This window comes from Mercenaria mercenaria, unplaced genomic scaffold (genome assembly GCF_021730395.1).
Source record: "Mercenaria mercenaria strain notata unplaced genomic scaffold, MADL_Memer_1 contig_1025, whole genome shotgun sequence".
Lineage (NCBI taxonomy): Eukaryota > Metazoa > Mollusca > Bivalvia > Venerida > Veneridae > Mercenaria > Mercenaria mercenaria.
Genome location: NW_026458995.1, coordinates 1 through 69,667, shown reverse-complemented (window position 1 = coordinate 69,667; position 69,667 = coordinate 1). Strand labels below are relative to the sequence as shown.

General features: G+C 32.9%; 1 protein-coding gene across 1 annotated transcript; it reads left to right on the top strand.

The window, feature by feature from the left end:
* Positions 1-48,739: 48,739 nt before the first annotated feature.
* Positions 48,740-59,347, top strand: LOC128551369 (uncharacterized; the record flags this gene model as incomplete). Its single annotated transcript, XM_053532217.1, has 8 exons — positions 48,740-49,417; positions 49,622-49,649; positions 50,209-50,766; positions 54,001-54,072; positions 55,258-55,650; positions 56,559-56,771; positions 57,817-57,980; positions 59,218-59,347. Coding segments are annotated over exons 1-8 (2,215 nt in total), but the record flags the coding sequence as incomplete, so codon positions are not given.
* Positions 59,348-69,667: the final 10,320 nt, after the last annotated feature.

Here is a 69,667-nt window from a genome sequence, read left to right as displayed (position 1 = left end):
GATCAATCGCTTATGCATCAATGCAAAGTTAAAGAGCTGTCCGTAAGACAGCGCGCTCGACTTTTCTCAGTGCATGGCACTGAATTAGAGCTTTGTCAATAAAAACTTTATGAAACTTTAACCAAAAAATTCTTAGTTAAAAAGGGGCATACCTCACAAAATTAGAGTAATTGGGTTGTTTCTTCTGTAGACACTCTTCTGTAGACACTCATTCTTCAGCGGAAGAATATTGCGCTCCTAAAGTCGCGCAATATTTCCGCTGAAGAACTCGTGCATATTTCCCGATACAAAGCTAATAACCTATAAATATCGGGTCTTCTTGATAGATACGGAAACAGACTTCTTCTTTGTATTTTGGCGGGAAAAGTGCACGTGCCTTCCATGATGCTCCGGTAATGACCGCGTGCTTATAGAAAATTACGTATTGGTGGTGTATTTTCGCGTCACCAGAAACGTTACTGTGCTGAAACTTTATGTGTAATTGTAAACAGAATGCTCTACAGCCAAATGCATGCTCAAGAGCTTAAATTTATATCGTGTCTGTTCATCCATCACAGGCTCTTTTTATTATAATATTTTTTCATTCGAGTTCTTAGTATTATCTTTATGTGATCAACTTTCAACAAGAAAAGATGTTAACGTTTAAACACTAATAGGCATGTAATGACGATTGTTTCACTTGTTCTGGCGACTCTCTCCTTGAAGTGCTGGGTCGGAAGCGGTAAAGTAACAAGTTTTACAGATGTACTTATAATAAATGAAGTGGGTAGGGTATAGACATTTTTCTGTTCTAACGGCAAATTCTCGAAGCGGAATGGAGCAATTTGGTGACTCTTAGACGTTTTTGAGATATAAAATGGGAAAACGGTAAGTACTACCGCCGTTGGTTATAACATTAGCCCTCTCCATTTTTCGATTTTTGTACATTTGATAATTATAGGTTGTGGGGGTTAGTAGAAAATTCATAATTATGGGTAGTGGGGTTGGAGGAAAATTAAAAATCATGGGTAGTGGGGTTGGAGGAAAATAAAAAATATGGGTGGTGGGGGTTTTCAAGAAGTGCCTTCCTACAACACCCCCACCCACCCCCTCCAATACAGTTAATTCTAGAACTGCCCTTATAATATTACACGTTTATTGATTACCGGACCCAGAAGTATGTGTCGGGGTGGGGAGGGGGCGGGGGCGACAATCTAGAACGCTGATAGCGGGTATATATTTGAGGGGGCCTCTGCCCATATAAAGGGAAGGGTTCAGGAGGGTCTCTCCTGAACCCCTCCCTTTATATGGGTCTGGAAATTTTTGAAATCGGGTACGTTATGGTGGGCTCTGGTGCATTTTGAGGTAATGTAAGGGTTATCCCTTCTAGATTTTGGGGTGTTAGAGGGCTCTCTCTTCATTATATGGGGGTCAGGGGTTTCACCCACTGGAAATATTTGAAATAAAGCATAAAATGGTGGCCTCTTGTGCATTTTGAGGTAATGGTAGTGTTACTCCCACTTCTTGGGGGGGGGGGGGGGGGGGGGTGTGGGGAAGGTTGTCAGGGGACTCTTTCCCTGGGAAATTTTGAAATACAGTTATAAAATTGGGCCTTTCTGGGTCTAAATTTTGAGAAAAATTATTCCTTTGCCAAAATAGTGTGTGTATCTTTGATGAGTATAGGTCACTTTTTAGCCAGCTGAGGGAGGGGCCAGTGGAACACAAGCCCCTTAGCCAGGCCCTGGGACCTCTAGACTCCAGGTCTAGAGGATCGGTTACCAGACCAATAGGCTAGCAACTTCCTTCTTGAAATCAAATTTAGGGGATAGGGGATTCGTAGGGGGATAAAAATATAATAATTTATTTAGTTTTGCCTAATCCTTGAAAGAACTCTAATCCGAAGAAAAAACATCATTTGACATGTTCTCTAGGTTTGTATGTATGTAATAGGGCTTGAACTCGTAACTTTTCCCTCGAAACATAGTGAAAATACATGACAAAATATAAAACCATAAGACATACATTGGTATCGGGCCTTAAAGACCATACGTGTTTACCTTTGAATATTTTGCCCAATTCTGGGCTTATCTTCGTGTTTTGACAGTGAAAAATGGTGCAGAACATAATCTAGGTTTGAAGGTGTTCAATGCCTCCGCTACTATTTTCTACGGAAACAATTTATAACAAATGTTTATCAGCATTTATAGCCTTTCACTTCCTGCGAGACTATCTTTGTCTTGGCGGTCTTTCTAATACCAAAAAAAAAAAAAAACAATATGAGGTTGACCATAATGTAGTGAAACCATGGTCAGGCACGTGATGTAAACGTTAATATTAAGTAGGGAGACATCAGGAAATATCTTCTTTCACTTTCATTTTACAAAACAGCTTCAACTCAACTTTTGAAGCATATACGTAGCTTTAAATCATCCGCAGACATTCATCTTCACAATCAAGCATCAATAAAGCTTATATCTGGCTTGAAAATGACCACCACTAGGCCGGAAAATTGCTCATGAAGAATTCAACGCCCCGAGTGAGTGCCGAACTCACATCGGTGAGGAGCAAGTGATTGGAAGTCAGCGACCTTAAGCACCTGGCCACGGAGGTTCCATCTGATTCATGTGGGAAAGTTTTCAGTTACTTACGGAGCACAGGTTTGTACTGATACAGAATCCAGGAACACTGGTTAGGTTAACTTTCCGCCGTAACATAACTGTAATACTGTTGAAACCGGCGTTAAACCCAAAACAAACAAACAAACGGATCACGGGGTCGTGAGTTCGATCCTAGGGAGCGACGTATATTCTCCTTCACGATTTGATAAAAGACTTTGTGTCTGAAATCAGTCGTCCTCCACCTCTGATTCATACATATGGGAGAGTTGGCAGACACTTGCTGAGAACAGGTTTGTTCTGTGGCAGAATCAATAACACTGGTTAGGTTAACTGCCCGCCGTTACCTTACTTAAATAATTTTGAAAAACGGCGTTAACCCTCTATCCGCCCAAAATAAATAAATGAATGATAATAATGATCATTAATACTTTGTCACTTTATATAACACAAAGCACAGGATCGTCAATACACGGAAATTCTGTTCTATCGAATTTACTCTTCCAACTACTACTCCCGCGCGATAATTTAAACGATGTTTGTATTCTCGTTTGATTGTTATGATTCTCAAGCTTCGTTGAACTCAAAAAGGTTGTCAATGAAAGAAGTTAAGTGCATACTGTATTGTCATATAATAATATTTTCTGTATTGAGACGTTTTAATGCAGGAAAATCATAACTATCAAACATGTTATTATTTGAGTAATCGTGCGGGATTTATAGATTGCAGTCTTAACCTTTTATCTTTACAAAATGTTATGCATAATATATAAATCGCGCAGTAACCTTTTATAGTACAGTTTACCCTACATAACACTAACGCATGCGCAAAAACGCAGTGCATTATAAATATCTGAGACTAAAATGTCGGAGAAAAGTCGTGGAGTAATTTTATAAAGACGGTAAATATGAATGTTTTTTCTTACGTTTTGAACTAATATATATGTTTTTTGTTTAACATAAAGTCTAATTGACATGATATGAATACCTACTTGTTCCTGTTTTGAAATCGAAAGTGGACTTTTTCTTAATTAAAAACATCCAACCGGAAAAGAAAGCTTCAATAAATTCACTAAATTCTAAACTCTTGATACATGTACTTGAAACATGTTAACTTTAAATACGTACCTACGCTCCAGAAGCTAGCATGCATGATCCCTGGCCTCATTACCATCCTCATAAAATCAATAAGGGCAGCGGGGTGCTATAAAGCAGATTTTAAATTTTTCGTTTCTGTGTCCGATATTGCAGTTTAAAACCGAAAGTTAGATATTTTTATTTGTTTCGATGGGATAATAGGTTAATTGATATTATAATTCTCCTCTATTGATTGTATTGGACTGTTTCCAAGGACCCATAAATCTATGTGACTATTGTAGACGTCAGACCTGTGAACCTACTGATCGTCCTGTGCTGATCTTGTTTTAGTGTTTTAAACTGTGACCTCTAAACTGCTGATCTGACTGACAAAACCTGTAGAGGCTACTCTCTTCATAAGACCGGAGCCTTATCCGCCTGTTCCATACTGTCGCCGGTCATGTTGCTACCATTTCCACCTGATCCGTCCGACAACGTCAGCATTTGCATCACATTTGTCCCCATTTCCATCTTGGCCGCCTCGTCTATCAGGTTTTCTGTCATCTTTCACAAAATATCTCTTGGCTGCGGTGTCATCTATTAGACTAATTTTGATTCTTTGGCCCGTCTTTCTAAACGTTGTCTGCGCATCATGACTCATCGAAATTCATTACAAATAAGACAAGTAAAATTTTGATGCAGAGCATCAAACCGCCGGATAACTTAATTTACAATAAGGTAAAAAGTGACGAAATTTAATGATATACTCCGTATCGACAAAATATATCACGTGATCCTAAACAGCTAAAAGCCAGTGAGTGTGTTTATATACATATCACATGTACTCATTGCAAAGATTAACTAGTATTATCTTTAATAAATAACACACAAAAATTAATTAAATTTCAATTGTTTAAATGAAAGTACGACGTTTGGTTCTTTTAGACAGTGTATGTGGTTATTCATTTTTTTCATTTGACTTCGACAACATTTTGGTTTTAGAAGGAATTTATTGTCTGTTTTACAAACAAACGCATCGCGTGCATAACTTTCAATAAAAAATAAAAATGTATCCTTTTTCAAAGACCCTGGTTTATTTCCTCTTTCTTTTATGTAATCAGCAATATTCTAGAACACCATTTAATTTTTACTCCAATTCAAAGAACTACTAAAGGCCATTTTTGAAATTATCTGTAGAATGATTCTGTGTAGGTTGAATTGTTTATTTATAAGCAAGTGATAAGAAATAGATTAACTGCGGTTAACCCATAGTAAAGGCAGTCTCTCTGCAGTGTAGTGAGAATGTTTTACCTGTTTCAGATCACGTGATAGGGCTATTGATACAGTGTATAGGGATAAGTTCTTTATGCATTTTTCCTATTTTCTTAAAAAGCCATCTTTTGAAAAGAATAAAAACCTTATGCAATTTTCAGCTCCTAATTCCTTCATGTAAACCTTTCATTAACTGCCTTATTTTTCTTTTATTTACAATATCATTTTTTATTGTTACATTTTAATAACTTCTCCTACCAGCTGCAGATTCCTAAAGCCTATCAAATATAGTCGCCGGTTTCTACCGGCGACTAATTAATGTTAAGTTAAATACATAATATACCAAGATATCATCAAAAAGAGTACAGTGTCAGATAAAAATAATAATCCTGTCTGAAGCAAATTAGCCATATGCAACATCTAATAAGGACATGAGAAAATAGTGACTTGGTTCTGTAAAAAAATAGTAAGTAGAAATTTGTTGTTTTTCTAAAATTGTTTCTACATCTAAATCTACCTAGATTTTCTTTAAAGCAAAGTTAGTAGGTCCAATATACAGTTCATTAAAAGACTGTGGCTGTTTTAACTTATAGCAGCATATTAACTAGTTGAAATATTTTCCATCACCGTATAATAATTTGCTTTCTACTAGACCCTTATCATCTTCGTTAACGTTAATACGGCCTAGATGGTAAACAAAACAAAAAACTTTCATTTAAGAATAGTGGTTTCATAAAACCGGCGAATCAATAAACGAAATCAACTGACATTTTAAAGATTAAATCTTATTAAAAAGATAGCGATTAAAACTTCCAATATTTTACGATTAGTGTACTGGTGAAGAGTTTATGGAGTATCGAACGACACATATGACGTCATAATTTAATGGAAACTTACCTTTCATTCATACACCATATGTCTTAAGCAATCTTCAAGGAACTTATATTTAAACATTTAACTCACTTCTAAATAGAATTTATTTATAAACTGATGCAGCTTGTTATTTTGATTTAGCCCGCCCGCTCAATAGGAAGAGCGGGGCCTCCGTGGTCGGGTGGTTAAAGTCACTGTCTTCGAATCACTTGCCCCTCATCGATGTGGGTTCGAGCGTCACTCGGGGCGTTGAATTCTTCTTGTGAGGAAGCCATCCAGCTGGCTTACGGAAGATCGACGGTTCCACCAAGGTGCCCGCTCTGGATAAAAAAAGGGCATCTGGGGTCTTCCTCCGCCACCAAAGCTGGAAAATCGCCATATGATCTAAAATTGTTAACCTAACAAAAACAAAACAAAACAATAGAGAGAGCATATATATACGGACCGTGAGATCGTGATGTAAATCCCAGGGCGCAGCGTATGTTCTCCTTCACGATTTGATAAAAGAAATTCTATCTGCAAGTTAACTGCCCGCCGTTACATAACTGAAATACTGTTGAAAAACGGTGTTAACACCGCCCCCACCCACCCCTCCAAATATATATTATTATTATTATTATTATTTTTATTGTTGTTCTTTCTCTTGAGAAGGAACACTTAGATTCGGTAAATCACACTTGACTGAGCAACTGATCTCGAAAGCTGTTGTCATTACAAGCTAGCCAATCAAACTCCTTGACCGTAGCAATAACTTCTGACATTAGAATTATTCTTCCCTAATTGAGGCGACTCTCTGACTGAACGCGCTCTGTGGATTACACATTACTAAACCCGAGGATGGAAAAGTGGTGTTGTTGAAACAGGTAAACATTTCATTTGTCACAAAAGTTAAAATGTGTCGTTACCTTCGAATGCATGTTTAATACGTGATAATGAACCCCATTGCGGCCCTCCCATTGTGTGCAACAAATTCACGAATCGAATGCCCGGATGTCACATTCACGAGATTCAGGACAGATACTACTAAATTACAGCAGTGAATTACTTGATCAATGACCACTGAGTTTGTTGTGTGCGAGGTCGTAACCTGTTAGCGCATCAAATCACTAACTAGTACATTAGGATCCAACCATATATCTAGCACAAAAACGACTTACCAGCTTTGAAGGGGTGAAGAAGTCAGGCAAAAAGTAACTGATTAAAATCAAACAATTCCGTGAAATATCCATTTTACATGTTAGTTAAAAAACAAGTTCCGGAAAATGTCCACTATTCTTTAATGTCACCCTACTGTCATAGTCTGCTATCATCTCTATAAACTTCTCAAAACGCTTTACGAGTAACACATTGACATTTTTGGACTGAGTTTAAATCGGGTCAATGTGTATAGCCAGTGTTTCTTAATTGCCGTATTTACTCAACTTAAAGTGATAACGGATTTACTTTGTTGTTGGATTTAACAATTTATGTTAGCGTACATACTGTGGAAATAGCGGACTTGACATTTTTCAAGCAATAGAAAACAACATAGATCTTTTTCAAAATTTTAGTGTTTTTTTTTTTTATTTTGGTGCAGAAATAAACGCCCCCTTGGTGCAAAATGTATCACCCTCTCCCCCGCTTAAACGGGTGATACGGAATGTCAATAAGGTAAAATGGTCTTGTCATTGCGTCCTGTCCTAGGGTTCCACATATTTAAAACAGACATTGCAACCAAAATTTTACAAGATGATCATAATATAATGATAATATATTATATTTATAAAGATGTGCCCTAGAAGGAACTTTTGCTATGCTTTAACTTGTTATTATTATTATTATGTCACTTTATATAGCACAAAGCACTGAAAATCTATATTACTGAATTTACCCTTTCCACTAGATTGCAGGGTTAAAAATTGCAGGGTTGTTATGTTACAAAATATCATACTTAATATATCGATCGCGCAGTAAGCTTTTAAAATATTGTTTACCCTACTTTACACAAACGCATGCACAAAATCGGTGAATTATAAAAGCCAAAGGCTAAAATGGCGGAAAAAAGTCCTGGAGTAATTTTATAAAGACGGTAAATATGCTTGTTTTTTAATTTTTGGAACTTATACAAATGTTTATTTGATTAACAAAAACAATAATAGAAATTGAAATGATACGAAATCCTGTAATGTAAAAACAACTTGTTCTTGTTTTGAAATCGAAAGTGGAATTTTTCCTGATTTAAAAAGATCCAACTGGAAAGGGAATCTTCAATAATATCGCTGAATTCTTAACTCGTAATAAATATATATGAGCCGTGCCATGAGAAAACCAACATAGTGGGTTTGCAACCAGCATGGATCCAGACCAGCCTGCGCCTCCGCGCAGTCTGGTCAGGATCCATGCTGTTCGCTTTCAAAAATCGCTAATAGAGAAACTTTTAGCGAACAGCATGGATACTGACCAGACTGCGCGGATGCGCAGGCTGGTCTGGATCCATGCTGGTCGCAAACCCACTGTGTTGGTTTTCTCATGGCGTGGCTCATATGTACTTAAAACATGTTATCTTGAAATACTTACCTACGATCCAGGAGCTAGCATGCATGATCCCTTGCCTTATTCCCATCCTCATTTTAACAAATATGCGTATTAGGTAGTTTGACAAGAAAAACGGAGCGAAAGTCTTGCAAAAGACCTCAGACATTTTTTATGTCAAACATGATAAATGGTTAACGCGTTTGTCTCCGACTATATAGATTCACTTTTCTTCTGCTTCAGCTGAGGATCGGATACCTCTTCAAATTTCCGTCAAACCGGGTGGGACTATTATTACGCATTGCCATCAAGTTAGTAAGTCGTATTTCTTAATTTTTTCTTTAGATTATCATACAAATATTAGTAATTTCTTATCATAGATTCTTCCATATGAAAACCATGAAATAATAGCACACCATGAACACTAAGCTTTAAGGATATTGGTTACGTTATCTATGAGCTAAGACTTGCTGTTTTAAGAGTACATTTGTAATTATGTTGAGGTGCACATATTACAGTCTCTTGTAGCATTTTATAAAAAGCGGCTATATACTGTGTTTTAGGAATGGTTTTATCTAAGAAATGATATATTCCAAACAGTGATTTGTCGTTGATTAAAATCATTATTTGGAGTTTAGATGCGAAGAAATTATATCACAAGGGCGCAGCCCGAATGATATAATAGTACGAATCTAAACGATAAACAATGATTTTATTCATGAGCAAATCACTGTTTGAGATATATTATTTCGATTCTAATACGTTATCAAGGATTATTATGTACGTCCTTGACGATATCTATCAAATTTCTGCCTGATTTCTGTCTATTTATTTTTACCAGCGCGCCGATATGCCGTCTAATACTTTGGCGTCATAATTGTGACGTCAGAAAAATGTTGAATAATAACACACAGTTTTCAGCCTTCTTTGTTTAACTGAAAAACAAATCGGGTCGTGTTAAAATGTATTGTATTTCGAATTTTACATATATAGAAGAGACCGAAAATAAACATACATATACAATTCTTCATTACAACCTTTGATCAAACTGGAGAAAGTTACATCATGAACATCTGATATAATTGCGTCTGCTCCTCTGTTCCACAAAATTTATTTCCTGGCCCTAAATTTCGGAATTAAAAGTATTACAATTAAAATAAAATCGGGTTATTATAATAGTAGCTATACATGGGATGCTGCAAACGCTGAATGTGATCCGACCTTGCTAAATCCACGAGAGCCGAATACAAAATTCCAGATCTAGCTACTGTTATAATGGCCCTTTTATTATATACCTCTACGAAATTTTCAATGTTTATAGATATTAAAATGGACCTAAGTGAAGTTTTTATGTGTGCTATTTATAGAACTGTGTCATGTCATGCATATTCATGAAAGTAGTCCGGCAGCATACAATACGGAAGGTACAATACGGAATTTAATAGATACAATACGTTTTTTTCAGCCTGTTCATATTTAATTGTGAAATACAAGCCGATTTTTTTACAGAATTTATATAGGTATATCATGAAGTTATTTATTTTAATTGTAATACTTTTAATTCCGAAATTTAGGGCCAGGAAATAAATTATTACAAACTACAAAAAGAGGCAAAACAACTTCAGAAACAAAAATAGTAATTATGATAATGCTATTTATTTTATCAATTTTTGTTAATAATAAATTAAATGATGATGGTTGTGGTGGTGGTGATAATAATGATGTTGGTGATGATGATGATGACAGTGACGATGACGGATAAAATTCTGAAAAAAAAGTGATTTTTACTCAATTTCAGTTCATCTCAATATGCAAATGTGGCTGTTTTAAAATTTCCGAAAGCCAGGTCATATTTAAGAAATGGTTTGATACTGTAAATGTTTTTCTTTTTGTCTAGTACATAATAACTTTTTTTTCAATAACAACTATTTCGTACTGAAAAGTTTTCATTTATCTACTCATACAGTTTTAAAAGTATTCTGTTGATATATATAATCATCTGTATAGTTAAATGATATTTGCATTCACATAATTTGGTGTAACATATTTCTATTGAAAATTTCGTATGCATTAACGATTCATCAAACTTAAGTATATTTAACTATATATAATTATATATAACTTTTTTTAATAGACAGTGACAGGTAGAACAAGTAAGGTAGCTTCTTTTGTTAGCGTTCACTCCCGATTCACTAAACATATATAAAACAAATCTTTGCTGTTTTTAAATATCATTCCGATACTAAGCGATTTCAGCAATTTGGGTATACAATTGTTATTTCAAGGACCTGGACACCAAAATGAATTCGCTGATAAGTAGCAAGTACAAATATGTAAATATGGTTGAAAAACGTTTTTTTCTAAAGTATAAAATAATGTTTTAAGAATATAGGCAAACCTTATACCTAATAGCTACAACTATAATAGATAACACATTAGAAACAGCTAGTTTACACAGCACTTGTTTATGTCTATAAGTCATATTATCAATAGCTGTTTAGGAATTTTTTTGTTGCGTTTAACGTTAAATCTGCACCGTGCAGTTCATATGGCAACTTTCAAGTTGTTTATGGTGGAGGAAGACTCCAGGTGCACCTGTGGGTATTTTATCCGGCATAGGCGGACACCATAATCTAGTGTTTACGTTCAACGTCCATTCAATAAAATGAAGTTTTCGATAATTTCAGGTTTGCTTGATGTAAATAATCTTCCTTTTAAGAGAAAAGTTAACATCTTGGATAGATAGATATTTTCATTTCACCCTCGAGGGAGAGCAGAACATATTTACAACATATATGATACAGATTTGCATGTAGAATGAACAAATTCATTACAATTTTACAAACATGTAAACAATATACAGATAAAAACTATATCAAGTTATTTAAGATGTTTACAATAACTATCCCAACGTGTGCAGATATCTTAAATATCAAGTGTTTCAATAACCGATATTGAGATAATACGAACTTGATCTTACAGAAACGAAAAGCAAGAGCAAGTTATATTTAATGTCAAGCAGTACATATTCACTCCAAATACTTTTATATAAACAGATGAATAATACAAGTTTTATTATTATGTTATGCAAATATACAATTGTAGCAATGAGCATACCGACAACCTCGAATTACCATTATTGAAATATTATCATGAGAACAAGATCTTACCGGAACGAAAAGCATGAACAAGTTATGATTAATTTCCTACAGAACATTTTCTTTAACAGTTATATTATATGTACAGATAATGCAAAAAATTGAGAGCTATCTGATGAAATTCATCATGCGCATTTCCTGAAAGACAGAACAAACCAGAGACAAGTTCACAGACTTGTCGGATCTTACTTAATCTCATACATTTAAAAGTAGTAATGTAAAATGATGGTGCGAAAACAGTATGACCCCACTTGACCCCATATCCCTATTCTATAAGTGGACTTTAACCTTACCCTAAACTTAAAATACTAACTTGGTACCCTTGATACCCTAAAAATCTTTTAAATCTTTAGTTAAACCGAATGAAAACCTTTGGTTTAACCAAAAAAAAAGATTTTGAAACAATTTAACCTCACTTAACCTCTTATCCCTGTAAATTTTAACGACACCGGTGTCGTTTTCTTTAACAAGTTTATCAATCAATATCGTTTGTGAAGCGACGAGTTTAAACAAATATTGGCTCAATGTAAAGCGACACCGGTGTCGTTTTATTGGATTTATTTTCATTCATAAAACCGATATGTTTACATTTGTAGTACAATTCGTTTAAACTTCCTTGTGATCGATTTACGTTTTACAGCTGATTTAATATAAGTGTCATAGGTAAATACCTAGCGCATTTTTTAAAAATGATAATGTGGGAAACCACAAATTCAACCAATCAAAAGCCTGCCATTTTTCTGCCAACTTGGCAGACACTGCCACATTGCTGCCACTTGGCAGACTTTTGGCAAAACTTTGGCAGATTATTTTTATTAATAAAATGTAATGTATTTGATCTTATTTTCAATTAGTAAGTATATTATTAGGGTACACATAGTAATTAAAACTTTAATTAAGCTTTTAAATCAAAAGTTTGTTTCTATCATGGAATGCATGTTCATTCGATACAGGTTCATCCTGATACGTATGAAGCGATATAGGTTCATTCGATATGTAGAATCTGACGTAACCATCCGCCAAAAGCGAAAATGTTACTTCTGTAGATGTTGAATCGTTATAAGGATGAATGTCAAACATTGCTCCTTGTGGTAGATAACCTTAAATTTTCCCTTATACATAGATATTAACTGATCAGTGTCAAAGTCCTCAGCTGCCTCAGCTTTACAATACGGTTAAATGTATTAAAAATTAGATCATTATCATTATTCCACCACCTAAGTATAAAATGTGATATTGGGCTTTTAACCGGTTTACTCGGTTCACCTATAGGGCTCGCACCCGTTAATAAAATCTTAATATCTATTATATAAATTCCGGGTTTTTTAACTGAAAACACACCCTTCAAAGGCACATCTAGTACAGCTAGTTTATATTATTGGTTTATGTTTATAAAATCTTTATAATCTACGATAATTCCAGATCCAAATTCAAATACATTTAAATAGTTCAAACCGGCCATATTTTCATATGTTGAATATATCCAGACATCCTGACGGTTAAAATACTTTTTCATTTTTACGTAATCATAAAGAGTGTTATTATAGTATTGAAAGAGAAACACTTCACGTCCCACTTCCTCTAACCTTTCTTCTATTTATTTTTTTTGACATTCTTTTTAAGTTTAAGAATTATTTCAGCTAAATCATCAACTCGTTTTGTTATAGCTACATCAGAAGCAGATAGATTGTCAACAGTATTCTTTGTTCTAGCTAACTGTGTTTCTTGTTTTAAGAAAACATTTTTTACTTTTGTAATTTCTTGGGTATTAGTGGTAATTTCTTCAACATTAGTGGTTATTGCTTTAGTATTAGCAGTAATTACTTGGGTATTAGCAGTGATTGATTCTCCTTGTTTATCTGATATTTTAACTACAGAGTCCAAATCATTTATTATTTTTTTTATTTTTATCATTAAATTCATTAATATCTTTTTGTAATAAACCTGTAAGTTTTCTTAAGACTGCGTACTTTATATTGTGACGTGCATCAACATTATTAATCAGGCCTACAAGTTGTTTCTTCAAATTTTCTAGCTGATAATTAATTATGTTAATTGCTTCAGTATTAGCAGTAATTAACTCTCCTTGTTTAACTGATTTTTCAACTACAAAGTCCAGTTCATTTTTATGTTCTTCAACTTTAGCATTAAGCTGCGTCATATCTTCTTGTAATTTTTTTGTAATATTACTTAAGTCTGCATACTTTAAATTGTGACGGTTGTCAACAATACTAATCCAATTTCGAATTTGTTTTTTAAAGTCATCTATTTTAGAATTAAGCTCTTCTTTAAGGTTATCTAATGCTGTGTCATGATCATCACCTCTTTGTGAAGTTGCCTTTTCCAATTCAGATTTATATTCTGCAAGTTTATTTGAAATTAATTCTAATAAATCTTTATTCTTATTTTCAGTTTCAGTATTTAGTTTATTTATTTCTGTTCTGATTTCTAACTGATACATATTTTGTATCTTTTTCTCAGCTTCAATAATCTTGTCTTTTAGTTCTTCATGTTTAATCATACTATCTTTTAATTCTTGAACTTGAGTGTATAACTTTTCAAAATTGGTTCTAATTCTTTTTTTATATTGTCATCTGTCAGATCAGATTTCTCTTCAAGTTCTTTAATAGAATCAGTCATAGCTTTCATTTCTTCTTCAATTTTACCTTGTAATTCAACTATTAATAATGAATTCTTTTTAAAATCTTTTGTTAATTCTTCAATATTTTTTACTTCTGCTTCTAGTGTTTGTTTTATACTTTTGACATCTTCAAGTTTATAGTCATCTATTACACTTTGAATTTTTTTATACACAAACCGTCTTGGAACTGCATCAGCGGGTTTATCTGGATTTCCTAGGTTGATTATTTCATTACCTCCCATATCTAATGCTCTGTTCATTGTGTTATCAAGTTCCTTATTTTTATGAAGATACGATTCCATGTCCTTTCTAAGCTTTTTGTATTGCTTTTTAGTAGCATAATCACTTAAATCAATATCAAATTTAACTTTACTTATACTGTCAGGTTCACTTATTTGTTCTATATTATTAAAAACTCCCATTATATATTACCAGTAAAGTTTTTTCTTAAAAACTTCCTTGGTTTGTCAATATATAAGAAATCAAATTTTTGATTTGTTGCATTAGCAAAAGAGTTAGGGTTAATATTTTGTTCATTACAAATCATATCATTTTCTCGTTTACCTGGACTTTCAAATAAAATATAATGTGAACAGTTAATTCGGATATCTTTCGGTGTTTTATAGTAAGACTGACTTAAATAAATAACACAACAGTTTTTGTGACGTCCTTGAATAAAGTATTTTGTTATTTCATTTTGAACTTTTTTATCTTCACATACAAAATCATCAAATATCACTACTTTTTGTTTTTCTGATTCAAGATTCTCACAAGGTTCAATTTGGTTGGAATCAGCTGAATATTCAAGTATTTCAATTGGATCTACTTTAATTTTTTTGGCAATTTCATTTAAGTGATTTATTAAATCCTGATATTTAGATTGTTCTAGGTTTTTAGCATACAAGTATAATTTATCATAATATATAAGAGGTTTTCGAAGTATATGCATTAATGTGTTTGTTTTTCCAGATCCAGAAGATCCACATATTAACATTCTAAAACATGAATCTGGCATAAAAGGATAATATTGTGTAAAGTTATTGGATTTATCACTTTTTGTATCATAATTTGGAATTTCCATTTATATAATATTACATTATTTTACATTAATTTACAATATCTTACATTATCTTACATTATTATATAAATGCAATCAAAACTTAATGAAATAAAAAGAAGAAAAAAATTAGTCGGGGAAAAGATGAGAGCTCTTAGAGAAGAAATAATGAGAGAAAAAATTAAGAAAGCTACAAATCGGGATATGTACACTGAAATTTATAAGCCAATTACTGAAGGAATAGAAAGACAAAAAGAACAATTATCAAGTCAGTTAAAAGCATTACCTGGAATTAAGGAGCAATTAGCGTTACTTCCAAAAAGTATATCAGAAGATCTGACACAAGGTATTGCTGAATTAACTAAAGGAATGCAAGAAGAATCTAAAAAACAACAAGCTTTAAAACCGGCTCCCTATACACCAATAGATTGGAGGGATGAACCTGTCGGATGGGTTCCTCAAGATGAACTTAAAAAATTAGAAGATTATGGAAGGGAAAAGATGGAAATAACTGAAACAACTGATGATACAACTGAAAAATTTGAGGCAAATTTAGATATAAATATCGATAAAGATGTATTATCAGATTGGAACTTACCTGTATTATCAGAGTTAGCAATAAACAAAGATAAAGATGATTGGATAAAAACAAGAAAAGAGGTTACCGAAAAATTAAATGTACTCGTAGAATAAATGAACACAGTAAAAAAAATCCAGATGAAATAGTTGAATTTACAAATGCAGAACCTATGGCTGCATGTGAGTATGTTTCGGAGTTAGAATTAGACAGAAAAAATCTTAAAAGATATGGTGAACGTTTATCAAAAATGATTAATGACTCAGAGGTATTTGGAAAAGGAATAAGATATCATAACCCATATAAAGTTTCACCAAATGGACAATATGGTAATTTAATTATTAAATTAAATAAACTTTATGGTCAAAACAAATTAATTGCTAAGGATAGAATAACTGGAAAAGAAGTAATTAACACTAAAGTAGATAATGATTTAATTGATTTGATTAATAAAAGATATAACAATAATAAAAAGCATTCAATTCATTCAAGAAAAATATTTAAAGAAATAACAGAAAAATCAGGATTACCTATCAATAAAAGATCTATGAAATTTAAAAAAGTAATTAGGGGACAAGGTTATGACGTTTGTCCATGTAATCCAAAAGAATTGGTTAATGACTTGGAGTTAATTTGTGGTTCGATTGATGCTGGAAATAATAATGAAGAACTAAAAAATGAAGGTATTAACATAATTGATGAACTATTAAAAATGAATAAATTGTTACCAAAAGAACATGAAATGTTATATAAAAATTATTTTTCTTGAATATATAAATGGAACAAAAAATAGTATTAAGTTCTGAAACAGTTAAAGATGATAATTAAAATACTCCGAGTGATTTTACAATCAGATTTAGTCGTTCTTTAATTTTAGATAAAAATAAAACTTATGTTGTTGGTTTGGATAGTATTAACACTATAACCTATTCTTGGCATAATATTAGTGATGAATATAACAATAAAATAATTCGTTATAATAATGGTAAGGATTGGAAAAATATTATATTTACAAATGGTTCTTACAGTTACACAGATATTAATAACTATATTAGGGAAACATTAATAAGTAATGGTGATTATGAATTTGATAAATCAGAAATTGCTCCAATAAGTTTGGAATTTGATTTAAGTAGTTTTAAGATTTTGATTTCAATTACAGATAATTTTAAGTTGGATTTGGAAATATCAAATTTTCATACATTGCTTGGATTTGAGAAAAAAAATAGACAATGCTGAATGGGGAACTACAACACCAAATATAACTAACTCTGTGGATACAATTTACATTCATTGTAATCTTATTGATAATTCACTTGTTGATCGTAATTTCAGTGATATTATCTATGCTTTAAGTACTGCAGATTTAACAAGAGCTTATCCATTTACAAAAGAACCACAAAGAGTTGGATATTCTGAAATTAATAAATATATTATAAATTCAATTAGAATATATATTACAGATGTATTTGGTAGAATAATTAATTTTAATGAGGTTGAAACAAGTTTTACACTTATTTTAAAAGAAATATGAAATTATAAATTTTAGTTTTATATAATGTACAAAAAAGTTTATGACAAAAATAAAGGAATATTTATTTATGTTGATGCTCACACGTGAAAAGAAATCATACATGGAACAGGTATCTTTGACACTTTAACGAAATTGCTTTCAAGTTCAGCCGCATCTTCAATTAGCACAGCTGGAAAAAAAGCTCTGGAAACAGCAGGAAAAGCAGCACTTGAAAGTGGAACAAAACAGGTTGGAACGGAAGTTGGAAATTTAGCTGCCAATAAAATTGTTGAAAAACTTAAAAAGAAACCTGCTCCAGCAGTTGGTAATTTAATTGCCAAGGAATTACAAGAAAAGAATAACAGTAAAAATAATAATGATAATGAGGAGGATATTCATATGAGAATAAATAGAATATTGTCAGGATCTGGAACTTCAGCTCGACAAAAACGTATTAACAGATTAATTTATAAAAAATAAAATAATATATAATATATACATGTTTAGAACAAAACAATATTGTGAAAGATATGAATTAACTCCTATTCAATTAGATACAGCTTTAATATCTATCTTGGGAAATAATGTTAAGCAACAAAAAAACGGATATCACTTTACAATTAATGATAGAAGTTCATATTTTGATTGGTTTAATGGTTATTTTGAAGTAAGTTTTAAAGTAAATAAGCTTGCTAACGGTAATAATTATGCTGATGGAGACCAAATTGCTCTAATTAATAATGCAGCTTCATTAATTGATCAGTTAGTGGTTAAACAAAATGGATTTTTTTTTTTGTAATAATTTATACAAAGTAATAAATGTAAAGGATTTAGTTCAACTATCTAAGGATTATGCAGAATCAACTGGAACAAATGAATTTATCTCTTTAGATACTACTGCTGTTGCTGAAAGTAGGGATGACCAAGCTGAATATATTAAAGGTTTTGCTACTAGGAAGTTATTAATCCAAGGTGGTAATGAGGTAAATGCTAAGATTCCATTAAATAATTATTCATTTTTTTCAGGGTTTAGAAACTAATATTATACCTCCAAGTCAAATTCAAATAACACTACAGCTGACAGATGATGATGAATTAATTTTTAGAGCTAATGCTGCTGATGCTGGTAGAGTAATTGTAACTAAATTAATTTTGTGGGTTCCACGTTTAATTTTCAATGAATATGGACTTAATCTAATTTCTGAAAGATTTACAAAAGCAAGATGGTCATACCTTCGGGAAATGGTGACACAATCAACTGATACACAACAAAATAATATAACCTTTAGAATAACAGCTGGTATAACAAAACCACAACATGTATTTGTTTATTTACAACGACCTGACAAAAGTAATTCACAAGAACATAACCCATACCTGTTGGATACATTTAAGGTAAATGCTAATAATTATAATTGCACTTTGAGCTCCTGTCGTCTTGAAGTTTTTAATGGTGTTTTTTATCCAGAAACAGAATACATCAAGAAGTATATCAAGAATATATGATGATGTAATTAATTATTATTATAAACAAAATAATAAGACTACTGGAAGTCTGCTAAATAGATCAAATTTTTTAATTTATTTGGATTTGTTCATTTTAACTTGGAATATAAAAGGGAAGTAATAACAGAAGATCCTAAGCATATTACATTAACAGCTAAATTAAATATTCCACCAGCAGCTAATATTCGTGTTTACGCAATTGTATTGTATGAAGAAACAGTTGAAATAAATACTATTGGAAATGAACTTGTTATTGTTTAAATAAAATAAATTTTAAATATATAATGTCATCAAATTATATTGAATATAAAGTTAACCTTACAGATGGACAAAAGAAAAATTTAGCACAAGCTTATAATAATAGAATTCCACATACTTTTAGATTAAAACATGAACAATTACGTGGAAACTTCCCTTTACTTTTAACAAAAACACAAATTAATCAAATTAAAAAAGCTGTTGCAAGTAGTAAGGGATTAGAAATTACAATTTCAAAAAAACAAATGTCCAGTCAAGGTCAAAATGGTGGATTTTTAGGAGCTTTGGCTGGTTTGTTAGGAAAAACAATTCTTCAAATGGCAGCAAAAATAGTTCCAAAAATATTAGCCCCTCTAGGCATCGGTGCTTTGTCTGGGCTGGCCAGTACTGGTGTTAGTAAAATACTTGGAAATGGTATGATTTCAGTAGCTAATGATAAGAGAAATATGATATCACCATATCTTACACCTAATCAAAGAGAGCAACTAGTACGAGCTGGAGTGATTAAATTAACACAAAAACAAAAACAAAATGGCGGCTTTTTAGGTATGTTGGCTGCTAGACTAAGTCTAGGGATACCTTTGATTACATCTTTGTTAAGTGGTAAGGGACATGGCTTGGGTATACAGATTGATTCACAACGGAGACCTTACAGACGAATTCCTATAGTAAAAAAAAAAAAAAAATTATAAACAAACCAATTTCTAACTTTGAAATTGAACAATGGGTAAAACAATTGAAAATTAAAAACTTTAGGTGTGTGTTTAGTAGAAATATTTATTAAAATTAAAAGAAAAGGACGAGTGTGGAATTATAAATTTTGACGACTCTGTTGGTCCTGGAACACATTGGGTTTGTTACTTAAATAATATGTATTTCGATCCATTTGGACTTCCTCCGCCGAAAGAAGTAATTAAGTATATACCAAATGTAAAATACAACAATGTTCAATATCAAGACAAAACAAGTACACTCTGTGGATATTATTGTTTATTTTTCATAAAAATGTTACAAGATAAAGTACCGTTGTATGATTTATTGTATAAAATACTAAAAATTAATAATGTAAAACAAAATGAACAAACTATTATAAATTATTTTAACCAATAAGGACATGTAAATTTTCTTCCGGGTTTTAATTAAAACTTATTAAAACTGTGTTTTTATTTAACTGGAATAATTAATATAATGGGAATATTCAATAATATAAATGAAAAAGTCAATAAAATAGAAAGACAATTAATAAGAAAACCTCCATTGTTTTTTAACATGTTATACCCAAGATACCGATAGTGGATTATTTCAATGGAAAACTGTAAATGCTAGTCCTGGTTTAGTTCAAAATGGTAATAATGTAACAATTAAACAAAATTGCATCTTAATTATTCTTGTTGATGCAATTAAATTAGATAAAGGAAAAGCTAAATTACAACTAAAAAATAAAGAAAATGTAATTCTTCAAAGTTAAAATGTAAAAAATAATAGAAAAAATGAATCTATTTCTATTAATTATGCAAATGAATTTAAAATAGATGATGTTATTTATATTAATTCTTTAAACATTATGAATATTCAGTTAACAATTTATGGTTCTATAATTTAAGAGTTAATTTAAGAATTAATTTAAGAATAAGCTAATGTATCAATACCATTATCAAGAATATATCTTTTATCGTCATAACATGATAAAGATGTTTTATTTATAACATAACTGGAAAGATTGTGTTTATCAGAACGAATAACTTTAAAGGTGTGATGACTTTGGGCTGAATTAAACAAAGTATCTTTGTAATTTTTATGAACTATTGTTTTCTTAACAACAAGTTTTTTAATTCCTTTACATTTTTTAACATTTACTTCTTTTTCTAATAAATATGAATACATTTTACTTCTTAATCCAACAAATTCAACAATGGGAATGCCGGCAGCTTCATCTTTAAATTTTCCAATTACTTTTTTATTATTGTCGAAATAAAATTTTGAATTACTATCGTAATCACTATTATCAAATAAATCTTTGTCCTAAAAACCAAAGAAACATATGAGGATTTTTGTCCTAAAAACCAAAGAAACATATGAGGATTTTTATTTCATAACATAATGAATCAGTGTCAGTGAATAAAAGCTTTGCTGAGTTTTTATACTTTTCCTTAATGTAATTATAATGAAAATCATACATTAAATATTTTGATAAATCTAGAATGCACATTCCAACATAACAAGGTCTGTTTAATAACAAACTTTCTTTTATTCTATGAATACCAAACAAATTCTTGTTAAACATCGTTGAACTAACAAATGAAGGTTTGGCAATGTATTTTAATAAAATATTTTCATCATGAGTTAATTTAATATTAACCCTCTTGCGTAAATTCTCCATCGTCTTACGAATACAGAGTTGTTCATTAACTTAAAAAAGTCCTTTTCAAATGGATTTTTTGCTTTAGATCTTTTTTGAGTATAAAATCAATATACTTTTTAACCAAGGACTTTCATTAAAAGTTAATATTTTATGTATTTTTGTTACTTTTAACCCTAATTGTTTATATAGTTCAAGATTTTTAAAATGAACTACATAATTTTGTTTTTTCATTAAAGTTGGAACTAATTTTTTTACATTACTTTTTCCTATTTCAAATTCTGTTTTAATATTTTTACTATAATCAGAAAGCCATTGATCTGGTATTTTAATTTTTTCAGGAGCTAAAGGATAATCGTTGTGGGTTTTATATAATTCTTTTGGATATTCAAGATCACATTCAACTATAAAGTTAGTTTTAACTTTTGCAATTAATTTCTTGAATTGTTTTTCAGATATAAATTTAAAGTTTCCAGAGGGTAAAGGTTGACACATAGTCCAACCGTAAAGGTTATTGGCGTCAAGGTACATAATGTATTTGCTGTCAAGTTCAGGATTATAATCTTTCATATATTTATTGTTTGCTTTACTGTATCTGTTTGAAATATAACTTATTCCTCCTCTCAGTCCCTTTTCAATGAAAAGATACATATCAATATCAGTTATTAAATCTAACTTAATTCCAGTCATTTTTAACATTGCATCCCAAGCTAACCCAGGACTACTAAAATAATGACAAGGATCTAATTTGTAGTACTCCAAACATAGTTTTCTAAAATTTTCAAATACATCAGCTAAAAGTAATACGTCAGTTTTTAAATATAGATCATGATATTCTCCCATTGTTTTAATTTTAAATTTATTCCAAACATTTTTAGCGTGTTCATATTCGTTGTCAGATATGTGTGTTTCATTTAAAATTGAATAAAACTCTTCTTTAGGAGGTAATTCTGTTTCTTTGAATTTTTTAAATGAATCCATGTAATCATATCGATAAACACCTTTTGTTTTTAATAATTCTAGTGTAACCGAAGGTTCCAGCTTCGCTATATTTTTATCAAATTCTTGAGATAAAAATTTAAATTCTGGAATATTTTTTACTAGGTTATCCAATGATTGAGACATAAATTGAAATGAATCAATAAAAACCAAGTCGGAAATCATAAATGCCATATATCTTTCCATATTGTTAGGAATAACATTAATTTCTTTTTTGAATTTTCCTATTTGCTGCATTATACAATGACCGTCATAACCTCTTAAATTATGAAAAATAACAGGAATTTTATGTGTTAGTTTAAAATTAATATTACATTCTGAGTGAGCGCTTCCTCTAAATTTTCCTGTTATATGACAATGGTCACGGACCTTTGGTCCATTCGGAAAACTTTGTTTTTCGTCTCTTACTTTGATTGAATCTCCTATATATTCTTTTTCACAAATATGACAAAACTTTTGTTTTTTAAATTCACTTTCATCTCTTTTAGACATTCTTAGTTCTTTGTTAAAGTGCTCTTTAAATATTTCTTTACAATATTCCTCTTCCTCAAGCATTTTTTCAATAAATTTATAAACTGCATTAGGGCCTCTATAAATCTGGGTTGGTTTAGTATATTTATCGTCATAACAACAAACAACTTTATAGCCGTAACCACAATCTATATGATTTTGATATGGTTCAGTAAATGAAGATTCAGTTGATGGTAAAGCAGTTAAAACTTTTTTAAGTTATTGATTCAAAATCAGCATAAATTACAAAAGGTACTGCTAAACCTTTATGATAATTTTTAAATTGTACTTTACTTCCCTCTTTTGGCATTTTTATGCCTTGGGTACCATTAATAGCTAAACAATTTGGTATGTGTTCATTTAATATTCTTTCTTGAGAAAAATGTTGCAGACAGCTTTTACAGAAGTGTTTTTTTATTTGCATGTTTTGTTTTGTTAAACATTAATCTATTAAAGTCTTTTATCCAAACATAATGTTGGACTACAGTTCTTGAGGGCTTACAGTCATCATCAGTTACTTTATCATTAGTAATTAGCAGACTGTCACAGTGTTCTTCGTATTGATATTTTGATATGTACAATGGATAAATACTATTTTCTTCATAACCAAATATATTAAATGATATTTCATTTAAAACTTCTATTTTAGGTATTTGATTTAATGTAACAGGAAATTTAATTCCAGTATAATCAAGATCGTTTATATGTTTTTTATATTTTGAAACTCTATAAGGGTTTTCTTTAACAGGAAATTTGTAAGCTAAATGACACCATCTAAAACATTCGTTATCATCATTCTTTATATTTATTAATCCTTTCATTGAATTTTGTAATGGTTTTGGTAATTCTAAATAACTTGAAGCAGCCAATGGACTATACTTATATCTATTTATATAATGAGCATCAACTAACTCTATTCTCCAGCCGATTCCTTCAGAAATCCGATTACCAATTCTATTTATTATTTCATCAAAAGCTTGATGTAAAGTTTTTTTTTATTTCGTTTGTGTTAATAATTTCTAAAGCCTTTGATTGAAAATAAGCTGCTTTATATATTGTATCAGTTTTATCCATTTTTGCAAAAGTTATTTTTAAAACAACGTTTATTTTTATACCTTTTAAAGTTTTAAGTTCAGATTTAAGTATTTCATAAGAGTCGTTTATAGTTAAATATAATTGATTTTTTGGATCTTGTCTATATTCAACTTTAATTTCAAATTTCTTATAATATTGATTTTTGATCTCTCGATTTCCATCTATATATTATATTTAGAAAAAAAAATCACTAAGGAAAAAAGGATTAAAAAGTAATAAAATAAATAAAGTTTAAGAAGAACTAAAATATTTAAATTTATATCTTTTTCCGCTGGTTTTTGATATTCCTTTTAACTTGGTTTTTTCCTTTGCAGCACATTGTTATTAACCCTGAATTAATATCAAGGTCTTTGGATGCTGCATAAGTGCTTCTATATATTTTTTCTTCATTAGTATCATAATTGGTTGCAATAATTTTTTTAGGATTGTTTCGGATATTATTTGGTCTGGGACAATCACATAACCTTTCAGCATTTTCTTCTTCAGTTAACAGACAACCACAGTTCCATTTAAATAAATTATTTTTTAAAAGATAAGGATCTATAACATTTTGTAATTTATCAATAACGTGATTTTTATATTCATCACTAACTATTTGATCAAGTTTTGATTTAATAACATTTCTTCTTTTAAGAACTTTCTTATATGAATTTTTGTCTGGATTCATTATTTCTCCTGAAGTGCTAGATAATTTTGGCATAATCATTCTATCTACCTTTCTATTAACCATCTATATATAATATACTTATAGAAAAAAATCTCTAAAAACGCACGTAAAATTTAATACAGCTCTTCTTCTTTTTTACTTTTATATCTGTTAAGTTTAAATTCCTTCATATACGTTTCAAAAGGCATTGAATATTTTTTTTCTTCCTGCATTTCTAATAGTATTGTAAAAATATCCTGAATAACTTTTTTCTCTTCTTCTTTATTTACTTTTCCAATCCGTGCTTTTGTTATTAGTTGTTTTATTTTGTGATGATGTGCTTTTAAAATAAATTTCTTGTCGTCAAGTTTTAGTCTGTTAGTAAATATGGTAATTACTGATGGAACAGCGCCAGCAACTGCTACAAATATAGGAATAGCTGGAACAAGTGCTAATGCAGCTGAGCAACCAAAGATACCTGCTGTAATATATAATCCGGTACTTACTCTCCCACAAAATTTATAACTTTTTCTGTAAGCAGCAGCTAGTTTAGTTAAGTGAATAATTAATTGATCTATTGTTTCTATTCCATTATTAGAAATTAGATTTTTATGACTCATTTATATAATATATTTTTTAAATTAAATTTCTTCCAATTCACTAAACGAAACCCAACTATTAATTTTCACTATAACCTTTCCATTTTACTAAAGCTTGTTTTTTCTCATACTCTCGTCACATAACTTTTTTCTATTCTAAAAACTTCTTGTGTAGTAGGTAAAAGTTCTTGTTCATAAAATGAACCTTGAATTATTTCATCATTTTAATCTTTAATAGTGTATGTTCTGGGATTTGTATTATTAATTCCATAAATTATAAATATTTCCTCTGTCCAGTTTGGTGTATATCCTTTTTCAAAATGTCTTTTAAGTTTGCTTAAGCGAACTCGATCACCAATTTTAAATTTTGCTTTACTCTTTGGTATCTTTAAATCACCATATAAATTAAAGTAAACAGTACCTTTATTTAAGTTTTTACTAGCTTCGGTTGGTGTCATTTATATACTAGAATGTTTTGTTTTGTTATATTTATCAACCATATCCTGCAAATTATTTAAATAAGTATAAGTATTATTTGCTGTAAAATATTTCCACATTATTCTTTTTAAACTTCTATTAAATCTTTCTATTACTACAGCCTTTCCTTCATTAAATGTATGGTACATATTAATCTTATTTTTATTCAAAAATGATTCAAACTTTTTATTATAAAATTCTTTTCCTTCATCTACCCATAAATTTGTTGGAATTCTTGCAGTCTTCGAGGACTTTCGTCCCTGAGTTCTACCTTCTGAAACTATTTTATTAAATGCTTCAGTAACAGATTCTCCAGTTTTATTCTTTAATGGAATAACCCAAGCATATTTACTAAATATATCAATAACGGTTAAGAAGTACTTTACTCCTTTATTATATTTTGAAAAAGCTTGCATGTCAACTAAATCAGCTGACCAAGTATCATCAATATCATTAACAATCACTCTTCGTTTCCTAAATTTTCTTTTAATTGGTTTGTGTAATTCTTCTGCTAATTCATCGCTCCATGTGATTCCGGGGGTATACTCTACCCCCTTTTCCCGTTTTTTGACTTTTGTCTGGGTGTTAAACCCATAGGGAACTGTTGTTCCTGTCCCAACCCAAGTTTGTATTTCGTTTTAATTGCAGGTTTTACAACTAAATGTTTTGCAATCTTTTCTCCAAATGTTTTTGATTTAGTGTTATTTAAATTGGAAAGCATTTGCTTATCACATGTACCCTTTTTTACACCACTGTCATAGCAAAAATCATGGTCCATACATACTGCATCCAGTTCATTGACAGGGGGTCCATTATCTAGGGGATTTCCTGGCCCACAATAATTATATCCTGGAAGTGTTAAACCTTTCTTAGGTAATAAAGGTAACATTGCTTTGTGAACATCTAAATTACCCCCTGTACTTTTAACAAACTTTGATTTCATTTTTCCACAAGATAAACAAGTAGCCCTTATCATTTTTCTCCCGTTTTTTGTTGTAACATAATGAGGATTTATATTATCAGTAAATCTTCTTTCTTTCAAACAATATATTTTATTCTGTAAACTCATCTATATCATATGTATTTAAAACTTTTTACTGGGTTTAAAACCTGTGCGTTTTAAATTGTCCGTCATTAGTTGGTTCGGACCGGGGACTAAATGTTGTTTTTTTTGGTTAAACCAAAGGTTTTCATTCGGTTTAACTAAAGATTTAAAAGATTTTTAGGGTATCAAGGGTACCAAGTTAGTATTTTAAGTTTAGGGTAAGGTTAAAGTCCACTTATAGAATAGGGATATGGGGTCAAGTTGGGTCATACTGTTTTCGCACCATCATTTTACATTACTACTTTTTAAAAAACACTCCATATCCAAAGAACTGAATAATACTTCGAAACTGTGATTTTCTGAGTTCTCTATTTTTAAAGCAGTGGTGTATTTTATGAAGTACAATGTTATCGGTACAGCAGTTACACTTTTTACATATTTCTGTTCTCCCATTTTAGCACAAACGACTTAGACAATTAATAGCTGTTATGCAGATAGGCTTTAGGGATGGCTGGTCAAGGCATAGCCTCCATCTTATACAAGGTTTCTCAGTCTTGAATATATATTAAAAAAATAGCTCTCTCCACAACTCGCTCAATCCTAGCTTTTCGGTTGTTAAAATGGAGATAATGGACACTTATCTTAACTCTGGTGCACCAAACATTTTTTACGGGAAACGACCAGATGCCAGAAAAGTGGTAAGACTATTCATCAGGCTGTATTTATTCAAAAGTCTGTACAAGTCTGGATCAAAGCCTTGGGTTTGACGATCCGTGTTCAAATATCTTGTCAGTCTGTGAATGAGAAGCCGCTTGGCAATATATTTTTCAGGTCGGCACATTTGACCAAAGAACTGTAACCTTTTTTTTATATCAACAATTGATTCAATGGAATATACACCGAGTGCTCCAAGGGCAATATCGTTGGAAGAATATAACGGCAGTCCCTGCAATCATTATTCATTTAAACATGTTTTACATGGACACGTTGAACTTATTCAAACATTGAGTTCATGCAAACTTTGAATTCGTTCAATCATTTAGTTCACGCAAACTTTCAATTCATTCTGTCACTGAGTTCATGCAAACGTTGAAATAATTTAAACATTGGGTTGTTTGTAAAATCATTTATTATGCGTTTTTATTCTTTTTACAATGTCATATTTTACCCATTCTGTTCAATCAAACAATTTCCCATTTCGATGGACTGTCACTGTCCAATCTTTGTCATGTCTTTATCCAATTAACATCGGGCAACTTTCTGTTACCTTCAGCAGTGTCCATTATAGTAGTGTGCTCAAAACCATTCCTAATTTTTGTTTATGCTGTATTTTTTTCAATGGCGTAACGGTTATTCAGTGTACTTATAGAGGCCTCGTTTTCTGGTTTTACATGAGTGATACAAATGCAATTTTCCTTAAACATTGGTGCAAGTGTTGTCGGTGCTTTCAACATGTAACTGTAAAGATGAATGAATTGCAATAACTCATAACTGTTAAGATTCTTTGCTATACTACCCTGAAATCCCAAAAATAATCCACGGCTTATTTTAAATTTTCGTAAGGATTTGATGGTTTATCATCGAGACCGGCTTATTTTTTTCAGGCCCCAAAGAGGGTATCCCCTTTTTTTCAGAAAAAAAAACATATACAAGTTGATGACATCAATTTTGTGTTATCAAGTATTACATATAGTCAATGAACATTAACAGTAGTGAAAATATTCTTCTATTATATTGTCAACAAATAATATAATATCATGGAAAATGAAGCAGTTTGTTAATATCATTAATTAATATGTAATACCATTTTTAGTTTTCAAATTATGAACAGTATTATAATCACATATATACAATACAAAGTATTAAATTTTAGACTAGAATGTTTTGCTAAAATAAAATAAATCTTGCGAAAACCGAAAGAGAAAAAAGATGAAGATGATAGAATATTATAGTTTTTTTAATAAAGGGTGAACACTCTTACATATTCTTACTTATTTTCAATTTCTGATTATTATTCCTACAGTGACTAATCATCATTAAATTTTATGATATAAGATACTTTAAAAAAATTGAACAAGAGGCTCAATGTCAGTATGGAACATCATGCAATCTGGAGTGATGTTAAATATAAGACTTCAAGGTAATACGTACACTAATATCAAAGAGGGAAAAAACGAAACAAAGGAGGGGTGCGGTATCAGGTCTCTATAAAAAAAACAACCAGTAATCTAGAAAATGCTTTTGTAAAACAGCGCATGTCTCCCCCAATGCAAAGTCCTATAGGCAAGAAGTCAATAGGGGTCAGGAGCGAAAGTCAAAGAGACACTGATGGTTGGCTGCAATAGGGATCATCTACTTGGCATGTCCAGTCATTCCACTAAATTTCAACACTCTTGGCCTAGTGGTTCTCAAGTCACTGTTCAGGCTCCTGTGACCTTGACCTTTGATCAAGTGACCTCAAAATAAATAGGGGTCATCTACTCTGCATGTCCAATCATCCTATTAAGTTTCAACATTGTAGGTCAAGTGGTTCTCAAGTTATTTCCAAAAAATGATTTTACATGAACAGGCCACTGTGACCTTGACCTTTAACAGACTGACCCCAAAAACAATAGGGGTCATTTACTCTGCATGAACAATCATCCTATGAACTTTCAACATTCTGGGTAGAGTGGTTCTCAAGTTATTGATCGGAACTGGTTTTCCATGTTCAGGCCCCTGTGGCCTTGACCTTTAACAGAGTGACCCTAAAATCGTTAGGAATCATCTACTCTGCATGACCAATCATCCTATGAAGTTTCATCATTCTGGGTCAAGTGGTTCTCAAGTTACTGACCGGAAATGGTTTTCAATGTTCAGGCCCCTGTGACCTTGACCTTTAACAGAGTGACCCTAAAATCGTTAGGAGTCATCTTCTCTGCATGACCAATCATCCTATGAAGTTTCATCATTCTGGGTCAAGTGGTTCTCAAGTTACTGACCGGAAATGGTTTTCAATGTTCAGACCCCTGTGACCTTGACCTTTCACAGAGTGACCCCAAAATCGTTAGGGGTCATTTACTCTGCATGACCAATCATCCTATTAAGTTTCAACATTCTGGGTCAAGTGGTTCTCAAGTTACTGACCGGAAATGGTTTTCAATGTTCAGGCCCCTGTGACCTTGACCTTTGACAGAATGACCCCAAAATCAATAGGGGTCATCTACTCTGCATGACCAATCATCCTATCAAGGTTCAACATTCTGGGTCAAGTGGTTCTCTAGTTATTGATTGGAAATTGTTTTCAATGTTCAGGCCCCTGTGATTTTGACCTTTGACAGAATGACCCCAAAATCAATAGGAGTCATCTACTCTTCATGACCAATCATCCTGTGAAGTTTCAATATTCTGGGTCAAGTGGTTCTCTAGTTATTGATCGGAAATGGTTTTCAATGTTCAGGTCCCTGTGACCTTGACCTTTGAAGGAGTGACCCAAAAATCAATAGGGGTCATCTACTCTTCATGACCAATCATCCGATGAAGTTTCAACATTCTGGGTCAAGTGGTTCTCTAGTTATTGATCGGAAATGGTTTTCAATGTTCAGGCCCCTGTGACCTTGACCTTTGACGGGGTGACCCCAAAATCAATAGGGGTCATCTACTCTTCATGACCAATCATCCTATGAAGTTTCAATATTCTGGGTCAAGTGGTTCTCTAGTTATTGATCGGAAATGGTTTTCAATGTTCAGGCCCCTGTGACCTTGACCTTTGACGGAGTAACCCCAAAAACAATAGGGGTCGTCTACTCCAGCAGCCCTACAATCCTATGAAGTTTGAAGGTTCTAGGTCAAATGGTTCTCCAGTTATTGCTCGGAAATGAAGTGTGACGTACGGACTGACGGACGGAAGGACGGACGGACGGACAGGGCAAAAACAATATGTCTCCTGGGGGAGACATAATTATTAGTTCTGATTTGTCATCAGTGCTATATATTCGCTCCATTTTCTATCAAACTTAGATACCTTGTTTTCATTTTTTGCATTGTATAACTCAGTTTGTAAAACTACATTAAATTCATTTTTAAATAGTTGTAAACTTGGACCTGAGTTCTTAAATTTACAACGATATTAACGGGGCTTAATTTGGCGAATCAGATTGACTGATAATAGTTCTTGCGTGGAGGAACACTCACGTGACTCGGCGAGGTTTTAAATTATGCCCAGAGGTGTAATTCGGTATCGACACGGTGTATTGTCTTCGTGTATTGCTAAATATTGGATTATCCGTGACACGCTGTGTATAATATTATTGATAGGTGATAGTCGGCACGATTCTATTGTAACGGTGTTGTTTGATACGATATCCGGTAATAAAACAGACCGCTATACAGGTTTACCTCGGATGTTTATTTTATGTAAATTTAAAATTGTCAACTGTGGAAATATTTTTTCGCCAATTTAATTTTTTTTTTCGACAAAAAAGGAATTGGCGAATAGCGCGGAAACCTCTATATATACTGTATTTGGCCAAAAGAATAAGATTAGTTTTGCTTTATCTAATTTTTCGCTACCTAGAATTATGTCTGTTATTGACCAGTTTGTATTCATATTCGGACATTTTACGTCAATCCACTTTTTGACATCTTTCCAATAAGTATTCGTTAACTGACAACCCCAAAAAGGATGCTTTATGGTTTCACTTTCATTTAATCTTTTATTATGCCCCCCTTCGAAGAAGGAGGGGTATATTGTTTTGCAGATGTCGGTCGGTCGGTCGGTATGTAGACCAATCCATTTCCGAACGATAACTCAAGATCGCTTTGGCCTAGAATCATGAAAGTTGATAGGGAGGTTGGTCATTACCAGCAGATGACCCCTATTGATTTCGAGATTTGTATGTCAAAGGTCAAGGTCACAGTGACCCTGATAAGTAAAACGGTTTCCGGATGAAAACTCAAGAACGCTTGGGCCTAGTGTCATGAAAGTTGACAGGGAGGTTGGTCATTACCAGCAGATGACCTCTATTGATTTTGAGGTCCGTATGTCAGAGGTCAATGTCACAGTGACCCTGAACAGTTAAACGGTTTCCGGATGATAACTCAAGAACGCTTGGGTCTAGGATCATTATTGTTGAAAGGGAGGTTGGTCATGACCAGCAGATGACCTCTATGGATTTTGAGTTCAGTATGTCAAAGGTCAAGGTCACAGTGACCTGTAACATTAAAAGCAATTACTCAAGAACACTTAGGCCTATTGTCAAGAAAATTGATAGTGAGGTTGGTCATGACCAGCAGATGACCCATATAGATTTTGAGGTCATTATGTCAAAGGTCAAGGTCACATTTTCAAGGAACAGTTAAATGGTTTCTGATCGTCTTGTCAAAAAGCACAAGGTCAAGGGCTTTGATATTTGGTATGTAACACAATCTAGTGGTCCTCTACCAAGATTGTTGAAATTATATCCCTTGGGTCAAATATGGCCCCACCCCGGGGTCACATGGTTATGGTGTGCGAGAGTTGTTCGTGTGTGTCTTTAGGGAGGCTGCGTTTTTTGAACGTGGCTTTCCCTGTTGGATATTTTTCCTTGTTTTTATACAGACTTGTACAGGAAAAAACTTTGAAAAACCTGTTGTCCATAACCACAGGTCCTAGGGCTTTGATGTTTTGTATATGACATCATCTAGTGGTCCTCTACTAAGATTGTCCAAATTATTGCCCTAGGGTCAAATATAGCTATGCCCGGAGGGTCATATGTTTTACATAGACTTATATAGGGAAATACGTTGAAAATCTTCTTGTCCAAACCCACCACAAAGACTAGCGCTTTGATATTTGTAATGTAAATCATCTAGTGGTTCTTTACCAAGTTTGTTCAAATTATCCCGCCTAGGTCAAATATGGCCCCACCCCTGGGTTCACATGGTTCATATAGACTTATATAGGGAAAAACTTAGAATCTTTATGTCTATAACCTACATTATTCAAATTTGGACCACATGTATTGTTTTAAGTGGCAAGATGAACCATGACATAAGTTGACCTGGATCTTGACCTAGTGACCTATTTTTACATTTCTGTAGCTACAGCCTTCAAACTTGGACCACAAGCATAGGTTTGTGTACCGAAACAAACTTTGACCTTGTTATTGACCTAGTGATCTACTTTCACATTTTTAAAGGTACATGCTTCAAATTTAGACCACATGCTTAGTTTTGTGTACCGAAATAAAATTTGACCTTGATTTTGACCTAGTGACCTACTTTCACATTTTTCAAGCTACAGCCTTCAAATTTGGACCACATGCATAGCTTTGTGTACCGAAATGAACTTTAATCTTGAGATTGACTTAGTGACCTACTTTCACATTTCAGAAGCTACAGGCTTCAAATGTGGACTGCATGCATACTTTTGTGTTCTGAATTGACATTTGACATTGATTTTTACCTAGTACCTACTTTCACATTTCTCGAGCTACAGCCTCCAAATTTGAAGCACATGCATAGTCATAAATGTACCCGCAACCATTTTTTTGGTTATTAATTACTTTCATTGACAACGGTTATAAAGGATTTTAATCCTTCTATCCTAAATGTGGAAAAGCCATGTTAGCTAGAAACACTCTTACAGACTCAATAATATTTTGGTACTGTAAAAAGTTTGTGTTTGTATTGTATTTGTTTGAGAAATCGTTAAAAGAAAGCAAATTGCCATCACTGTTCAAAAAGTCATTCACTAGAATTATTACTCTATTTACAATGCTTAAGTAGCAAAAACTAAAGCCACCCACCTATTTTTAAACACAGAGTTATGCTAAACAGGCAGAGAACAAAATTCTTATCATGCTTTTGGATGTTGCTAAGTGAGAAATATTAGTACTTGGGAAACTGGTTTTTAACTGTTTGGAATTTAATTATCAAGCAGCCATCACCAAACTTACTAAAAAATAAAGTTTAAAAGGAAAGGGAATATCTCCTTTATAAAATGGAAGTACATGGTATTATATGTCATTAATCTCCTAATCCATGTCATTTTAGGGATGTCATAAATAATTCTATATTCACTAGTCTAAGTCCTCCATAGTCATAACTTTCAGTTACAATACCTCTCTTAATCTTATCTGGTCCTGAATTCCATAAAAAAACAAATGTATTGATTTTACAATATTTGACTTTGGACTAATAAACTCAAAATAAGGTGATTAATTTTTGATAAAGCTAATGTTTTAATAACATTTTTCCAATTGGTGTGACTATTCTTTTTGACCATTGGGTTAATAGTCTTCTAAGTTTTTCCATTTTAGTGATGTAGTTAGCATTAATAATTTCAATTAAATTTATTTTACAATTAACATCAAGCAGTTTAAAACATTCCAAATGTAGACCAAGTTCTGGACAAATTCTAAGACAACTGCCTTTCATTGAACCTATTCATAACACTTTTGTTTTCTTGATTTTTAAACCCGAAATTTTAGCATAAAATTCTATAGTTTGCGTGGTGTTAGTTTAGAGACTTCTCAGATCCATCTAGCCTGGGACCTGGGACCTCATGCTGTCTGTATAATGCATAATGTCATAAATTAGACTTTTTGTTATTGCTAGATAAGACGCCGGTTTGATCTTCACTTATAAGCTTATGTAGAATTGGTTTTAGGCACTGAGCAATACTAGCTGACGCAGTTTTATAAGATACATTTAACAAAGAAATAGGCAGCCAATTCTTGTATGTACTGTTTATCTTTATCTCCGTATGGAACGCAAATTATGACCCCGTGCTTAAAAGTAACTGATAATACTTCTCTGTCAAAAGCATGATCATAATTGACCTGACAAGAAAATGACCAATATCATTCAAAAGAATTTAAAGAATGACATTTTTTCACGCTTGGCAACAATTCATTATATTCAAATGACCTTCTAGACTTCGTTTTTCCTCTTCATTCAGTTGGGTATAACTATATTATAAAGCTGATTGTTCAGCAAAATATTTTCAGTCTCTCTAGAAGAATATATTTTTATAATGGCTTTCTACTTCTTTCAAAATTTCTGTTTGACTCATTAATAATAACCCAGAAGAAGAGTATTAAGAGTTCATTAGTTAAGGTATATAGTTTCTATTCTTTAAGTTACAAAAATATTTTGAAGGTTTTTCTCCCTCAGAAATACTCCTTGCATCTACTTACTACTAATTTCAGACAACTCTTCCTTTTTGCTTCTAACAAAGGATAGTCAATATCATTTTGTTTTTCTTGAGCTTTAATATTTCTACAAAAAGTTTGTCCTTCCGTTTACCTTCTTGTTTCTTATTGTAAGATGAATACCATATAGTCTTTAATCCTTATTTCTATTAGAAGAGATACAATAATTAATTTATCATCTATATTATATATTATATTTTCATTACTTATGTTTTCTAATGTCTGGTCTCTACCTTGCATATCTGACGCGTATTGTATTTGAATTTCGTTAATAAGCTTTTTGGTGTACTCAACATACTGAATGTCTTTTAACAATGAATTATTAAACTTCCAATAAGAGTTACCCTTTTTAAATTTAACGAACTGGACACCTGATTTAATTAGCGAATGATCAGTTCTATATCCCGGCTCAGTTTCAACCTTACGCATGTCTGTAAAACGATTATAAGAGATTAAGAAAAAGTCTAGTCTAGCTTTTGAATGGGATTTCTTTTAGACCAAGTTTATTGTTTTTCTTCCATATTTTGCTCCCTCCAGCAGTCTATTAGATTACATTCTAGTATCACTCCAAGGATAACGTCTCGTGCTTTAGGATTATTTATATTTATATAGTTAATGTAATCAATATTTGGATTCAAAACTAAATTTACTCACCTACAACAATGCACGCATTATCAAGCTGTGAAATCTTATCTTTAATTTTTGTGAAAAAAATGTGTTCATTTCTATTTGCACTACTGGATCCACATACCATTAAACATGTTTTAAAACCCTGTAAAATATCCATTAAAATAGGAAATACCGTTAATTAACCCCATTAATTCTTGCATCACTTTATTTAACAGGTTTCACAATATTAATGGGTTACGTGTTAAAATACCACTAAAACACCCATTTTTGACCATGAATCATGCCACTAAAAATTTATGTAAGGAATTTACATAATAAAATGTGTTCAGACTAGTTTAGATTTTCAAATTTTCCAATCCTTGAGTAGAAACTAAGGTTTATACGGAAGTGAACAGTACACATAATTGTGAAGATTTACAGTCTGATTTAAATTTATATGGGGCATGGGCAGATCAATCGCTCCTTCTTTTTGAACAATGAATCAAAGAGTTTGGTACGCTTGATTGGAGATGGGACAAGCTACTTGTGATGCAATCCCTCAAACATTTGCTCTTAGATGTTTAAGTGCATGCACGTGAGCACAAAGTACTGAAGTAGAGCTAAATTGTGATTGCCCATTGTGCGCTGACATTGTCATCAACAGTTGCTTTTTGAATACATCTGATGCCTAATGTCTGTACCAATAAAAACTTGGTCAGAATGTTTGTCAATATTATAATGCTGAATAGTTAAAACTACCCACATGGTCACTTGATCTATTAAACCGGTACCTGTAAACCCTTCTCAGTACAACTCAATACAATACAATATCCATTTATTTTCTCATTTCATATGAACATACATGTATGACAGAATAAGGATACAATATAACAAGTGTTTGAACGAGGCTGTTACATGTGTTTACATTACAAAATAATAAGAGAAAAAAGAAGAAACTAATATTCTTCTAGCATTTTACAAAACAGTACATATGTATAGATACTATTACTTGTGTAGTAATACGTAGTTTAAATCAATACGGCAAATATTAATATGAAGTTGATTATCTTAAGATGTCTAGCTCTGATGGCATATAGTCATGGCCCTTAATTTGATATACAATTAAAATATTATGAACCCATTAAAATTGAATCTGACATATTTAATGAGACCATTAATCATTTTTGTGCCCCCCCCCCCCCCCATGAGTGATGGGGGCATATAGGTTTGCTCTTGTCCGTGCGTCCGTCCATCCTTCCGTCCGTCCGTCCGTCCGAAGTTCGTGACGCGCCTAGCTCAAAAATTATTTGATATAAATTGATGAAACCTTGCATGGGTCTTTATCATGATATGAACTTGTGCACCTTCTATTTTTCGCCTGGCTCCGCCCCCTAATTTTAGAGTTATGGCCCCTGAAATAGTAAAAAATGCACATTTTCACATTGTGACACGCCTAGCTCAAAAAGTATTTGATATAAATTGATGAAACCTTGCATGAGTCTTTATCATGATATGAACTTGCGCACCTTCTATTTTTCGTCTGGCTCCGCCCCTTATATTTAGAGTTATGGCCCCTGAAATAGTCAAAAATGCACATTTTCACATTGTGACACGCCTAGCTCAAAAAGTATTTGGTATAGATTCATGAAACCTTGCATGAGTCTTTATCATGATATGAACTTACGCATCTTCTATTTTTCATCTGACTCCGCCCCCAATTTTTAGAGTTATGGGCCCTGAAATAGTCAAAAATGCATATTTTCACCTTGTGACACGCCCAGCTCAAAAAATATTTGATATAAATTGATGAAACCTTGCATGAGTCTTTATCATGATATAAAATTGCGCACCTTCTATTTTTCGTCTGGCTCTGCCACCTATATTTAGAGTTATGTCCCCTGAAATAGTCAAAAATGCACATTTTCACATTGTGACACGCCTAGCTCAAAAGTATTTGGTATAGATTCATGAAACCTTGCATGAGTCTTTATCATGATATGAACTTGCGCACCTTCTATTTTTCGTCTGGCTCCGCCCCTTATATTTAGAGTTATGGCCCCTGAAATAGTCAAAAATGCACATTTTCACATTGTGACACGCCTAGCTCAAAAAGTATTTGGTATAGATTCATGAAACCTTGCATGAGTCTTTATCATGATATGAACTTACGCATCTTCTATTTTTCATCTGACTCCGCCCCCAATTTTTAGAGTTATGGGCCCTGAAATAGTCAAAAATGCACATTTTCACCTTGTGACACGCCCAGCTCAAAAAGTATTTGATATAAATTGATGAAACCTTGCATGGGTCTTTATCATGATATAAAATTGCGCACCTACTATTTTTCATCTGGCTCTGCCCCCTATTTTTAGAGTTATGGCCCCTGAAATAGTCAAAAATGCACATTTTCACCTTGTGATACGCTTAGCTCATAAAGTATTTGATATAGATTCATGAAACCTTGCTTGAGTCTTAATCATGATATGAACTTGCGCATCTCTTATTTTTGATATGGGTCCGCGCCATATTTCTAGAGTTATGGCCCCTGAAATAGTCAAAAATGCACATTTTCACCTTGTGACACCCTTAGCTAAGAAAGTATTTGATATAAAATGATAAAACCTTGCATAAGTCTTTATCATAATATGAACTTGCGCACTTACTATTTTTCATCTGAATCCGCCCCCTATTTTTAGAGTTACGGTCCCTGATATAGTAAAAATATGCACATTTTCAACTAATTATGTGCCTCGCTCAGAAAATATTTAATGTAAATTCATGAAACCTTGCTCGAGTCTTTATCATAATGTGACCTTGCACATTTCTTCTTAAGAATTTTAGCATTTATTACAGAGTTATGGCCCATGAAATAGCCAAAATAGTGGATTTTTTGTTTCTGATGCTCATAGCTCAAAAAGTATATGGTATAGAATAATGAATCCTTCTCATATTTTTTTTGAGGCTATACCCCATTAAGACTGCAGACATTTGAATTATTTCCCCTTATTTGTGACAAATGTACCAGTGGGGGGCACACCCTGTGTCTTACAGACACATTCTAGTTTAAATAATTAACGGCCATTAACAGAGTATTAAAAAAATAATGGCCCCATTAGTTCTTACTAATTAATGTGGAATTAAGGGGTACTTTTAATGGCGCATTAATTTCATGCCAATTAAATTTTTTCATGGAGACTTAAGGAGCCTTTTAACTTATTTTAATGATTTATTTTAAGCAGCTTTTCATGGCCATCAAAGTCATTTTTAATGTATGGCATTAAAACTATGGTCATGAAAATCCCATTAAATAGTAAGAAGTAATGGGTACATTTTAATGGTGACCTGTTGAAACTCTGTTAAAAACGTTTGAAAAAATTAAAGCCAATTTCATGACCCTTTTAATGGCATGTGCATCCAGTAGTGTTGGGCCATATAGGCAAATTACAGTGACATCAATATGTGTTATGCTTGCTTGCAGAATAAATAAATGTTTCACAACTTTTAACTTTGAATATTCAAATTGTTTATATATATATATATATATATATATATATATATATATATATATATATATATATATATATATATATATATATATATATATATATATATATATATATATATATATATATGGCTACTCCTCGTGACTGACTATTATAGTAACTGAAAAAACAATCATGTCCCTACTATGTACGAATATAATTAACTTCTGTATCAGTGAAGTGTATGTCTTGTAGACAGTATACATTATATGTTTTCCTTTTAAGTAATAAATGACATATTTCCTCTTTCTGCTATCTCCTAATCCCTGTACATTCATTGAAACAAATGTTTCATTTTGCAATCATCATGCATTTACGTTTTTATATATTAAAAAAAAAACAAAGGACATTGTCTGAATTATAATCTTATAATCATACATGAATATACAGGCGTGCATTCTAACACCTAAAAACATCCAAATATCTTTTGTACTGCTACAAGTGTTTATCAGCATCCCTTCAATAATTTGGAAGAAACATTCAAAAAAAGCCCGGCGCTTAAAAGATGTCCATTCCGGGACAAATTAACACTAAAGTTACTTGCCATCTCGATCTGTTCAAAAAAGCACATTTGCATGAAAATCAAGGTATTTTGTAACACTGCTTATACCTATCTGCACAAAAATAATGAGTCATCTATTTAATCCTGATTGGTCAGTATATTAAACTACATTCCTAAAAATAGCCAGTCAAAAATGTACACCAATGTCACCGACAACTTGGCAATGAACAGGTATTAGAAACTACCATAAGTACTTTCAGTGAGCAGTGACATTACAATAAATGCAACATATTTATGAGCGGCGATCCACACAAAAACAGGCAAATAAGGACAAATCCTTGGTTAACCCACGACTTGTTTCCAGCAGTATCTCCTCAATAGTGATATTTAGTGCATAAATGAAATAGCATGCACATGTAAAAAGCAATGGCACGTTATATCAATAATTATATTCCGTGCAATCAAACATAAAAAACTGAATCTGTATGTGTAATTTATGTCTACATGTATGAGAATGTAACACAGAAAAAGTAAAGGTGTACAGCTTTCCGCATCAAATCTGTTCTAAGCATTGCCTGTCTGACTGTCAAACATACACATAGGAAATGCTGGTGTACAAGTTTGAGCACTGTAATCCCAAACTTGTCTATATAGATAGCCCTAAAAGAATGTAGAGCAAAACAAACATAAAATTGATGTGCTTTGCAACATTAAAATCAGAACTTATCTTTACTGAATATCACTTTGAAGACAAATACAATGTAGTAAAACAACTGTACAGAATCCTCGTGATTCTCATGTTTATAAATCACATGTACCCATTTCATTAGCCGGTGGCAACGTAGTGCCTTTGTATAATTGAATACCATAACACTAAAAGTACTAGCCTCTTCGGAAACGTTTAATAAGAAAATATAGAAAAGATAAGATAGGTAAGGGTAGAAGCACAGAGCACCAAAAACACAGCCCCAGAGCCTAGAAGTCGCTAGGAAACCCGCCCGACAGTCTTCGTTTATAAAACAGCTGACTTACTGACTGTAGTTTTTACACTCTTTTTCTGTGCAAAGTGTGACGCGAAATTGCTAGCCCAACATGTATTTAAGCTGTTGCGCACGTGTTTCGTCTGTTTTTCTGCATAATTGTTTGGTTAGATAGCCAAAATCAATAAGGAGTAATAAGGATATGTATCAAAGCAATGTTAAACTCATATTTTGTCGCCTAGAAATTGAACTAGATCAATATTGAACTTCTATACATTTTCGTCAACTGACCGGCAAATTTTCGGAATATTTGGTTGAACGTGGGCTTAAGTTGTTAAGAGCTAGTCTAAACGAATGAAAACACGACTTAAATATGCGTTAAATATTCGGTAAACTTATACGCCATAAAGAATTTCCAAATGGATCGAGAAGCATACGATCATTTAGGCGGGAAAACAGCACGTGCCTTCCATAATGCTTCTTTTGTATTGACCGCGTGTTTACGGCACATGTAGTATTTGGGTTATATCGTTTGATTTTTGCTTGCGGTTTTATCCCGCTAACAAAGTTAAGTGTATTTCTGACAATCATGTAACATCATTATTTGATTCCAAATCACATCCAAAGGATGTTCGTGTGCTACACAAAGTAGTCCCATTCATGAACAGTGCGGATGAATTATCAATGATCAAGCAGTTCTTATTCAACCTCTGTCCATTCACACTGGCCATTTAGATTATATAAAATCTGTCAGTGATAAGATATTCCAGTCCATGGTTACATCACTGACCTCCAGCTGTTAATTAAGATAAGTTCATGTAAGGTCAGACAGAGTTTATCGTAGATATGAGGCTTATTAGTATTTGTTTCTTATACATGCATATTCATAGATTGGCATTTAGAATGAATATAAATCTAGCAAAATCCGCAACCAACAGACATCTTAAGGCTTTGATGCAAGTGTTGTCTCTGTACAACTAAATTCATGTGAAATCCAGTAGGGAAACGAATATATGACAAATAAGAGTCAGTAAGTGAGTTTGGTTTTACGGCGAAACTACACAAAATGGTCATATATCGCCGAGAAGAAGCCATACTGCGAACGCCAACTGTAAAGCATAAACATTTATGTAAAAATGTAAAACGTACCTACAAACATGCATGTAAAAATGTAAAGCGCACTGAATAATGTAAAGCATATCTAAAATCATTCACGTAAAAATGTATATACGTATGTGTTAAAATATCAGCTGCACACATAATAATAGTGCAAAAGATGTAAATAAAAATATGAAATGTTAGGGTTTTTTTGATAAATTCCTATCTGCTTTAAAAACGATTAAATATTTCCGACTGAAACGTTTTCAAATAACTCTTTCATTGATTGAACGACATAATATGTACCGCGTTGTGTAGCAAAGTCCACACAGTCGATTAAAATATGTTAATAGTTAGCTTCTTGGCAAAATTAACAGTAGAAAGTGGTTAACCTGTCAGCTAAAGGTTTGCGCTTGATGTAACAGCATTGGTCTAAAGTAACTGGCTTTGAGAGCATGTTTTGAGCTACCCACATTTCCTTGAAAATATCACTATCTACGTGCAGTACACTCTTAAAAAGTATCGCGTTGGTAGGGAAAAACGTTACCTGCGTAAACTGCGGCATTGCATTCAACGAAAGATACGAGAAAATCGCGATTTAAAACAGTGCTTTCCGCGAGAGCTTTTAGACTTTAAAACGGATATTTTTCGAGTTCGGCGATCTATCCAGAAATACGCCATTTTTTGGGCGAAAATCCTACCAAAATGATATTAGATATCAAGGAGAACGCAGCGGTGACAACTAGTTGGTCGTTTATCAAGGAACAGTCGCTTGGGTTTGGTTTTCAAGCAATTTAAAAATACGCTTGCTGTGGAAGCATTGCGGTTTGTCCGTGTTACCAGCAAAACTAATGCAGAAACGGACATGTGATATATCTCCGGAGGTACGCATTGATATAAGGACTTGCACCAGCTAGGTGTCATTTTACAAAAATATATCTTTAAAAACTTTACCTTTAGAAGCATAGTTTTATTTACAAACTCTGCTTGGATACCCCTGTTGAAACGTCGCAAGTCACATAATTGTGCACTGTGGTTATAAAATTTAGTCCATTCAGCATCACTTCTATAAGTGATTCTTTTTACCCAGCTAGCCTTGATTGAATTTAAATAGCAGTCTGTGTATCTAACATTTTCAATCCTCCATTTCCATATATTTGTATAATTGTATTTCGAGATATCAGATTTTGAATCCAAACATGAGATTTTTAATTCCTTTCTTTCAATGTTCTGTTGGATTGTTTAAGGTATTAGATCACTAATAGGGAATCTCCTTTTTGAAGAGTATAGAATTCCTACCATAAACCTATTTTACTGCAATTCTTAGGGGATGGGGGGCGTAGGTTCAAGCACTACTAGGATCAACTTATTTTCCTTTTTCTAGTACGTTTTTACTTCTTACAAGACTTGCTATTGATTTCTTGTACAAAAATGGAAAAAGCTGAATTTGATAAGCGATTTCTTGGTGATCAAAGTGAATTTACTTCATAAACAGATAGGGTAGATTTACACATCTTTAAAAATATTGAGTTACATGGGGTGAAAGTTCTTTATTTTGCTTTCACTCTTAGATAATATACTATGGAAGAAATTTAGTTAGGTTTTACATCTGCCATAATGTTATTTTTAAACGAAGTAAGCAAATTCAATACAGAAACACAGGATTCGACCTTATTTTTTCAATGTTTAAGTATGAATTCTGTCTCATTAAATCAATTTATTTGAGGCACCATAGAAAAAAATGTTATTGACATTTAATTTTGTGTTTTATAATTGTTTACCAATAGTTTGATGTTTCTTTAATTACAATTAATGGCAAAATGAGTTCTCTGCAAACGTTTTGGATAGTGGACATCACTTTGAAATATGTCTCTACTTGAGCTTGAGGAGATACCATAAGTTATACAAAGTTTATAAAGAAAAACGGCACGGTAAAGTTGTTTAAAAATTGCAAAATAGTGCGAAACATGGTTACATTTCAAAGTATACCAAGCAAAGGACATTTTGTACACATTACTATTAGTGATCTAATACCTTAATACGGTAAGGTGGTATACCGGTTTTTGAAATGCGAATAATAATAATAACTGTAATTTTACCTATTAAATAGAGTTTCCATCTTCTCCATTTGTACAATGCATGTTAAAATGCATATATCTTAGGTTCTAAGTTCATTTATTTTACATTGGTTGATGGGGCTTCCGTAGCCGAGTGGTTAAGGTCGCTGATTCTTCATGTGACGAAGCCACTACGGAATCTCGTTGGTTCTACCAGCTACCAGCTCGTGATGAAATAATGCACGGAGTGGCACCTAGGGTCCACCTCTACCTTCAAAGTTGGAAAGTCGCCATATTACCTATAATTGTTTCGGGGCGACGTTAATCCCAACAAAATAATCAAAGTATTTCAATGCGTATTATGAATAGATAAGTAGAGAGTGGACAGCCTTGTCTTACACCTTTTTCTATTTTAAAGAATTCAGGAAAATGTACAATATTGATGATGCAGACTTTTGCACATCTGTAGAACAGCTTTATCCAACTAATTAATGTTTCACCGAATTTGAAGCATTTTGAAAATTTGAAACAGCCAATGTATCCTGTGGTATCCCTTAAGGGTTAATTTAAGGCCCTTTGTTGTTTATCTACGTGTCTTCCGCTATAAAGTACAAACTTTTACTTTATACGGTTGATTCAGCAATCCTTGTCTCGGCCAAAAACAAGCGAGACATCAAAATAACTTTGAGTCATGACTTAAACTTGAATATTGTCAGTCAGTGGCTTGTTTGTAAAAATGCTGTCTTTGCATCTTGGCAAAACAGAATTCATTTTATTTGTGTCCTATATTGATTTAAATTGCAATGCTTAAACATCAAATTCAAACCATCAGTTAAATATATTAGTGCCGCCCTTGATCAGTTTGGCTTTTGATTTTATAGCGAATCTGTAAACAAGAAATCCAATGCAATGCTATTTTTTTATTGTAAAATTGGATTTCTCACCCGACACACTAAACAACATTTTATCTCTTCCCTTGTACAGTGTCATTAACACTACTGCATGCATATGCCATTAAAAGGGTCATGAAATTGGCCTTAATTTTTGCAAACGTTTCTAACAAAGTTTTAACAGGTCACCATTAAAATTCACCCATTACTTCTTACTATTTAATGGGATTTTCCTGACCATAGTTTTAATGCCATACATTAAAAAGCCACGAAATAAGTATATTAAAACCCTGGTAAAATATACCTTGTTAAATGACTTTGATGGCCATGAAAAGCTGCTTAAAATAAACCTTTAAAATAAGTTAACAGGCTCCTAAGAACTCCGTGGCTTGAAATTAATGTGTCATTAAAAACTACACCTTAATTCCACATTAAATAGTAAGAACTAATGGGGCCATTAATTTTTAATACACTGTTAATGGCCATTAATTATTAAAAAAATGATTAATGGTCTCATTAAATATGCCAGATTCAATTTTAATGTGTTCGTAAGATTTTAATGATATATCAAATTAAGGGCCATGAAAATTGCCATCAGAATTAGGCATCTTAAGGATGCTCGCTACAGTTTCGTAATTTTTTTCTCAATAATAGATTTTGATGAAATGTTTTGCATTAAAAGATCATGTTACGATGTATTAAAAAATGAAATAAAAATACTTGGTCACCAGCTTTTTTTCAATTTAATTTGCCCCTAGATATGGTACTATTTTAAACATTTTTCAAAATTTCTGTAATCCTGAAATATCTTTCAGTAAAGTACAATAATCAGCATAAATTTGATTATCTAAGCATTTTTATAACGGAAAACAATATATCTATTTGAAACATGCTCAGAATAATAAAAGAAACATGATTTTGCAAAGAACGGAATACTTGTTCAGCAGACCCAATGGTTATTTTTGCATATTTTTGTCAGTTTTAGGTTGGTACTTCTGCTATTTTATCGAGTTTCACATAATAGAATTTAATCAAACTCTGCACATACCTTTGGTTATGTCTACCTAATCTAAAACAAAAAGAAAACTGATAGGTCACCATATTAGATTTTGCTTAAATCAAATTACAACGAGGTGGGGTGTGGCTGGCATTTATACAACGCAGGTTTGTACGAAATATTCTTTCAGTGTTTGGGCAAATGACTTAGAAATAATATAAAATTATCAAACGGCAGAGTTCTTAATAAGCGAATTTTAAGGTGTTTCTGAAGCATTTTCATGGCATAGAACGATGAAAGTTTCCGCCCTTTTTTAACAAAACCTATTGTTTACGAATGTACGGTACGGGTACGGTACGGGATTGGAAACAGCTGTGACTCATTGCAGAGTTTGAGCGCTGGTATAAATAACAGACTCCAGTATATGTCGGATTGAAGCAATTTGAACTAAAAGTACAAATGTATATATTTTGTGCTTACCCTAACCTTTAGTCAGTATATTATACATTTTGTACATTAAATGCATGCGAACATACAATAATTTGCGAATTTTTGTCGTACGCGATATTAGAAAATCATTTTCGGGCATGCGCAGAAGACCGCACCATGTCTGCAGTGAGCTACATCGAAACCACATTGGCACGGTGTTGGGGTAAATATCGACCCGTCCGGAAAAAAACTGTAGCGAGTGGCTTTAAGATAATCAACTTCATATTTATATTTGCCGTATTGATTTAAACTACGTATTACTACACTAGTAATACTATCTATACATATGTACTGTTTTGTAAGATGCTAGAAGAATATTTGTTTCTTCTTTTTTCTCTCATTATTTTGTAATGTAAACATATGTAACAGCCTCGTACATATTGTCATATTGTATCCTTATTCTGTCATATGTTCATATGAAATGAGAAAATAAATGGATATTGCATTGTATTGTGTTGTAATGAGAAGAGTTTACAGGTACCGGTTTAGTAGATCAAGTGACCATGTTGGTAGTTTCATCTATTCAACATTATAGTATTGACAAACATTCTGACCAAGTTTTTATTGGTACAAACATTAGGCATCAGGTGTATTCAAAAAGCAACTGTTGATGACAATGTCAGCACACAATGGGCAATCACAATTTAGCTCTACTTCAGTACTTTGTGCTCACGTGCATGCACTTAAACAGCTAAGAGCAGATGTTTGAAGGATTGCATCACAAGTAGCTTCCCCCTCCCCAATCAAGCGTATCACACTCTTTTTTGATTCATTGGAACGAAGAAGCGATTGATCTGCCCATGCCCCAAATGAATTTAAATTAGACTGTAAATCTTCACAATCATGTATACTGTTCACTTCTCTATAAACCTTAGTTTCTACTCAAGGATTGGAAAATTAATTTGAAAATCTAAAGTGATCTGAACACATTTTATAATGTAAATTCCTTACCCCACCCATTTTCTTATATAAATGCTGATTATTTGGACAGGAAAAACAAAACAAAAAAAAAAAAAAACAGAAAAGTGGCATGCATCAATACATATTTACACTTACCAGAATAATGTAAATTGACGTTATCAAATGAAATAATATGTTTTCATCCGACTTTCATTGAAATAAAATTCGATTTTTTGTAGGAACACAATTTGGCAAACATTTGACAAAAATGGCGTAACTGCATCAAGGGGAAATAAATTTAATGCAACTAAATATAACATCATGATATATTATAGATGATGTGTGCGTAGTATGTATTTATTGTGACTAAAGTCCATTTTAGAACAATATGGGACTGGAATTATAAGCATTCAATATGAGTGCAAGCCAAAAACCAAAAAAAGAAAATATACAAATCACATTTTACAGAATGAAGCATTTAATGCAACACATTGCTGTTAAGGGCCATTACGTTTACTCTTAAATGAAATCGTACAGAACCTGAACTTTTAATGGGAATTAATTCAAATTCAAAATATACAGAATTTCACTACTTTTTCAAAGCCATTAACATTTTTATCTACCAAACTAAATTTTTGATGGCATGGTCAAAAATGGGTGTTTTAATGGTATTTTAACATGTAACCCATTAATATTGTGAAACCTTTTAAATAAAGTGATGCAAGAATTAATGGAGTTAATTAACGGTTTTTCCTATTTTAATGGATATTTTACAGGGTTTTAAACTATGTTTAATGGTATGTGCATCCAGTAGTGATTTTGACTATGCTTCATCTGTTTGGTTTAACAGTTTAACTCAAGAGTTAAACGCAAGTGAAAGGTCACTGAAAATGAACCTATCAGATTTGTATTAAGTTTGCATCATAGGTATCATATAGGTAAAGCATTTTTCAAATATCAGCTGGTTTCCTGTTGCAGATAGAGTGAACCAAATAACTTTTTGTCGTGTTTTCAAAATTTATTTAATCCTTGCTCCCTCATATATGGTGTAAAATAATCATTTTACCCCTGTCAGTGTTGTCCTTAATTACTCTGCTAGGTTCAGAGTTTGCCTTAGTATATCAGGAATTCTAGAACTACCTCTTCTTTTAAATCCAAGGTCAATGAACATTTTTAAAATTTTATTTAACTTTTTAAAACATGTGCTATAAACAGTTTTCTTTCTAGCAACTCAGAATAATTCTCATTGACTTCTACCTATGTCATACGCCCGCCCACTTAGCTCAGTAGGGAGAGCGGTAGTCTACGGATCACGGGGTCGCGAGTTCGATCCCCGGGTGGGTGAGGTGTTGGGGGGAGCTTATGTTCTCCGTGACAATTTGATAAAAGACATAAAATACATTGTGTCTGAAATCATGTGTCTGATAATTCATACGGGGAAGTTGGCTGCTACTTGCGGTATGTACTGCCCGTCGTTACATAACTGAAATACTGTTGAAAAAAGCGTTAAACCCAAAACAAACAAACAAACAAACCTATTTCATACAGCAATACATCTCAAGGGCCACAATGGAAATAAGAGTTTATCTTGACTATTTTTGTGTTTTTTGACATGGCTATATTTTTTCGCACATTGGTTTATTGTTTCTTTTATGTACTGATAGCATGCTTGCCATGTAACTGAACATTTTATGTTGAAATATATCTTAATTTAAATAAGAATATATAGTTTGCAGGTTGTAAAGACTCACAGCTATGTCTGACGAAGAGGAGGAAAGAAGAGCACAAGAGGAAAGAGCAAACTATCTACGTCTGGTGTCTATGTATGTGGACGTAGGTACAGAGACTGTTCTAGGTGTCTTTGTGCATCATTCACCAGGAGAAGATGCCGAGACTTTTCTTAAAGCAAATGAAAATGACATTATTCGACTGAAGGTCAGTCGCATTTTAAATGATCAAGAGTGTGCATTACTTCTGCGTCTGCAGGATGATACGCTTGTTTTGAACACTCCACTTGATCTTAAAAAATTTGATGTGTCCTTATTAATAACATTGGCAAGAAAGCTTTTCAAAAATGATCAATTACCACATCCCACGAAAGGATGGAATAATCCACCAAAAGACAGCGACAAGTCTATAGCTGCTGACCTAATACGTCTGAAGAAAACTAGAAATGATATTATTGCTCATCAACCGAGAGCTAGATTGCCAAAATGGCAATTTGACGATGAGTGGCGGAAAGTGTCTGAAATAATAATAAGATTACAACAACAAATAGCCCCTGGAAATGAAAAACGTATTAAAGAGAAGATTGAAAAGTACCGTGTGCAAAAACTAGACCCCAATGTTGAAAACAAGTACGATGAAAAATTAAAAGAATGGCACAAGGAAGTGACTGAGATACAGGATAAGGTAATAGAAACCAAAATGCAAAAACCATTTATTTTATATTTACAATATAAAACAATAAACCGCTTAGTGAAATTACTAAATTATTTATTAATATCATATAAAGAATTATGGAACGTTTTATATGGATATTACATCGTTAAGAGAAAAACATCATTTTCATGAAAGCTTATCATATCTAAAATATTTTCATATTTTCGTTCACAGGTCGAAGAGCTAATCGAGCAACTTAAAGGTACTGTTCAGTATTGCTATCAAAGTTAATATTCTAAATGAAATCATACAAGAAGTATTTGATATTGTTATGTTCTGACTCTTTACCTCTAAGTGGTCTTGAGGATAGACACTACGGATTGACGCAGCATAAAGTTAATTGATTCTGAATAAAAAATAATGCAGACATTCTTTTTGTTTTCTTAAAACCTTTCTTTTTCATATGCGTCGAAATTATAATTGTTGATGCGGTCAGTTAGTATTGACGCTATATTGAATCAAAAATGTTTTATTTAGCAAACTTATTGTATTATAAATATTTCTAAAGTTTGATATTAACTATGCCGTGATGCATGATAAATCAAATGATTAAAATTAAAAATTACAATAAAATAGTACGTTTTACTCTAAATGGGAACAATGTTGCAGTGTATGATGTTTCAAACAGTCGGAATACTTCATAGTTTTCCCATATTTATAACGTTTTTAACATTTGATTTATTAAATTGTCATTTACAGATTTTTTTGTGTATTTTGACTGATCTGACGAATACCATCTTTTTTGATGTTTTTGTCTTTAGATTTCGACTCTTATTTCAAAAATAAGAGCGATCGATTTGAAAGGTATACAAATTTATTGCTACGAGGTGGCCACTTTGTTCTATCAGCCTTCCTCAGTAAGAAAATAGAAAAAGAAGGAAAGGATTTACGGAATATACTTGATGACAAGAAAGACACTCTTAAGACGAATATTACCGACTCAAAACAACTAAACATGCTATATCCACCAACCAATATAAAAGATTCGTTGGATATGTCTTCGTGGGATATTTCCCTTTTGACAACAGTTATTCTACAGCTTTTGGTCAGACCAAAAGACAGAGGCATAAAAGGAAATGTAACACAAATAGGCGAAGCTTACAAGAATTATGCAGATGTTCGGCTGGTAGCATTAGATAGTAAGTTTGAAGAGGATCGGGCAAATCTCGGAGCAAGTTTACAATTTGTTTCTGATAAGCTGGATGAGAATAAAGCCGATAAATATTACCAGATTTTAGAAGAATGCGAGAAGGGAATATTAGAACACGAAGACCAGACTTACATGAAAAAGCAGGCCTCTGAAATGAAAAATTTTAAAGGTATAATTTTGCATTGTATTTTTGTGTTAAGGTGATTTAGTTCGATAGCATTTTATTTGCGAAAGTCTCAGTATTATTTAACGCTCGAGGTAAACCCTACTCCTCTAGTCAAAAGTGTTATGGAATTTAAACATTGTTCCTTATTCTTGAGAAAAGTGTCTCTTGCTTAAACAAATGATGCTCATATTTCATAACCTTTTTATTTTGTTAGCGGGATACAACAATCTGTCGCTGGTTTTATAAGTGCATAAAACTAATTTGAAGAAATATATTATTAGTCTGTGACCTGGTTCCTTATAGCATTTCAAGGCAAATACAATACATTACAAATACAGCAATACAAAAGTTGTTGACAATGCCGTTTAAGCAAACTGATTTAGCGGTAAACTGGGCTGTCTTGTCAGTAAAGCACTTTCATTGTCATATATTTGCATTTTAACTGATATCAAGACGCAAACCGAGTAGATTGTGATAGCTGCAAGGTATATATTGGTTTATATTCACTTTCTTATTGTGTTGTGAGAGACAGCTCTGTCGTGAAGGAGATAGTCAAGTCGCCACAAGGGGAGAGCTCTAATTTTATAAGACAGCTCTGTGTTCATAATTTCTATGCTATATTGAGAAGTTTACAATATTTACGTTGGGTTGTTCTCTTTTGAAATAATATACCTTCACTGTTCCATTGAAAATTTAAATTTAAATTTTCTGTTTTAAACAATTTGAATTACGTATTTTATTACAGAAACACATTATTACACGTTGGCCCTGGTTCGATTACCAACTAGGGCATGTTTTTTTTTAATTTCGCATTTTTATGATGCTAATGCTCTTACATCATAATATGAAAAAAATTCTCATAATTTTACCCTAAATTTGGAGTCCAGTCTCTTTCGGGCAAACGCTTGTTAATAACTCGTCTGGGCCCTGTTGTTCGAAACTTTAACAGGAGATTAAGCTAACGATTTATTAACTTTTAGGGTTAGTTTTCGACATTTTAGAAAACTTAGAAAAACAAATATATTAGTTAAAATTATGAAATTTTAAAATTCTTTACAATAAAATCAAATCGTCATACTAGTGTTTCCCACAAAGACTAGTATTTTGAATCAAGATTTAACTAGCGGTTAGTTTAACAGCCGGCTAAAGTTTCAAACAACTGGCCCCTGATTGGTTAAAAAAACAGATAGGTGGAAATGGAAATAGCAATATTAGAATTCCAATTATTAGTTATTTTGTCAGTTATTGTATGTGTAACTGAGATTGCTATTTAAATGTATACATTGTTTACAGACTAAATACATCAGAATAAGCTTCTACGAAAAGTTGTCCCATAAATTTTATTTATGATAAATCAGCATGATTGTTTAAAATTTAAGATTTTAGATTCACAAGTGCATTTGAACGTACTCGTACATTGATGAATTCACAGCGTCTCTGTTATTTGTACAAAGTACATTGTATTTACGTACAAACAAATTGGCTGTATCCACAAAAAGTAATCACGGTATCATTTTATTCAGATTTGATTTTACAAGCGTAATACGTAATGTAAACAAGTTTCAGAGCCATTGCCACTAAAGCTGGAATCTAAAAAAAATACGGGTAACTCTGTAAATGTGTCAGTTGCTTTTCACAAGCTATTTTCACGTAGTACATTTTCTCTTACTGAATTTATTCATTTTAGAGAAAAACTTGTACCTGTACATTCAAAGAAATTTAGCCTGTTTAGCTCAATAGTGAGTGCAGATTTATTTATCGTGGGCTTTGAGCCTGATCCCCGGTTGAGGCGTATGTTTTCCCTGACTTTTTGACAGTGTGTCTGAAATCATTTCACTTCCGTCTATGACGCAATTATTAATAATAATTATGCAGAAATTGACAGTTACTTGCGGAGAATTCGAACAAGGTAGTGCCGGTACTGAATTCAGAACTACTGGTTAAAACGGTACAAAATTCAATACAGGGAAAATAAATATAAGGAAATATAAAGAAAGATGTATTATACACATTTTGTATAAATTAAATAATTTGATAACTGATTTGTATCTCGAAACTGGGCATAACTATTATCCTGTGACGACATCCTGGGCGATATGACTATCTCTTTCACGACAAAGATGTCTTTCACAATAAAAGTGACAATTTTTTCTCCCAAACAATTTTTGGTACAAGATTTATTTCCAAATACGTTGTATACCTTACAACATGCATTACCTACTCGGTTTGGTTCAAGGTATCAGTTAAAATGCAAATATGTGACAATAAAAGTGCTTTCATGACGAAACAGCCTAGTTCACAACTAAATCAGTTTGCTAGTAAACATCGCCACGACAACAAATCAAGAACAAATTAACGAACTTTAAGTTCTATGTAAAGTTAAATCAAATCTTTTTCGCCTACTATTCCCCGACTTTTAATAATCAATACAATGTTTGTAAAAATACAAACAAATATGATAACACTCACTTTTGTCGACGTTCTTTTATCGCGACAAGTACTAGCTCGGAGGTTGCGATTTACGTTTACTTCTGAAAGAGGTAGCTCTGTTGTTTATTAGGCGTGCATTTGTACTACAAAAAGCAACACCTTAAATGTTAAGCACATGCACATCTCGATATTCTTTACCCATTGTGTTCAAAGTTAACCAGCACAACAGATCGTACATTTAACACACTGGGCATAGAGTATCGAGATATGTATCTGTTGAACATTTCAAGTTGATTCTTTTTGTAGTGAAAAATATATTAAAGCATATGCTTTTTGCGTTTTCATATCTCGTCAGGTCAGTGTACTTATATTTGGTTAATTAAAGGGTTCCTAATAATTTTCATATAAAATTTTGACCCACCAATCAGTTATATTCAAAGCGACCCACTTATCGGTTCCTACCGCATTAGGCTAGTTTCATAGGGGTAACCTCCTCCGTAGACCATTAGTGAAATGGGAAATACAGAACAGTTTGGTGCGATAAGACCCACTTTTCCACTTCGTGGCCCGACGACCGACTTCGGACCCAACTGTTGACTTTCCGGAATTTAAATATATACAGTCATATAGTTCTAAACTTGGTTAATTACAAAGATGAAACTTTTTTAAGATAATGCCAATTTTAAGCAACTGTTGTTATTACTTTTAATTAAATCAGGTCATAAATTGAAATAACGGGAATAATAGATAAGTTATATTAACGAGCATTAGAAATGACGCATATATACATATGCTTTGTTGTTTCAGATACGCTCCAGAAAACTAAAGACTTTCTTCAGGACATGATTACAAATGGAATAAGTTTCAAAAATGGCCACGGTATGTTAAACTTTGTTATATGTAAAACAACATTATCAAGTTGGTAGTTAGTACAACGTCATGTATATGAACGAAAAAGAAGAACAAACTAACTCGTAAGTATTTTACCCTTCACACGGTTTGCTTTTCAAAGTCTGTATAGCTTAGGGACTGAATTGATAAGAAATACATTTTCGCTGGCATCTTTATAACTTGATATCTTTAATGTAAACCGTCACTTTTACTATGAAGAAAACATCACTAAAATGATTTTAACAAATGCGCATATTAAAAAATGTAATGCGAATACATAAATGGCAAACGAATCTGTCAACACTGTGAGTCAATCTTTTATCCGTTCATACTAGATGAATATAGTTCTTTAATCCATAAATCTTATATGATTAGAGACAATACAATCAAAATGTTATATGTTTTAACTGTTTTAAGAATTATTGAATACTGGCTGCCTTAATACACCAAGGGTGAGAACTTGTATATATGATATATATATAATGTATATTTAATGTAACAACACATCAAATAGTTTCGCCTTGAGTTAATGCAATCCGGAAATGCAACACACTTTAAACTATGAGGAACATTAGCTTGTTACTTCCCTTGAAGTGCTGTATGAAAAAGTACAAGGACAACTAAATGCAACTTTGGTCCCTTTCAGTTTAATTCCTCTGACTTTTTCCTCATTACCTTTGTCCAAGAGGTTGCTGTTGGTCAAAATAATGTGTAGGTTTCTAAATACAAATGATGAATCAAACCTAAATTTTGTATATAGCTACTAAAAGAAACACATGTGTTTAGTTATTTTTCAATCCAGTGAAATTTAGCGCAGTTATTATTATTATTATTATTTTCATTATTATTATTATTATTATACCAGATTTATATAGAATATAAAAAGATATTGCTTCGAAAATTACAAAGAAGTCAATGATAAAACAGAGGAAGAACCAAATTACTGCTAGGACATAATCAGGGGAAGTTACTGACTAACGTTTCACATTGCTAAAATCTTTGTAATGAATTAATATTGTATTTATAATCGAGTTTAAACACTGTAGATTTATCACAATTAGGAACCAACAGTGGCGTGCAATATAGCTCTATAATTCGAAACTTTACGCAGGTATATCAAAATTAAAACACAGCTGTATGTTCAGATACGTATTAAGACCGACACTTTTACAGAACTGGAACTTAAGATGATTACTCTCGGTAATAACGAAGAGAAGAAGAAATTGGCAGAAGAAATACTGACTAGGGTTTGGCATGAAGCGATAGACAGGTCTATACAAACTACAGATTTGCCCGAAGTGAGGAAAGAAGTAGACAAGATATTAGAAGAGATTAAAAAGTCAAGAAGTGTAAAAAACATCACAATCAAAACTGCATGTATATTGCTGCAGATTACCTGCACATCACCGTGTGACATGTTAAACATGATGAACTACTTCGAGAGTAAAAGATTCCACGAATTATTTGTAAACATATCAGAAGAGCTCGGATACTATTTGGACACAGCCTTGACAGTGTATAGTGTTGTACCAATTAACTGGCTATGGGCAATATCAAATTTACAAAGTATGTTTGTTTTTTCTAATCAGAAGAGTAATAATTTTGAAAATGATAAACATAAAAATACTTGTCTGTGCTTGTTACAGTCAAATAATAACTGGCTGTATTTTGGTACATTTTTCGTGAGTTATTTAAAAAACATCGACTTCAAGTATTGGAGGCTTATTGTTATTCAACGGCTTTCAACACGCATATTTTCGTGTATGAATTTCGTTTATGAATAATAGATGACTGTTTTTAGATATATTAAGCCTGGTAAATGACCATAGGTTAAAGTGCGGAGCATAAAATCTGTAAATCTGCTATGTTTTGATGAGAGCAGAGAAAAAAGAAAGCGAATTGCACAAGAAATGAGACCGTACCATGAATAATTTTGAAATCATAGCCCTTGTTAGTACCATATATATAGTTTTGTACGGACAGTAACTAATTGCAGTTAAGAGATGATTACTTTATGGCTAGATTTTTGCAAAGTTTTGTTATACGCTTCTAAAACGAGAACGGATTTTAATTCATACTTTACAGAAGAACAGGTTTGGAATACAAGAACCATATTTGTTCTTAAGTTACTGCAAAATGATATACTCTTTGCACTAAATTAGTAAGAATAATTAAGATTTGCCCGTCTAAGGTAAATATTTTAGTGTACTGATCGATTTCATAGAACTTAAAGTTGATTTCACCACAATTAAATGAGATGCAACGCACATGTAATATCCCCGTTACAATGTTGCAGAACTAAATCTTATTTGTTGCATATCCGCATAATGTCAATTTACAAAACCATGTCTTAGAACATCTTTCAGTTGGATGTAATTAAAGTTTTATTATTTTAGGATATTCTACATTATACAGGTTCATAAAAAGCTTAGACTTTTCAATGTGAATTATATTTGTATTCATTACTTTTTAAGACGAATCCAAGCAACCAGAAGAAAGAGGCATTAGACTTCCGATAACGGTGTCTTCACCAGCTGGAATGAAGCATCTGATATCATTGTGCGGCAGCGAGGAGATTGCAAATAGTACAAACTCTATTGCAGACGCGTTGTCGAAACATTTAGATGATACAATAGAGCTGAAAACGTCAACAGATATGAAGGAACTAGAAACCGTTTTTGATGCAGGTTTGTCAAATTTGTTTGCAGTATAGAGTATATCTAAACTCAATAATTTTACTCGACCAGCTATATAATCGTTCGTTGTATACGTACTTCGTATTTACATTTTTGTCTTTCCAAATAAGAGAATTGACTTTAATTCATGGGTTGAATCTTTCAATGATAACTTACTTAAACTCGTACGTACCATTTACAAAATTATGTATCTGCGATAACTATATCAAATATGAAGCTGTTATAATTACATGTATAGCATTTATTTAAAATAATTTGTTTAATTAATGGAAAAGCATCCCAAACGATATACCTACGGTCATGTTTTACAAGCTAAGATATAACCTACATTTTGTTTTCTTACAAAAACACAGAATGACTTTCTAAAAATCAGAAGTTCAATTTTCATTCAAATATCAAGATTTATTCACGTACAAAATATATTTAAGCTATCCATGTCGATATAGGATTATTTTACGTAAGTGTTTCATTATCTAATAATTAAAGGTGTGAATGGTAACACAAAATGTACGTGTCATTTTCAGTCTAAAATAGCAATTTTTATTTCCAGTAAGTCTCTGTTTTAATATTTGTTTGCATTTGTACTCTTAAGCTTTCTTGTGAATTCTTTCAACATCGGGGCAAAAAATGACAGCCACAGAGAAAACTTTGTTTATTTCAGTCAGCTATAACTGATTTGTGTCAATTTCCTAAAGACGTCGCATGAAAGTTTTAAAACAGATTACTGGAGTTAAAGCTATGCTCTAGATCTGTTATATATATTGATTTTATTATATTTACAGATATTACTATAATTGCATTTAAGATACACCTAGCCGATAGCGTGTTACTGTGGTATTTAAGATAAACTCAAACCGTTTCAGTACAGATGTAAGCGGAAAGTGTCACAGGATGTAATGATACCTTTTTTGTAGTGCATTTAGCATGAACAAAGTTGGTGTGAGTCTCCATATTCATTGAACACACCCGTAGTGTCATAATGTTTTAAGAAATGCGTATCACACATATAATGCGATATAAATATATATTTGAATAGATAAGTCAAGTTCTGACAGTAGTAGTGATTGCTCCACTACGGAAAGCAGTGTTATAAATAGCAACCAGCTGAACCAGCCTGATGTCTCTGAGGAATTTCCTGACGAGAAGAGCTCTGGTAACATGCATGAAGAAATGACAGTACAGGAATTAGATGACAAGACGGTAAAATATCCTAGACAACAAAGGGTTTCACCTGTAGTATTTTATGGTTATTTTTTGTTTTGTACAGTAATGTTACAGTATAGCATATTTTGTGTTAAAATTGCCAAAATTAATTGATTTTTGAACTAGTATTTCCAGTAACAGTTGAAGAATTGGATTCGATAAACAAGCTACGCCGCTGATCTGCATTTATTCTGAGAATAGATATTTTCGAACATTTATAGTAAATTTCTTTTCTCCAAATCTTGTGCAGAATACAAATGTATCTAAAGGCTTAAATCACAAATGCAAAACAATGGTAATATAAAATAAAAAAACTGGCCCAAAATAGATATTGATGGTATTAGATTTTACTACGTTAGTCATATCTTTTGCATCTTAACTTGATAAGGCATATGAATACAATTTGAAATAAACAGACAACATGTTGAGATAAACAGTAGAAGACATGGACCGTTTTAAATGGCAGGATCACTAGTGTTCAATGTTTAAGTATTTATATTCAAATAACGTTGTTCACTTATCTGCTTCTTTTATTCGCATGTCAGTTTTGAATGTGTGTTGGATGTATGCATAATTGGAATATTACCTAACAAAATAATGATTGCTTGTCCGTCAAAAACTAATGAAAAGTGCAATGATCTAAATTTTTCATCTCGGGCTGTTCTACTAGAATGTTGCCTCGTCTGAACTTCAGCTGATATGTCTAATAATTACAATCCACATCAGTATCTGATTTGCTTATATACATGTTTCTTCCTTGTAATTGATTTTAGTTTTAGATTCGTCCATCTATTACCTTCTATGTATGAGTTCGGATGTGTCACTGTTTTCTATGTTGTCCTTTAATATTTATTAAATATATATTATTTATAGTAATATATAGATTTCGCGGAGGGGTATCTCAATTTCTAAATTTCCTGTGTTATGTCATATTGACAGGGTAAAAATATCTGTGTTAGTTTAAATGCCCAGGAAAATTTATAATGAGGGACATAGAGAATGCTAGCGTTTTTATCTAAATCATATTGTATTCATTTACATATTTTAGGGTTAATTATTGAAATATACCAGTGAAACATACCTGGTAATTACCCTGTGAATTACATATATGTTACATATATACGGAATTAACTGTAACGTAAAGATAACGAGATATAAGGTAACTGATCACATGACTTGCTGTGATATATTAAGTTACTAAGTGTACTTCATTATATTGATTTCCACCTGATAGGATCATCTAAAAGACTGTCACAAAGACAAAAGCATCCAAAAAGAAACAGAGTCGGACATTTATACTACCGAATCTAGTGATTCAGATGAATCTGACTGGGCATTTCCATGGACAGAACGAGGTTACTCAGGTAATAAAATACATGTACAATTTGTTGTACTAGTTGACCATGTACTAAAGGCCATTTTAACATGTCCCGACTCATTTTCATATTAACAAAGAGGGCTGAAAACAATGAATTATCATACAAGAATTCACTGTTCTGACGTGAAAATTATTACGTCATAGCGTCAAACCGCATAGCGGCGCGCTGGAAAAGAAACCGATTGAAAACAGGCAATATTTAATGAATGCCGTCAATGATATACTTTTAAATCCTTGGTATCGTGTTAGAATCGAAATGATATATCTCATTTAGTGATTTGTTACTGAATAAATCATTGTTTGTCGTTCAGATGCGAATTATTATTCCTTCTCATCTGACCTCCAAACAATGATTACCTCAGCGACATATCACTAAACGTGATATATTATTTCTTAGATATAATTACATAGAGGATATTCAAGTTTTTAGCTCACCTGTCACAAAGTGACAAGGTGAGCTTTTGTGATCGCGCGGTGTCTGTCGTCCGTCGTGCGTCCGTAAACTTTTGCTTGTGACCACTCTAGAGGTCACATTTTTCTTGGGATCTTTATGAAAGTTGGTCAGAATGTTCATCTTCATGATATCTAGGTCAAGTTCGAAACTGGGTCACGTGCTGTCAAAAACTAGGTCAGTAGGTCTAAAAATAGAAAAACCTTGTAACCTCTCTAGAGGCCATATTTTTCACAAGATCTTCATGAAAATTGGTCAGAATGTTCACCTTGATGATATCTAGGTCAAGTTCGAAACTGGGTTACGTGCCTTCAAAAACTAGGTCAGTAGGTCTAAAAATAGAAAAACATTGTGACCTCTCTAGAGGCCATATATTTCATAAGATCTTCATGAAAATGGGTCAGAACGTTCATCTTGATGATATCTAGGTCAAGTTCGAAACTGGGTCACTTGCCTTCAAACACTAGGTCAGTAGGTCAGATAATAGAAAAACCTTGTGACCTCTCTAAAGGCCATATTTTTCATAGGATCTGTATGAAAATTGGCCTGAATGTTCATTCTGATGATATCTAGGTCAAATTTAAAACTGGGTCATGTGCGATCAAAAACTAGGTCAGTAGGTCTAAAAATAGAAAAACCTTGTGACCTCTCTAGAGGCCATATATTTCATGAGATCTTCATGAAAATTGGTCAGAATGTTCAACTTGATGATATCTAGGTCAAGTTCGAAAGTGGGTCACGTGCCTTAAAAAACTAGGTCAGTAGGTCAAATAATAGAAAAACGTTGTGACCTCTCTAGTGGCCATGTTTTTCAAGGGATCTGTATGAAAGTTGGTCTGAATGTTCATCTTGATGATATCTAGGTTAAGTTCGAAAGTGGTTTACGTGCCATCAAAAACTAGGTCAGTAGGTCAAATAATAGAAAAACCTTGTGACCTCTCTAAAGGCCATATTTGTCATGGGATCTGTATGAAAATTGGTCTGAATGTTTATCTTGATGATATCTAGGTCAAGTTCAAAACAGGGTCATGTGCAGTCAAAAACTAGGTCAGTAGGTCTAAAAATAGAAAAACCTTGTGACCTCTCTAGAGGCCATACATGTGAATGGATCTCCATAAAAATTGGTCAGAATGTTCAGCTTGATGATATCTAGGTCAGGTTTGAAACTGGGTCACGTGCCGTCAAAAACTAGGTCAGTAGGTCAAATAATAGAAAAACCTTGTGACCTCTCTAGAGGCCATATTTTTCATTGGATCTTATAAAAGTTGGTCTGAATGTTCATCTTGATGATATGTAGGTCAAGTTCGAAAGTGGGTTACGTGCCATCAAAAACTAGGTCAGTAGGTTAAATAATAGAAAAACCTTGTGACCTCTCTAAAGGCCATATTTGTCATGGGATATGTATGAAAATTGGTCTGAATGTTCATCTTGATGATATCTAGGTCAAGATCAAAACAGGGTCATGTGCGGTCAAAAACTAGGTCAGTAGGTCTAAAAATAGAAAAACCTTGTGACCTCTCTAGAGGCCATTCTTGTGAATGGATCTCCATAAAAATTGGTCAGAGTGTTCACCTTAATGAAATCTAGGTCAGGTTTGAAACTGGGTCATGTGCCTTAAAAAACTAGGTCAGTAGATCAAATAATTTAAAAACCTTGTGACCTCTCTAGAGGCAATACTTTTCATGGGATCTGTATTAAAGTTGGTCTGAATGTTCATCTTGATGATATCTAGGTCAAATTTGAAACTGGGTCAACTGCGTCAAAAACTAGGTCAGTAGGTCTAAAATTATTAAAACCTTTTGACCTCTATAGAGGCCATATTTTTCAATGGATCTTCATGAAAATTGATCTGAATGTTTATCTTGATGATATCTAGGTCAGTTTCGAAACTGGGTCACGTGCCATTAAAAACTAGGCCAGTAGGTATAAAAATAGAAAAACCTTGTGACCTCTCTAGAAGCCATATTTTTCATGAGATCTTCATGAAAATTAGTGAGAATGTTCATCTTGATGATATCTAGGTAAAGTTGAAAACAGGGTCACGTACCTTCGAAAACTAGGTCAATAGGTCAAATAATAGAAAAACCTTGTGACCTCTCTAGAGACCATATTTTTCAATGGAACTTCATGAAAATTGGTCAGAATTTTTATCTTGATAATATCTAGGTCAAGTTCAAAACTGGGACACATGAGCTCCAAAACTAAGTCACTATGTCAAATAATAGAAAAAAACGACGTCATACTCAAAACTGGGTCATGTGGGAAGAGGTGAGCGATTCAGGACCATCATGGTCCTCTTGTTTATGAATATGGCTTGATATGGTGCCTGCTTTTTAATTTTGTCGTTTGGCAGTTCCTGTGATATGCAGGCACCATAACCGCAGATCCCCTTTCTTAATTCTATTTTTTTTTTATTTCAGCCAATTGTTTTCTCGTTTTGGGCAAACCCATTGTTTGAACTGGGGACCATACGCCGCTTTTCATAGAATTTCACGCTAGTGTATCATTGAAGGTTCCATGTGCACCGACATTTTAATACATATTCAGATGTCTCTAAATTGTTTTTGTACTTGTAACATGTGTAAATGTTTAGTTCTGCTCAACCCAAGGCTACAGGGCGTGGACAGTAGCAAGCATTTCCTCTACCGTCCATGAACTGGCTCAATCAAACCGAGCCTGCAACATTTTCGTTTTTGTCGTATTCGGCGACCTGTGGAGTTTCCACTTTTTCTAATTTTATTTTTGGATGTTATGGAAATACGATAGTTCACGAGAAAGGCTCAGCCAAAAGTCAAATATGTTTTTTTTTTTTTGTTTTTTTTTTTTTTTTTTTTTTTTTGTTTTTATTTTGTTGTTTTTATTTTGTTTTTTCGTAACATCAGATAAAAATAAAAGCCATATTAATGAAAAAAAACTTTTTTTTCTCGAAAATTGTTGAAAACGTCATTTGCTTACACTTAAAAATAGCGACAACAACTCAACAATACATTTTTCGTGCATCCGAAATCAGTCTTATATTAAAACTGAATAAAATAGATACCATTCCACATCAACAAAGATACAAAGCATGGAAGTAAAGCTGTACAATTGCTTGGGTTTTTTTCGTAACATAAGATAAAAATAAAAGCCATATTAATGAAAATAACTTTTTTTCCCTCGAAAATCGTTGAAAACGTCATTTGCTTACATTTAGACATTGCGACAACAACTCAACAACAATACATTTTTAGCGCATCCGAAATCAGTATCATATCAAAACTGAATAAAAAGGTACCATTCCACATCAATAAAGATATAAACATGGTAGTATAGCTGTACAAGTTGCTTTTAAAAAAAACAAGGATAATCTCCAACAGGGAAAGCCACATTTCAAACACACAGGCTCCCTGCGAACATGACCAGCACAAATACACAAAGCAAAGACAAAAGGACAAAACGAACAAATAAAGGAACATAGAGAGGCGCCGCCATAAAATGGTCAGCGACAAAACCACAACGGAGGAGCTTTAATCGGTTTATGGTGCACCTAATCTCATCCTTACCTCCACCATGTACCACAGTCACAGGACAGTGTAAATAAAAGTTATTCCCGCCAGGTAAAACTCTAACATATGTAATGGCATTAGAAGGCATGTTATGTAAAACGCAAAAATTCACTTGTATATTTTTTATATAAAAGCAATCCTTAAGAACATGAAACGTATGTACTCAGTGCCTTTGCAGAAGACGAAGCAACAAGGAAAACACCCTTAACGGCACAACGAACCAGGCCAGAAGACAAAAACCAAACTAGCTCAGTCCCTGTTGGATTTAAGACCTACCTGTCATAGAGTCCTGTTCCGTCCGACACAATCAAAGAGGAAAACGTAGCGTCCAATGGTAAAAAGGCTGAACACCAAACATGTAATCTCGCAGTTCCCGATGTTTACGATATATTTCTGTGTGTTTATTGTCTGAAAGTGGTAAAACGGTTTAACGAGTAGTATCCCTTTGCAGAGATTTAAATGCCATAGACTCGTAAACATACCGGGTAAAATGTATTATATTAGCGGATAGCGATCAATTTATATTTATATCTTGATATTTACAATACGGCAATAGTTTATGTCATTCCTCATATGCATTTTGTTTTTCAAATGATCCCGAAATCACTGTCCAATAATAGTAAAATAGGTCAAGAAAAATAGTGAAAATATAGTAAATGTGTTCCACTGCAGAGAAAATATGTTTAACTGCAGTGACAAAAATAAATACATACGATAAAAATATTCATTCTATTACATCAATATTTCTCTATACTGTATTTCAGTATAAAGAATATAATAAAAATCATATTCCATGAAAAGAACCGATCAAATCAAACCGAGCCTGCAACATTTTCATTTTTGTCGTGTTGAGCGACCTGTGAAGTTTTCACTTTTCTCTTTTTTATGTATAATGCTTGAGCAAAAGCTACATTTTATCGTCTATAGATCGATTAGTTTTTATTTCTTTGAGAGATGCGTATTCACATAGTTAAGAGCGTTTGAACATGGTAGGTGTTAGAGCTACCACAAACTCTAACGTAAAGGAGCTGAGATTTGTTATAAAATTCCTGCTTATAGAGGGTGAAAAACCACATTGCGTTTTTATAGCTTGGCCTCACCGTTTAGGGTGGGCATGGCAAGCGCAAGAAACAAACCTAGACCAGGGAAGTCCGCTAAAGCAGAGACTCCAGACATCTGCAGTCCTGGCGAATGTTGAGATTTTTGTCAATAATGATCGCAGAATGACGTTGCAGGAAGTAGCTTATTAATTTTTGATCGATAAAATGCTTCGACACAAGTAAAATTAATATGAGCAAGATATATGCTAGGTGTGCGCCAAATAGCTGACAAATGACTTAAACGAATCCAGTGTGACCAACAACTAAAAAGCTTTTGGAGCGCTTGATGAAAATAAATGTTTGAACTGTACTGTTACCGGGAATAAAATGTGGGCTTATATGCTTAACCTGAAACAAACGCTCAGTCAAAGCAGTGGAAATGACAATGTTCCCCACCTCCCAAGAAAATAAAGCTGTCTCCCTCTGCTGAAAGGTTATTCATGCTGTTTTGGGGATTTACGTGGAATAATGATGACTCATTTTATGCCAAAGGGCCACACTGTGACTGCTAGATGCTATTCACAAGTGATTTCGAACAAAACTCAAAGAAAAACCAAAAATGTTGCGTCACAAGCTAACCCAGAAAAAAAAATGTCCTTCTTTTGACGATGTCCTCTCATGCTGCCTCATCAACAGTAAAACTTGTTACCTCTTTCATGTGGCAATTTGCCTCCACCTTCCGTACATTCAAAACCTTGACCCTTGAGCCTTGTATTGATTCCAGAATTGACAAATAGGCTCGTTGGAAACAAATTGAAGACCAGGACAGCTTTGATTTCAACTGTAAATCGGTACCTAGTCTGTAGGTCTACATAAAGGTTTGCAGAGGAATAAAAGCTCCCACCAATATGGCAAAGATGTGAAGACGTAGGTGGTGAATTCTTTGAGATATAATTTTTGAAAAGTGTTAAACGTTTTTTGAGAAGGAGCAAATCGAATGGATATTTACTGACCGCCCCGCGTATCTAAAACTTTTGTTGTTCGTGCATTTATTTTTTCTATTATGGTATGAAATGAATATTTTAATTACATTACAACACTGATTCGCCTCGTCCAAATATGGATTATTACGTCTATGTACTCAGGTCTGCTACATAACCTCATAATTTTCATTTTTGAATCTTGACTTCGTGTTGGAATTTTTGTGCAATTTTAGATTTTTAAATTAAAGACAGCATACATGATGCTATAGGTCAAACTACACTAAATAGTATTCCCTATATATTCTATATAAAACTGACATTTTTAAAGGCCTACAAATTTAGCTGCACTAATTTTAGAGAACAAATCCTTACTCCATTTTAAAGAGTTATGACAAAACTGATATAGAATAAAGAGAAAAGTAGGGGTCATGCATCTTCTAAGAGAGATTTCTCATTTGTATTCTGTAAAATCACAAAATGACACTGCTGTGACCTAGAAGTACTGCTCATACTAAAATTGAGTTTCACTTCTCCAAATACAATCTCCTCTCCCATATTTTCTACCAAAATGTCAAAAATACATCGGTGAAATTTAAACAGGAAACAGCTTTAATTTAGATCTCTGTGGCCTGCCAAGCGAAGAAAATAGTGTTCAAAAACCTGTCCACTATTACGCGACTAGACCAGATGGTTCCCACGCTGGGTTCCTTTACTATAATTAGGTCTATAGTTACGATATTCTTGCTTGCTTTTATCTAAACCCCAACCCCTCTATATTTTTTTGTATATACGTTAACAATCGACCCTATTTTCAACTTGCATTTTGTCCCAAGTTTTACATAGACGTACATAGGACAAAAACTTTTTAAAAACTTTTAAAAGTACAAGGCCTACGCTTTTGATATTTAGAAAGTAACATTGCCTAGTGGCTCTCTAACAATATTGTTCATATTATGCCCCATGGGTGAAAAGAGGCCCCGCCCCAAGAGTCACATAATTTTATGTGTTATATAGGAAAAATACTTTAAAAATTTAAGCCTAGAGCTGGAAGGTGAAAACCCACCCCCACCTACTCTAAGGATTTTTGCAGACCCCATTATTCTATATTTCTGAATTCTGCCATCTGGCAAGCGGGTCCTCTATGAGTTACAGCCTGTTAATTACGTTACCTTAACAATTATTTAATAAATGATAAAACTGGAATGGGGTGATTTATATGGTACAAACAACCAAAATCATTAGCAAGTGGGCTTAGTAATATGCAGAATATGCTGTTGTCAATGTTCTTGCTTAGTTTTATTCTCTAAATCGATCAATTCATTTTGTAAATTACGTTACCGTTATGTTTTATAAAAATACTCATATCAATTAATCAGTAGGTTTAATTGTCAGAAAATATCAGATATGTCTAAAGTATAGTATTTTCAGATACACATTACATTAGTGTTTAAGAATTCATCGTTCAACAGTTTAAAGAATATGTACGTTACCATTATTATATACGTAACTAAAATTCACGATATAATATTTTCATTTCTCAGTCAATAAATATTTTATGTAATCCTTATAATTATGTTCAAACATAGATAATGCGAATAACTTATCAAGTTTGAACTAGTTTGATATAAAAATGCAAATGGCACAGCACTGACATTGTAACCTACGTTACGATACGTTACTGAATGTGTATTTTAGTAACTGAAAAATACACGCTTACAACCGCTTATCTGCTTAACCAAATAAATTCACATAAACCAAATTGAGAAACTATTGAGTTACGGGGTTCAGTCACCTAAGTCGTCATAATCACTGTCTGTTTCGTATATGGTGTGAATTATATTGGTCATCACTACTTCTTTGTAGTCATCATCATCAGAGTCATCAGTCACATTTGCTGATGTGTTACAAATAATTTCAGTTAGTTCTTGAAGTACTATATTATCGGAACTCCAGTCATATTCCAACAAATTTTTTTGATTTAAATTTCTATCTATTAGAATTGGGTAAATTGATAGTTCACATGTATTATGTGCATTTTAAGTGACAATTGGCCCAGTGGAGTCATGTCCATACAATTATATATACTCGGGACATTGCCAGCACGTACTTTGCAAGAAACATGTCATATATAAGTTTGTTGATGATATTGTATTCTTCAATCCATAGATTGCACAGACAATATTTTCGATGCCGTTGAAGAGGTCATCAGATCAGTAATGTGCATGAACTACTTCTGCTAATGTTGCAACATACACCTGTTTTTTCTCTACTAATTTGAGCGGTGTTACTTTCCCTGTGCGAACAAAACACTGGTTGTGTCAACCATTCAGACAGTGTATTGCAGGCAAAATTGCCTATTCCCGTATAAAATAAAACAGTTGTTTGTGTTTTGAAGATATCATCAATAACACAGACGCGTCTGTATCTGGGGATCTAACTTTGATTTCGCATTTCGTGTTGTGCTAGTAGTACTGATATCTATGCAATGAATATTATTTTTGTGTCTGCTTCTTCCTTTGTAATGAAACAATGGTATATAAGGTCGAGCTTGAACTTTGTTCCCATCTTCACTGGTGAGTAAATAACACTTTTCACCATTGACAAAATAAAGTTGTCTTCTCTTCATCTTTTGTGCAAAGGAATCACACTTTCATTGTTCAAAAATTAGATTGATCAACTGTATTTTGTTTTCACTACTTAACATGAATGCTTTTCAGACACATGGTACTTTGGTTTTCACTCCTGACAAATACGAATTTTAGAGCACGGTTTCCGTGCTGATTGGATTTGATCAACTGAGGACTGTAAGTGTCAGTTACAAAATCGACACGTTAAGCTGTCTTAGTTAGTTGACTGAACACAGCTTCGGCTACGTCTTGAAATGTTGCAGGGATGGTTACTAAGCTTTGCAGCAAGGTGTTACTGTCAATAAAAAAAAACAATGTCATCTTTTTTCGACGGCTGCAGCCTCTGCATAGTGAAGTAGTTTTGACTTATCTGCTTTCATTGGCATTCCAGTTGCAGTAGCTATACACGTTACGTTCTGCTCTTATCGGTAGTATTTTGTTTTGAGAATTGGTTACTTTCCTCTTAACTTCAGCTGTGGCAAATATATTAAGTTTTCTTCTCTTAATGGGGTCTTGGAAAGGAACTGATTTTTCAATCAATCTTCCTTAAATAATCCATCTTTTGCCTTTTCACCTATTTAAGTTGCCTTAAGGTCATGGGCGACTTCTGCTATCGCAGGAATACCAGACGACACACAGTAAATTTCATCTTTGTTGATTTCTTTTCAGCCTGGAATAGGCTTGTGAAGGATTCTATGCCATCATAACCCTGTTAACTTCTCCTTCACTCATGCCTATCTGAGCAGGTTATACTTCTTTGTGGTCGGACATGTCTTCTCTATGTATGTCTGCATTCTGAAGTGTTGCTTCAACATACCTGGCTCTGTAATGACGGGGCATACACCAGTGGAAATATGCAGCATAGTTTCTATTGAAACCAAGTATGCCAACCTCGGACTTTGCATGTCTGTTAATTGTCTACTGTATAGTAATATCTACAGTATTTCTCAAAGCCGTAACAGAATACCTAGATTCACTAAAATCATTACTTCGGAGTAGCTCTTCTGCACCTGGATCAATATGTATCAATGTCAACAGGTAAACGAGGATGTAGCGGACATAATTATTGCGGTCAAATGCGAAGAACAAAGAGCACAGTTTGTACAGAGATGATATATGTAAATCAAGAGCATAAATCTGTGTTGTTGCTTTGATGAGCAACAATATCATGTGAATTATGTCTACATACATTAACCAAAATGTAGCAGTTTTACCACTTTCACTGATTTCTGATTTGAACTGTACATGTCTGTTGAAATACTCCTCAAAGTCAGGAGAATTATTATTCCAAACATCTTCTCTTTGCATGGACTTTCAGTCCGTTTCTGTAATATCAGTGACTTCTTAAATGCTTTCATTGCGGGGTTCTGTCTCTTCATATTTGAATAGAAGCAAACGCTGAGGAGCTTCCATTACAGTCAAGTCATGTGTACATTGAGGGTATGGTTGTAGCGTTTACCTGGTAATACTTTACCAGGTGAACCGCTAGAACAAATTCCTGCTTTCATTACAAGTTCTGCAAGACCATAGCCCTTCATTAATATTCATACAAGCCCAAATATAGTGCAGATTGTGTGAGGCATACCCATTCTAACAAGTATGTTACCAAGTTCATCTCTAGATTGCATAACCAAGGAATATGCCTTCTTAGCAACAGCAG